At 40.1% G+C, this 72,089-nt stretch overlaps 1 protein-coding gene across 1 annotated transcript; it reads left to right on the top strand.

The window, feature by feature from the left end:
- Nucleotides 1–25,538: 25,538 nt before the first annotated feature.
- On the top strand, nt 25,539–33,679 carry LOC109205834 (defensin-like protein P322). Its single transcript, XM_019368589.1, has 3 exons — nt 25,539–25,690; nt 26,052–26,053; nt 33,342–33,679. The coding sequence occupies exons 1-3, from the start codon at nt 25,627–25,629 to the stop codon at nt 33,510–33,512; spliced, it is 237 nt and encodes a 78-aa protein (XP_019224134.1). The 5' UTR covers nt 25,539–25,626; the 3' UTR covers nt 33,513–33,679.
- Nucleotides 33,680–72,089: the final 38,410 nt, after the last annotated feature.

The following is a 72,089-nucleotide window of genomic DNA, read 5'->3' on the forward strand; positions in this document are numbered from 1 at the left end:
GTTGAAAGACCATGTTGGTCAGTCGTTCTCAACAAGAACGGTTGGTTAGTATATTCTTTAGCCACATCGAAGGACTTTGAACTGCAAGATTCCACTTGGTATTTTCCTTACCCATTTTCCTTGTTTCTTTATTCTGTTTCTTTAATTTATGCGTGTGAGTAGTCATAAGTAATTTGGTTCAATATCTGTACAAGATATTTAGTTCACAGCATGTCTAATTGTTAGAAAATTGTCTTTAGTTGTATAGTTTAGTTAATTCGATCAAAGTTTAGATTAATTAGGTTAATTATTAGGTTTCATTGCATTACCATGTTTGTTTCTTTGTTTGTTACTATTTCTGCCACCAATGTTCGTTTAAATTCAGTTTTAATTTAGGGTTAATTAGATAAGCATTTTCATTTACTAATTACTTTAGTTTTAGGTTTGAATTGCATCATCATGCTTCTGTTAGGCATTTTGATTTGAATTTCGGATCTCTTCTGGTTTTGTGTTGTTTGCCATGATTTGTCAATCACCAGAAACTTGTAGAGGCCTATTTGAATTAAAAGAAACTTAGGATAAGTTTTCAGAAAAAATATCTAAAAAAAGAAGGTTCTAGAAGTATACAGCTGTCCACAATTATTTTAAAAAGATGCTGAAAATGGACAGCTGTCGATTATTCTCTATCACAGTAGCTGTACTATCTAAGAGATTTAGGGTAGAATATTCCTAGATGCTATTTCTGGATATGCCCTATAAAAAGAAAGCTAGGCACTCATTATCACACAAACACAATCATAGACAATCACAGAATCATTAGCATCATTCTCTGCACAAATTCTTAAAAAATACATCAAATTTTCATAAATCTAAAAAAAAAACTCAAAGACCTCCCTGATTCCTTCTAGTCTTCATAAGCTGAAATATGGTTTGAAATTGGAAGTTTTCTGGGTTTTCTCTTGGGGTTTTACTGTTGGTGAGCTGCTGTTGGAGTTTGGATCCTTTGGGTTTTGGTTGCTGTTGTTTGTTGTTCTGTTTGCTGCTCCATTTCTTTTAAAGTTTCAACCAATTTCTTCACCTGTTAGTTGCTGGTCTTTTTTTGCTGTTTAAGGTACTGATTCAAACCCCTCTATGTAACTGTTTTGTTTGATGAATTATAAAGTATCAAGTTCACAAGAATGTGTGTAGCAAATGAGTGTTTTCCTTTGTGTTTGTTTGATTAGCATACTCTGAACTTAGCTGATATGATTGCAAGTGGAGATATACTGATATGAACATTTGTGTAAGTTTGATACTTGTGATCTTCCTGAAAGATGTCAAAGAACCTGAATTTGCCAAGTGGAAACTCTATGCTGATTTTCTTTTATTTTAGCTATTAAAGCTGGTGTCCATACCTTCCTTGCTCATAAATAACTTCTAGTATAATGTTTGCTTTGTTTGAAGTCAAGTAGGCTATAACTTGTAGATTTGGCCATTGATTGGCCAAATCAGCACGTGCTAAAGCCCAGAATTAGATATGATAGTGTACTGAAATCTGTGTGTTATTTTGTTGTTTGGGTATGAGAATGGCCACAAAGCTGTTAGCTAATCCTGGGCTAGTACCTGCAGATTTGGTCACTAGTTGACCAAATCAGCAGGCTCAAAAAGCTGAAATTTGGATCTTGCTGTTCTAACACGAGAAGAGACCAAGCTTTGATGGACAAGTCATGTCCAAAAGAGGCAAGGCATTCTTTAGGTTATTAATTATACAGAAACTTGTAATAGATTAGTTTCGTTTATATGGTTATTTCATGTATTAATAGGTTATAATGTAATTTGGGAAAGCTTTCATTTTATTTGGAATACTGTAATAAATTAATTTCTGGCTTCATCATTTAAGACAACTGCTGCTTAGATGTGTAATTATTTTGTTATTGAATTTTGCAAGCACGGTAATGGCCACGGCCATGGGCCAGATCTTCAAGGCCCGTTTCTGTTGGTTCAAGATGGGCCAGACTTGCATATTAGCCCAGAGGAGGAAAACTAATTGTGGAAAGTCTGGGCCTAGGCCATTGGGCCTGGGCATTGAACCCAATAGCTTGGCCAAGTCGTAGGTGCTTCTTTTGTGAGTCGCAGGATAAATACATATTTTATGTCTTGCAAATCATGTGTAGTCTAATTAATTTACAAACTTGAGTCGAGTTTTGATTCTGATTTTTACATGTAAAAGTGAATTTCACTTGCAGCCTTTGATTTAAGCATACATTATGGCTAAAATGAAAAGGTAGATAGGCCCAGCTAGTTAACCCCTGCAACTGGGCCCGCCTGAAAGCCCAATGTGGGCAAACACTTAGTTAAATCCCAACAGGGACCAGATCCCCCGAATACCCGTCTTGCTGGGCCAAAATTTGGAGCCCAATTCCAGCTTTTCAAAGCTGAGTATTTCTAGGCCTAACCCAATAATAAACGCCTAAGCCCACATCCCTTTTTCTATAGAACTAATTCAAACTTTGCTATTCCAATCAAGTATAACTTTTCTCTAATAAAAAAGGGCAATAAGTGAGGTGTGCCATACCAAATCAAATTTACAACTCATGGCCCTCATAAAATTAAGTCAAGAGTTAACCCTTGTAGAAAAGATTCGAGGTGTGCCATCAATTAAACCATCCATGGCCTCACAAGTATTACTAGTAAAAATAGAATCTTCGTAGTTGCTTTAGATGCGTTAGTTAAATAATTCATCATAGCTACGGGTACGGTTCCCGTGACGTAGTTGTGATTTTTAATTACTAAATCTTGGGTGTCCATTTCATGTGACCCAATTTCAATCTTCAACAATGTTAAATAAAGCGTGTTGCGAACCACGGGTGCATTTCATGTACCGTAGTTTACGACGTGTTTTAAATAGCATTGAATCGTCCTAAAATAATTAAAAGCGGTTACAAAAGTTAAAATGCACAATAGGTTAAAACATGTAGTTAATCAGATAATAGGCCAATTTTAAAAGTTTAAGCGACCGTGCTAGAACCACAGAACCCGAGAATGCCTAACACCTTCTCCCGGGTTAACAGAATTCCTTATCTAGAATTTCTGGTTTCGCAGACTTTTAAATAAAGTCAAATATTTCCTCGAATTGGGATTTTAAAATAAACCGGTGACTTGGGACACCAAATAAACTATTCCAAGTGGCAACTCTGACAAAATAAATAAATAATCCCCTTTCGAATAATGTCACTTTAAATGGAAAAACTCCCATATATCCTCGGGGTGTAAAAAAGGAGGTGTGACAAATATGCAAAATTAGGTAAAATGACCAAAATGCCCTCCGGGCCCACGTCTCGAAATTGGGTAAAATTTACATTTTTTTAATCCTCATACTCTCACGAGTTCATTTATACCAAAATTATTCCAATCCGACATCAAAATCTAGATCAAAACCCCAAAATTAGGCCTAAGAACTTTTCTCCTCTTTTCCTCAATTTTTCATCCCGAATCCGAAATTAAATGACAAAACTAAGATTAGATTATAGGATTACAACTAGAAAGGGATTAGGAATCGTTACCCACTGATTTCCTCTTCAAAATCCTCCCAAAATCGCCCTCAACCAAGCTCCAAATCGTTTTTCCAAGTTTTGATTTCCAACACTCAAAATTTCCTATTTCTGCCCAGCAAATCCGCTTCTGCGGCCATGGGACCGCACCTGCGGTCCCGCTTCTACGGAATAGAACACACCTGCGATATCTAATAAAAATCCAGCTTCCGTTTCTGTGACTCACTCACTGCACCTGTGGTTCCGCACGTGCGTCCAATACATTGCACCTGCGGCTTATGGGGCCTGGGCTAATCTCGCTCCTGCGGTCCCTGAGCCACTTCTGCGGCGCCGCACCTGCGGTCCCATTCACGCAGGTGCGGTTATGACAAGTTCATCCAACGTCAAATTTTCCCAAGTTCAATTCAACTTCCGTTAAGCACCGGAAACTCACCCGGGGCCCCCGGGACCTCAACCCAAATATGCCAACCAATCCTAAAACATCATTCAAACTTGTTCCAACCTTCGGAACACCTCAAACCACGTCGAAACACCAAATCATCATCAAATTCAAGCCCAAGAACTCCAAAAACTTCCGAATTACGCTTTCGATCAAAAAGTATATCAAACCTCGTCCGAATGACCTGAAATTTTGCACACACGTCACATTCAACACTACGGACTACTCCAACTTTTGGAATTCCTTACAGAGGCTTCAAAATCTCACTATCGAACCAGAAACTTCAAAAATTCTTATCGTGCGTCGTTGATTCAGCTGGAAACATAACTCTTTCAACTCCTTCCACGCATTCGTATGCACGAACAAGCGCTCAGTGTCAGATGGCTTGTGATTCCCTGATTGAGGGGCGAGATGTGATCTCTATGTGCTGATGTTGGGCCAGTCCGGAGGACTCGAGGCCGGATTTTTTTTGCCTATAGCTTGAGAACCGAGGTGCTGATTGTGTGACCACGTGTTTCTGGATCTACATGTTCTGTTGTGTCCCTATTAATGGGAATAATGACTGGATAGTTACGTGATGAGCGTGATGTGACTGCGAGATGTATTCGTATGATTTGGAAGCTTCAAAAATTCAACTTTTGGCATTTCAAGCCTAAATAAGCTACAGACCTCTAAAACACAATCCGAACACGCTCCTAAACCTGAAATCACCCAACGGAGCTAACGGAATCAACAGAATTCCATTACGAGGCCATCTTCACACTGCTCTGACTACGGTCCAAATTCTAAAACTTAAACTCTCATTTAGGGACTAAGTGTCCCAAAACTCTTCGAATTTCCAAATAAATATTACCGGCCACTCACAATAGCAGAAACAAACACGGAGAATGTAGTTAATAGGGGATCAGGGCGTTAATTCTTAAAACGACCGGCCGGGTCGTTACAGAGGCTTTATAATCCAAAATAGTTTCTTATGAATTTTATTTATGCTGTGAAGTTATTTTGGCTAGATTGAGCCGTTCGGAGGTTATTTCGCCCGAGAAGTTCATTTTAGAGTATCGGTCTGTCTTTTTTGAGGTAAGTATTTTGCCTAACTTCGTGTGGGGAAACTGTCCCTTAGGATTTTAGTCGTCTATGCTAATTGTATTCATGTAAAGTCCGTGTACGCGAGGTGACGAGTACGTGCTCGGGCTTATTTGTGGAAAGTTGGCCTTTTTGGATTCTTAGGTCCTTATATTCACCGAGTATGAAGTTGTTTTTGTTATGATTAAGTTTCCTATTTACTAGTTTTACCTCTACATGCTTTAATTAGAATTAATTTCTTCATGATCCACTCTTATTGCCTATTTGACTCTTATATGACTTAACTGACTTAACTGAAGTTATTGCCGTGTTATCCCTCCCTAATTGCTTCTCCTTAATTGAAAGTATAACTATCTCTTCTGTAATTGTTCATCCTTAATTGAGGTTATGGTTATCTTTCCGCTATTTATCCTTAATTGAATTTGTTGTATCTCTTTCGTAATTGCTCAACCTTAAAAGAAGTGTAGATATCCTATATCTTAGTTGATTTATCCTTATTTGGAATTATTGACTCGTGTTATCTCCCTTGTTGTTGAACTGTACTTTGTGGGATCGTTGTTACATATTATTTTCTCCCTTGTTGAGCTATTCTTATTATAACTAGTATTCTCTATTGTGGTTATCCCTTGTGAACTAGTTCTACCGTTTCTTTGTGATCGAAAGCTCTTGAATTGATTTACTTGTCATACTCTTGTGTTATTGTCATTGTGGATGTGGTACTCAGTGTTGTGGTGCATGAGGTTTCTTCCGTGTGGTTGTTATTGTGATGCACGAGGTTTCTGCCGTGTGTTTCGGGTTGTGTTGCACGAGGTTTCTGCCGTGCTATTATTACTGTTGATGATGCACATACGGCGTGACAAGGCGGGCTATATCTTTGTGTTTGCGCATGTGGCGAGACAAGGTAGGAATATTATTATGCACGCGTGGCAAGACAAGGCATGTATTTACTTTATTATTGCACACGTGGCGAGTCAAGGTAGGCTATGTCAGGGATTTATTTGTGAAGACTTGTGATGGCCTGGGGGCATTCTTGTTGTTGATATTTGCGTAATGGCGCACTTACCTGTGTGAGTTTTATCTTGTGGAAATATTTTACGTGCCGTCTATTTTTCCTATACTTACTAGCTGGCATGAACTATGTTAGGACACTTGCACAAGCATACACGTAGTTAATCACTCCTATCGGTTAAGAGGATGGATCTTGATATTGTTGAGTATTGATGCACACATTTGTTTACTTGCTTTCTATATGAGAATGGCTTTATTGGCACGTGAGTCGTCAGTGCAGTTATAAATTCGTAATGAGGGCACATGATGCCAAGTGTTTAGGGTTTCGGAATTGGGACCCGTAAATAGCAAATATTATGAGGTTCGGTACCTCGTGGAGGTTATTGGCTAAAACTTGGTGTGAAAGCGGTCGTTTTTGTGAGTTGCTACTTGCCTTGTCTTTATCTGTGATCACCGTATTTAAACTGTTTTCCGCTTACTCTACTGTGTCATTATTATGGTGTTCCGCTGTTAGTTGTTGCTTTTTTTACTGCAATTACCGTATTATTTGTCATTATGCATAGTCTTTATATAGATATCGTACTATGTTGTTTTTACACTTATACATGTCCAGGTTATCTAGTCCAGTAGGTGTCTTGACTGTCCCTCGTCACTACTCCACTGAGGTTAGTCTTGATACTTACTGGGTACCATGTGGTGCACTCATACTACGATTCTGCACAATTTTTGTGCAGATCCAGGTATTTCGACGTCATGTGATCGTTAGCTAGTTGTGCGGTTTGTTGCTGTGGAGACTCAAGGTAAACCTGTTGCTGCGCTCGTAGGCTTCGGAGTCACCTTCTAGTTTTTGTATTGCACTGTTTATCCTTATTTTGGAACAGTTTTATTTAGAGGTTTTCTAGTAAAAGCTCTGTAGAGCTTATGACTTGTACTACCGGTTTTGGGATTTTATAAAGATTTCTATTTCGAAATTGTGAGATGTTAGTTAAATATTGTTGTTATTTCAGTTAATATTAGGCTTACCTAGTCCCTAAGACTAGGTGTCATCACGACCTCCTACGGAGGGAGATTTGGGTCGTGACAAATAACTTCCTAACCTCCTAACTAACTAATGGATGTCTATAGTGCTTCAAATAACTAACCGTAATTACGGTGCACTAACTAGCTTCCCTTATCATGTTACCTTCTTGTTTCTACACTCCCCCTCAAGCTAAGTGGTATGAAGATATCAAGTAAGCCTAGCTTGGACAATAAGTACTCGTGCTGTACTCTAGGCAACCCTTTAGTCAGCACATCTGCCAAGTGTTCCTTTGTTCCCACATACTCTGTCTTGACTAACCCTTGTTGTATTTTTTATCGTATGAAGTGGCAGTCAATCTCTATGTGTTTGGTCCTTTCATGAAAGACAGGATTGATAACTATTTGTATGGCTGCCTTACTATCACTGTAGATGGTTAAAGGAAACTCAAACACCACTCCTATGTCTTTGAGTAATCCGAATATCCAGACTAGTTCAGCTACTATCGAGGCAATTCGTCTATATTTTGATTTTGCAGAGCTCCTAAAAATGGTACTTTGCTTCTTTGATTTCCATGATATTAGTGAATCCCCATGCTTAATGAAAAAACACAGTCACAGACTTCCTAGTCAAAGGGCATGCTGCCCAATCAGCATCATAGGAGGCTGAGATTACACCTTTCTTTCGACATGACAAGAGCACTCCTTGTCAAGGGTGATTCTTAACATATTTGATCACCCTAATGGTTGCCTCCATATGAGATTTCTTAGGCTTCTGCATAAATTGGCTGAGTGTTTGAACACTAAATACAATGTCTGGCCTTGTTACTGTCAAATATAAGAGTTTGCCTAATAATCTTTGGTAACTAGTAGCATCTGGTAATAATGCATCATCCAAGTTGTTGGTTGTGCTGTGTTCATCATAATCACGAGTAGTGAACTTCACATTTAATTCAAGAGGTGTAGCAGCAGGCTTTGTAGCACCTAAATATTTTCATTGATGCATCAGAATGCCCAGTGAGGACCTTGCAAACTCTATCCCAAGGAAGTATTTCAACTCCCCTAGGTTCTTCATCTTAAAAGCCTTCTGTATTTCTGTTTTAGTATTTTTCTACTAGAGTCAAATCAGGCCCAGTGATGAGAATATCATCCACATAGACTAGTATGACAACAGTGCAACTTCCAATCCCTTTGTACAAATAGAGAGTGATCATGTTGGCTTTGTATGAAGCCAAAGTGTATCATTGCTTCTGATAGCTTTGCATTCCATTACCTGGGTGCCTGCTTAAGGCCATATAGGGATTTCAAGAGACTGCAAGCTGTCCTGCTCCCCCTTGACTCTGAAATCCCTAGGAAGAGTCATATAAATTTCATCAGGCAAATCACCTTGGAGAAAAGCATTATACACATCCATTTGATGGATGTGCCAATGTTCTGAGGCTGCAACAGATAAGTCTATGGTGTTACGTACATCCCCTCTTATGGACTCAGCGTCCTCATTGGATTTTGCCTCAACGCATGGGTTCGCCAAAACTCAGCATTGAGGTTTGCACCGCCTAATCGGGATTTGCCTAAACTTAGTTAAACTCTGACCCACCATCGGCAAGGCTGACACAAGAGTGGTACTGATACCATGATTTACCTTCTAGGTAATTAAATTAAATCTAGACATAACTTAGAATATAGTATTTTATCGTGTTACTACTATCCTTACTAGTAACAACTCCTTCTGAGTTCCATGACAACTCTGACCATATTGGAGACATCATCACCTCTTCTTTTCAGTACAAAGTCTTTGAAATATTTATGATAGTTCTCATTCGTTACGGCCCTGAACGAGATCATCTCGATCTTAACTATTCTCTTTCTTGGGATACACCTTCCTTGGTCAGTCCCCGGCTTAAACGTCATTCTCCTCTTAAAGGCAATTAGTACCATAAACCATCCCACTTGTAGACGGTGATGTCTTGCTAATTTTTCTTCTTATATCCTCTAATCGCGTCGGTATGTCAATCATTCTATTGACCAATGAAAAATAGAAGTTTGATTCTCACTTTAAGCTTTAACACATGATCTAGAGTAAGGAAGAATGGGAAATTTTACTTAAATGTCTGTTGTCCCTCGTTTATAGAAGTGGGGCCCTCACAACGAAACCATCTTAACAACTGGACTGAAAGTCTCTTGATAATCAATTCCTTCCTGCTGACTGTACGCCTTAGCCACTAATCTGGCTTTGAACCTTTCAACCTCCCTCGTAGCTTTGTATTTAACCTTGAATATCCACTTACAACCAATAGGCATCTTGCCTGGAGGAAGTGATACAACCTCCCATTTGTGATTAGCCTCCAAGGCTGCTATCTTAGATTTCATAGCCTCCACCCACCTTTGGTCTTTGACAGCCTCTTCATAGAAGGTAGGTTCCACAATGGTGGAGAGAGCTGCAAGGTAAGACTGATAAGAGGGAGATAAACTTTCATAGGAGACATGGTTGGCAATAGAATATAGGGTGTGAGTGTTTGTAGGCAGAGTGACAAAGTCCTTGAGCCATAATGAGGATGTTTGGTTCTGAGAGATATCCTCAGAGTAGGAAAGGACTCATGTGCAGGAGATAAAGGACTAGGCCTGCCTTCAGACAAAGTAGGAGACAAACTATCACCAGTTAGTTGATTTGGTGAATTGGTGTGAGAAGGATGACTGATAGCTGAGGACATTTTTTCACAGATAGGAGGTGAAGAAGGAGGCATGAATAGGAGGAGAGATAGATTGAGAGTCTTTAAAGTGGAAGACATCTTTTCTAAAAGAAACACCTCTATTAACAAAGACAGTTTGTGTAAGAATGTCCCAGAGAATGTAACCTTTCTGAGTGTCTGAGAATCCCATGAGCACAACAGGCTTGGCCCTAGGCACGAGCTTGTCTGTGTCCTATACTTGCCTTGCAAAGCACGTGCAGCCAAGAGTTCTGAGATGTCCCACCTGAGGCTTCCTGTTGTACAACAACTCATAAGGTGAATGACCCTTCAATACTGAGGATGGAAGTCTATTAATGAGATATGCTGCAGTAAGAACACATTGACCCCGGAATTTGATGGGAATGTGAGCTTGAAATCTCAAAGCTCCGGTGACTTCTAGGAGGTGCATGTGCTTCCTCTCGGCTACTCCATTCTGCTTTGGAGTGTAGGCACATGAGGTTTGATGGATGATGCCAAGATTTTTTAACACAGTTCTACATACTGAATTTAGAAATTTAGTGCCATTGTCAGACCTAACAACATGACTGCTTTATTAAACTGTGTATGCACAAAGCCAATGAACTGGCAACACAACACAAACATCACATTTTAATTTCAATAGGAATATCCAAGTCATTTTAGTGAAGTCATCAACCATTGTGAGAAAGTATTTATAACCATCAAAAGTTGCAATCTATAAGGACCCTATACATCTACATGAATGAGATCAAATGCACTTGTACTCTTGACACTACTAGTAGGAAATGGTGTCCTGGTCTGTTTAGCACAAGGACAGACACAACATTTATTAATAGTATTTGTAATACTAGTTTGTTTGACAGTAAATAGTTTCCTCAGAACAATAATGGACACATGACCAAGTCTCATGTGCCACAAGGCTATATCAGTAGAGCTGGTTCAGAAGTCAGTCTTTGAGCCAATAGCTTCCAAGGACACAACAGTCAATCTTTTATTTTCATGTTGTTGTAGGAAGTACAAACCATCTCTTTCTCTACCAATTTCCTTTACCGTGCCATTGAAGAGATCCTGAAACACACAAAAATCAGCATAGAAAGAGGCAAAGCACCTTAAGTCTCTTGTCATTTTAGACACTGATAGCAAGTTGTACTTAAACTGTGGCACATAGAATACTTCATTTAGAGTGTTGTTGTTTGATATTTGAGTTTCTTCAATATGAGTCACCTGAGAGACAACTCCATTTGGTAACAAAACTTTTCTAGAGGAAGAGGGTTCAACTATAGAAGCTTTATTTAATATATTGGCATTAGACACTATGTGGTTAGTTGCTCATGTGTCAATGATCCACTCATGTGGACTAGTGAAAGTTAGTAATGCAATACCAGTACCTGCTAAATTAGCTTAAGAAGCAGGTGTAGTACTATTGTCACTTGCTGAAGAAGAACTAATTGTACTATTATTCAGAATATGCATAATCTGATCATATTGTTCCTTGGTGAGGTAAAGGCACCACCTCCTCCAAGTTGTGGTTGTTCAGCAACATGTCCCATACCTACATGTTGATTGTTGTTCTGCAAGGGTTGGACAGACCTTGACTGCATAGTAGAAGTCAGTGAACCAAGAGTTGGTTGTCCACAAGGCTGTGTGTAGGAGCCTAACTCAGGTAGTGAATTGTAACCACCAGATGATGAACTATATTCAGGTATTAAATTATAAGCACCAGCTCCCCCTTTCTTAACTTTGTAGTCTGCTGGATAGCCAACTATCCTATAGCAGTTTTCCTTGCTATGACCTTTTAGTTTGCAGAACTCACACTGTAAGTTGAAGTTCTTTTTGTACTTTGATCTGTTACCAGACTTAGAACTGTATAGGGTTGTGGATTCATAGTGTCTACCAGTTACATTAGGTGAGGGGCCTAAGATTCCTACTGAACCGGCTATATTTCTCTGACTCTCCTCACTAATTAACATAGCATATGCTTGATTTACATAAGGAACAGGTTTCATCATTAGAACTTGACTACGAGCTTGTGAGTAGGAATCATTTAAACCCATAAGGAATTGATATACTTTTGTTTGTGATGGTGTTCAGTGAATTTCTTAGTTTTTGGGCAATCACAGCCGGGATGTTGCACTAGATCTTCAGTATCATCCCATAAATCCTTCACTTTCGAATAGTACACAGAGACAGATGAGATACCTTGTGTTATGGTTGCAATTTCCTTGTGTAGGTTGTAGAATCTAGTGTCATTCACTTTGTCAAAGCGCTCTTGCAAATCCATCCACATAGTGTGGACATTAGTCGCATAGGCAATTCCACTGATCAAAGTCGATGCTATAGCATTCATCAGCCACACGATTGCATTTCACCTTTCGTCTACCATCCCAAGCTTATTCCGACCTAGAAGAGCAATTCTCATAGATCGATACCACAACGAGAAGTTATCTGTGCCTGTTAATTGAAATGAGATTAGTGAAATTCCACTCATATCAGAAGGTGCCAATTCAGAGGATGAGTGACTGCAACCGAAATTCCTTCTTCAAATTCATCTTTCGATGATACTTGAGAGGTTTCAGTCATAGTTGTAGCTATTTCCTGCTCAGAGTTGTTTATCGCTATTGTTGACTACTTAGAGCTTTGAAATCGAGATGGGAAGAAGAGAATTGAACATAGAAGAAGTTGACGAAGAGAATTGAGGAGAGTATAACAAATTCGGATCAATTTGCTAGCTTCAATCCATAGCTCGAAGATCTGATATCATGTTAGATTTCAGAGAAATCAGTGAGAGGAAGAACCCTAGAATAGGGAAGAGCACATGCAGAGAGAGAGAGAGAGAGAGAAAGCAGAAGAAGAAGAAATGAGAGAAATAATTTTCTGTGTATTGAATGTAACTGTACAACTATATTTATACATCAATAATTAATTAATAACTTTCTAATCTCCTAACTAACAAATAGATGTTTACAGTGCTTCAAATAATTAAACGTAATTACTGTGCACTAACTTCCCTTACTCTCTATCATGTCACTCCTCTTGGTTCTACAAAAAGGGAAATAGTAAAAAGGGGATAAAGCTAGACGAAGGTTAGTGAGTTTTCAACTTTCCATTGCATTTGAATAACTTTCATAAACAACTCAACTTATTTACACGTAAACAATTTTTTAATTTCTAATAACTGCGTGATGATATTTTTTCTTTTTACATTATTGACCAACAAAAATTAAACTTGTGGTGTAATGACACCTCTTGTTCTAGGTTTGTCCACGTACAAATAGGTACAATGATGCTCTACCGCGATTAGAACATATATTCACTTCCTATTTATCTGCTTAACTACATTAGTAATTAAATTATGAGATGATGTTTTATGCTCAATACTACACAAGAGGGGTGATTTGTGTAGTGCCCAATTTGTTGCGTGCACCGTATTATCGAAGGACTTGGTTCTTCTATGCGTTCCTTACACTAAAATTGCAGAAAAAATAATGCAGAAAGTAAAGAATACAAGGATTTTTCCGTGAAAAATACATGGCTCAAAAGGTGAAAAAAGCACGACCTACTACCCGGTAGGATTTTTCCAAACACTTCTCTACAACTCTGAGACAACAACAAAGTTTACAAACTCTTGCTAACCTAAGGATTATCTCTAACCCTTGCAGCAACCGGCGATAGGCTGTTGCGACTGCTTCAAGTTAACTCTAACTTGAACACTACAACTAGAGTATACAACCTCTAGCAAACCTAAGGATTAACTCTAACCCTTGTAGCAACACGCCATAGGATTTTGCGATTACTTCAAATTAACTCTAACTTGAATAATACAACTCATGTACCTAGTACAATTTGCATCGAAGAAAGCTGAAAGGTACAACTGAAAATGCCTACTACACTTTGAACTAGAAATCAAAAAAGGCACATACAACTCTTTATGGAGCTGGTTCTTCAATCTGGTTCGTGTAGCTTCAGGATCGCGCTCTTAAAACTCACAGGAATTGCTGAGAAAATGCCTTGCTATTTTACTCTCAATTCTTACTTAACTTCAGTATATATGCATCACATGTAAAAGAGAACATAACTTATATATATAGAGTTAGTAAATAAAGATTAATTAGAGTTCTAATGCTTTACTCTTCCTTGGTAGAAAAGTTCTAGTTATCTTCAACTTCTAACTCCTTCCTGTATTGGGTAAAACTGAGTTTAAGATGACATGTCATGACATGTAGGCAGGTCAAAGAATGATGATTAGCAAAGGCACGAGTTGCAACAGATACGAGCGGAAGCACAAGAAGAGGCACGAGCAAATATTCAAAAGACTCGATGATCGTACCTATTTAAGTCTAAAAGCTGAGAAGAATGATCCTGACAGCACAGGAGAGCCCAGATACAGTATTTAATAAGAATTAAATACTGAAAACGTTAGAGAATCTGTATTAATTTACAATGATTATGTAACGTAGCATTTAAAGCCTTGAATCGTCCATAATGACCTTATTATGACAAAGGCAAAACGTATAACTTAAAAATAGCTATAAAAGGGAGAAGACTGATCATTTGTAGGGACACGGAAAAATCAACTGAATATATTGGATTACTTTATTTTCTGTTATCTATTTGTTACCAAAATCAATTACTTTTATTCATTTTCGATTATCAGTAACCCGAAATCTTCTAAAAATAAAGCTTTGACTGAAATTCCATTTTTTGTCAAACAAATTGGTTCCGTTACCGAGAATCTGATAATCTAATCTTTCTTAACCTTATCTATTTCGTTACATCAACAATCATGTCAAATGTAAACGACAACACCCAAGGAAACCATCAACTCCAAGGAGACCCACAAGATGTTCACACTCCGATCCCTTCTCCACAAAGTTCGCCTCGTCGGTCTCGAGAAAGAACTCCTGATGGATCTCACTCAAACGCAAATGCTCAATTTGACAACGATGAAGCTATCAATGAAGCTTTGCAGAAGCTGATCGCTCAACAGGTCAATAAAGCTCTTGAGGCTTTTGCCAGGCAGTTACCTGTTGCACCATCAACACCAATTCCAAATACCAACACTTTGGAAAATCCTCGTTCTGGGCTTGTTAATTCAGCCAGTGGTGGAATCCCCAGTGAGTCACGAGAGGGAGAACCAGGTAACTTAGTCAGTTCCGATTTATAAAATTTAGTTCCAACATTGCAGAAACAGCTCAAGGAGCAAAGTGACCGCATAGAGCAAATACCTGGAATACCGCCTGTAATCAAAGGAATCGATATGGACAAATATTCACAGCAACCTTGGAAGCCAAGCGCTGCTCCTCTAACTATTCCAAAGAAGTTCAAAATGCCCAATATTCCAAAATACGATGGAACAACTGATCCACAAGACCACGTGACTGCATTCACAACTGGCGTAAAAGACAACAATTTGACCAAACAAGAAACTGAATCAGTATTGGTCAAAAAATTCGGCGAAACACTCACTAGGGAAGCATTAACATGGTATTCTCTTTTACCCAAAAATTCCATAAATTCTTTTGCTAAGCTTGCAGATTCATTTATCAAAGCACATTCGGGAGCTCAAAAAGTCGAAAAGAGAATGGAGGATATTTTCAAAATCAAACAAGCGGACTCCGAGTTGCTCAGAGAGTTCGTGGATAGGTTCCAGCGTGAAAGAATGACCTTACCATGTGTACCAGATAATTGGGCAACTATAGCTTTCACTGGTAATTTGAATGAGAAAAGCTCAGAATCCACGAGGCGACTCAAGGAAAGTCTTCGTGAATTCCCAGCAACGACGTGGAATGACGTTTACAACAGGTATAGCACGAAGTTAAGGATCGAAGAAGATATTATCTCACAATCTCAAAAAGAAGAAAAGGTGAGTTCAAGACGGGCGGAAATAGAAAAAAGGTCCGGTAAAAACAGGTACGAACCATATATGGGCCCAGCTGGAAAAGATTCACGGTCAAAGCATGATCATTCAAGGTATGACCATAGATCTAGAAATAGAGAATCAGGCTCATCATCGAGGTATGGAAATGATCGTAACACACGAGAGTCACGAGATGATGATAGAAACTTGAAGGCACGATTTGGAGGTTATACAATGTAAGCACTTCCGAGCTCATAGCTGTTTTAAGAGGCATGGGTGATAAAGTGCGGCCAAAAGAAATGAGATCGAATCCAAACAGGCGTAATCCTGATCACTGGTGCGAATTTCATAATGATCATGGTCATAAAACGGCAGATTGTAGGTTGCTACAGGGTGAAGTTGATCATCTGTTGAAGCAAGGATATCTCACCGAATTATTCAGTGAAAAAGGTAAACAAGCATACATGAAGAACAGGCAGGAGCCCCCTAAACCGCCCTCTCCAAAAAAGTTCTGTTAATGCTAAAAGCGGGGGCGAAGAAATCAATGGCGTGACGTATACAACAGCAAATAAAGTATCCAAAGTCACGATTACCCACAGGAAGCGGGTGCCACATGTCTTAGAGGAAGAAATCATTACGTTTGATGATGCAGAAGCGGGTGACGTATTGACTCCACATAACGATGCACTGGTAATATATTTACTTGTACATGACACTAATGTGAAACGAGTTTTGATTGATCCAGGTAGCTTTGTGAACATTATTTTGCTAAGAGTTCTACACGAGATGCAAGCCGAAGCTAAAATAGTACCCAAGGCGCATACTTTGTCTGGGTTCGACAACTCCAGCGTTGTGACGAAAGGTGAGGTAATACTTACTACATTCGTAGAAGGGGTCGTCAAGGATACAAAGTTTCAGGTGGTAGATATGGAGATGGCTTACAATATGATTCTCGGAAGACCGTGGATCCATGAGATGGATGCCGTTCCGTCAACCTTACATCAAGTTATTAAATTTCCATCACCATGGGGAATACGTCAAATCCATGGAGATCAACAGACATCCAGGAGTATCAACTCCGTGGCAGATTCGAGTATGAGGAACGAAGAAAAATAGCAGTTACAGAAACCAGTTGAGGATACTACAACACAAACCTCAACTGAACAAGAACGAACAGATGTAGACTCAAGGCCTGATGTCATTCAAGAACCAGAGGAAAATGAAAATATCAAAACAGCGATTGAAGAGCTGGAGGTTGTAGTATTATTCACACAATGGCCTAAAAGGAAAGTCTACGTAGGGGCCAATCTAAGCCAGGGCATGAAAGGTAATTTGATTGAATTTTTGAAAACTAACGTGGATTGTTTTGCTTGGTCCCATTCTGATATGACAGGAATACCACCGGAGGTAATGACTCACAAGTTAAATGAAGACCCCTCATATCCACCTGTCAAACAAAAGAAGAGAAAGCAAGGAGCTTTTAAAAATCAGGTGATTCAAGATGAGGTCCAAAAATTACTAAAAATCGGGTCTATCCGCGAGGTAAAGTATCCTAATTGGTTAGCTAATATTGTTGTAGTACCAAAAAAGAATGGTAAGTGGCGAGTTTGTGTAGATTACATAGACCTTAACAAAGCTTGTCCCAAAGACTCTTTTCCATTACCACATATAGATCAACTAACTGATGCTACTGCAGGACATGAGTTGTTAAGATTTTTAGATACATATTCAGGTTATAACCAAATTAAAATGGATCCTTTCGATGAAGAAAAAACTTCATTTATAATAGACAGGGGGACTTACTGATATAAAGTAATGCCTTTTGGTCTTAAAAATGCTGGTGCAACATATCAAAGACTGGTGACCAAAATGTTCCAAGAACACTTGGGAAAAACTATGGAGGTCTATATAGACGATATGCTCGTTAAAACTCAACATTCAGGGGATCATATATCACACTTATCAGATACGTTTCAGATCTTGCGGAAATTCAATATGAAATTAAACCCTGAAAAATGTGCATTCGGTGTTGCATCAGGTAAAGTTTTAGGTTTTCTTGTTTCTAACCGTGGTATTGAGGTGAATCCAACGCAAATTAAAGCCATTGAAGAAATCCCTGATATGCTTACAAGTAAAAAAGAAGTGCAGAGATTGACAGGAAGAATTGCAGCTTTGGGGAAATTTATTTTCAATCATCAGAAAACTGCTTTAAATTCTTTTCTGCTCTTAAAAAGCAAGATCAGTTCGAATGGACTGAGGAGTGTCAACAGGCGCTCAAAAATTTTAAAACATACCTGTCAAATCCGCCGTTACTCGCAAAACCAAAGGTTGGAAAAAATTGCTCATCTATCTTGCTGTCTCAGAAGTAGCGGTGAGTGCTGTCTTAGTTCGTGGAGACCAAGGTAAACAATCTCCAATTTATTATGTCAGTAAATCATTATTAGATGCGGAGACGCGGTATCCTCAATTAGAAAAACTTGCACTTGCACTAATCATGGCTTCAAGAAAATTAAGGCCTTACTTTCAATGTCACCCTATTGCAGTAGTAACTGCTTATCCATTACGCAATATATTACACAAACATGAGTTGTCTGGTAGATTAGCCAAATGGGCTATAGAATTAAGTGAATATGACATTACTTATCAGCCCAGAACCGCGATCAAATCTAAGGTGTTAGCAGATTTTTTGGCTGCTTTTTAGCCAAGAGATGCAATTAGAAGCAGAAAAAGAATTACAGGTGTTCAACGGGTCTAATCCAGGAATTCGTACCTTGTTTACTAATGGCTCATCTAATGTGAAGGGAGCAGGTTTAGGAATTGTTTTGGTACCACCTACGGGTGAGACCATTCGACAAGCCATTAAATGTCATTCTATAACTAACAATGAAGCAGAGTATGAAGCTGTGATTGCAGGTTTAGAACTGGCACGAGAACTTGGCATTAATCAAATTGTAATCAAAAGCGATTCGCATCTCGTGGTTAACCAAATGCTGGGGACTTACACATCCAGGGAGGCACGAATGCAGCAATATTTGGAAAAGGTACGGGATTTGATTAGACAATTCCAAACCTGGAAAGTTATGCAAATACCAAGAGATGAAAATGTCGAGGCAGACGCCCTATCCAATCTCGCATCTGCGGCAGATGTGACAAGCAATGAATATTGTTCTGTAATTCATTTGTTTCATTCAGTACTTGATCCAGATAAAAATGAGGAAAATTTTAATAACTTAACCTAGGATTGGAGGAAGGAGATTATCACTTTTTTGCAGTATGGTACCGTCCCTGAAGACAAGAAAAAAGCCCACGCGCTTCGGAAAAAGGCTGCTCGATATTGTTCAAAGCAAGGCAATCTTTATCGAAAGATGTTCGGTGGCCCCTTAGCAAGATGCCTCGGGCCTTCTTATACATTATATGTAATGAGAGAGATACACGAGGGGCATTGTGGGAATCACGCGGGAGGAAGATCACTGGTAAGAACCATGATTAGAACAGGCTATTATTGGCCTAAAATGGAAGAAGAAGCGGCGAATTTCGTGGCTAAATGTGATAAGTGCCAAAGGTATGGTAATAACATGCATAGACCTTTAAACTGTTACATCCGGTCATTGCACCGTGGCCTTTTATGAAATGGGGGATGGATATCGTGGGACCATTACCACAAGCAAAGGGACAGGTAAAATTTTTGCTTGTACTCACTGACTATTTTACTAAATGGGTGGAAGCAGGAGCATTCAAACAGGTGCGGGAAAAAGAAGTTAGAGATTTCGTTTGACGAAATATCATATGTCGATTCGGTGTGCCAAAGGAAATCGTGTGTGATAATGGCCCTCAGTTTATAGGCGCACAGATCACAGAGGTTTTTCAAAGTTGGCAAATCAAAAGGATAACATCTACACCTTATCATCCGGTGGGTAATGGCCAAGCTGAGTCAACAAACAAAGTCATTATCAACAATTTAAAGAAGTGTTTAGAGGAATCCAAAGGTAATTGGCCAGAAGTGCTACCAGGTGTTTTATGGGCATATCGCACGACAACAAAAACAAGTACAGGTGAAACACCATTCTCATTGGTGTACGGAGCTGAAGCTTTAATTTTGGATGAGATAGGGGAACCAAGCACGAGGTATACGCAAGCGTCAGAAGAATTTAATGAAGAGGAGATGCACATAAACCTTGACTTACTTGAAGGAAAAAGAGAAACTGCATTAATAAGAATGGGAGCATAAAAACAAGTCATTGAACGATATTACAATCGAAAGGCACGGTTAAGATACTTCAAGATTGGGGACTTCGTACTCAAGAAGGTTTTTCAATCTACGAAGGTGGCTAATACGGGAAAATTGAGTCCAACTTGGGAAGGACCTTATAGGATTCATGGTATTGCGGGAAAAAGGAGCGTACGAGCTGGAGACAATGGATGGCAAGATATTACCTTCACATTGGAATGCCGTTCACCTGAAGAGATACTATTTCTAAAAGAATACCCACGGTTAGGTATCTTCATTTTAAAATTCTATTTTTTGAATTATTAAAGTTTTACTAACGATTTTAGATGATAGGCAAAAAGTTAGCCCGTACTAAATGATGAATCACGACCTGCAAGGCACGTGGAATAAATTGAAATTCCCGGTCTAGGGTTACAACTATTCTGATAGAAATTAAGACGGGTTAAGCAGTCTTCATCTATAATCGCTTTTCCGAGTCCCGTGTGTTTTTCCTTTTACAGGAAAAGGACCAAAATGAGAGGAACAATCAAGTGCTCGAGACTTCATACTTCAACGCTCAAACACTTGGGGGACTATATAATATACATAGACAGGTGTATTAAGAAGGCAAACAAGAAGATTGAGAAACAATCAAAGATCAAGCCTGAAAAGTTCACTCATTGAATGAATCAAGTGCAGAGCAGAGTCACGAGCTAAGGCCAAAGAAAAACCTTGTCATAGTTAGGGTAAAGGCAATGTACTGAAACGGGTTATAAATAAAAACCTTGTGTTCATTTTCTTTATTGAAATATGTTATAAGAAAAACAGTCACGAGAAAGTTATAGAAGTAATTCAAATACATGTAAGGTATTCTCCAAAACTAGACAAAGTTCAAATAAAAACTTGTCAAAGTCATTTCAAGAAACATGTGTATTCCTATTTCTTTTATCGTATATTAACACCATTATGAAGTTGAGACGTCTTCTTCATTAAGTGTCGAATATAAAAGGGCCCTCTTTTATAATTCATGATTGATTTAAGACATTCATGAGAAAAAGAAAGCATTTTACAAAATAAAAATGCAAGTTATTCAGTAAGTCCTTAAAAAATAAAGGCAAGAATAAACAAAACAGAAGTTCAAACAGCAACGGAAATTTCTTCATATTAGAAAAGTTTAGACTAAGCATGAACTTAGTCATAAACCAAAAGTTGTTTACACAAAATGCCCCATAAAAGGTCTGGGGACTTAACGTTTTAAATAAACACTTAAAAAGACCAAGGGTTTCCACCACATACCATCAAAAAGAAAAAAACAACAAAAGGGATTTAAACAATATAAACTTTTCACTGAGAAGTTGAAGGAACTGAGCAGGAACATCAACAGCAGCGGGCTCAGCTTGACTTGAAGGAGTGAGGATACCCGTATCATCTTCAACATTTTCAGAAGCTTCAGCCACGGGAGAAGAAAAATCTTGGCTCTGCTGGGTTTTCTCAATAGTCTCTTTGATCTTGGCTAACTCAGATTCCAAGTTAAAATTCTCTTGGCTAGCTTCAACGAGGGTATCATGGCGAGAATTTAAAAATGCCCAACTTACTTCAATGGCAGTTTTATCTTCAAGGATTTCATAATCTCTCTCCCAGTCAGCAATTTCATTTTTTAACTTTTCATTTTCAGCCAAGGCAGATTCATAAGAAGCTTGAAGAGAAGCGTGGGAATTTTCTGAAGAACAAACCTTATCAGAAGATACCCGGAGGTCTTCTTGAGTTTGAGTCAAATTCTGCACGAGTTCACCAGCATACGCTTCTTTTTCACCCAAGAGAGCCTTCAACTCTCTAATTTCTTCACTTGCCTTGGACAATTGCTCGGAAAAAGAGGTCTCCAGACGAGCCTTTTCCTTATCAGCTTGTTTTGAAGAAGCCTTTTCAACTGCCAATTTTGAGGTCAAAGCCCGTACCTGCTGCTCTAAGGTACTTTTACTTTCTTCTAGCGTTTCCACCTCAATTTGAAGATTGTCACACCGTTACTTCCAATTATCTGCTTCCATTTGATAGTCACGCGTTAGTTGTTCAGAGAGGGTAACTCTTTTCATCATCTCCGTGCCAATTAAATTGACCTAAAAGAGAAGAGAATATGAGAACTCTGAAAACAGAAAAAGGTTAAGTAAAGCTTGAAAAAGGGATACCTTTAAAGAAGCATGCACTATGTCATTCATCAAGGTCAAAGAACTGTGGCTATCAAGCTTAGCTCTTTCAATTGGACCAATCAAAGGCTTAAGCCACACGTTTGCTTGACCTGATTTCCTTAAAAGATTACCCTCAGCAGGAACTTCAATAGTGACTTGCCTCATAACAGTACCTCTACTTGAGGAACCAACCTCAGTATGATGAACAAGTGGAGGGGGAATTGTTGAAGGAGGTACAGTAGAAGCAGTAAAAACAGTTTGGGGAGGAACGGAAACATCCACGATCGGCAAAGAAGGAGTCACAGGAGTAGAAAAAGAAGCCAGGGGTGCTTCATCAGAAACAGGACCAAAATCTTCACTACCAAACCCGCGGTTAAAAAACTGCTCAACAGAATCATGAGCAGCAGCGGGAACATCATCAACATCATCAGGTATCACCACTGTGGCTTCAACAGACTCGGTAAGAGGAATAGAACGGCGGGGGGATGATTCATCATCAGAGATAATACGTCTACAAGCCCGTGGCCTTGTTACCAAGGAACCCTCATCTTCCTCTTCTTCAGAGTCTTGGTCATCAATGGCTTTTCTTTTCGTTTAAGAGCCCAAAATTATTTCTTTGGCCCTTTCGTAAGAAATACGAGAAGCCACGACCGCCTCAGCACTAATCCCTCGAACTGCAAATCCTGATAAAAAGAAGGATTAAAACAAGTTCAGGAAAAAGCAATGTGTAAAATAAAAAAAATTATTACCATGAGTTTTCACTTTCCAACCAAATCGTTGGGAAAGAGTCTTCCAAGATCTACCCTCCATTAGGGCAGTGTTCAACAGCTTTCCTACCCAAATATGGAAATTGGGAACATCGTCCACAACTCCCATGGTTGCTGGAAAATAAAAGGAAAGTTAGAATAAATAATCATCAAAAATTGAAGGGAAAAAGGTACGAGAAAATTACTCACGTGCAAAATTCCACCTCTCGGGGAAGGGAACATTTCCATCACCCACCAAACCAACGGTGGGGGCAGCAACAAACCTGGCATACCAGCCACGGTCTCTGTCATCCTCTGGACTAACCAGAACTCTTTTGTTCCTTGCTACAAGAGTGAAAACACCATTGCAAAAAAAGTATGGGGGAATAAAGATGAATTAGATGGGAGAAAGTAAAAGGCACACCAGCCATATTGGTCAAATGCCTCAAACAGGCAACCACCCTCCATACTATAGGGCCAATCTGACGTAAACATACGTCGAAAAAATGACAGAATTCTAGGATGACAGGGTCAATAGAAGGTTTGATTCCTAAGGTGAAAGGATATATATAAACAAAGGAAAATACCATCAAATAAGAGGTGATTCTTTGGTTCGCATTAGGAATTATGATGGGGAAGTCATGACTCCAATGGCAGTCTTTACGAACTAAAAAAATCAGACCTTCAGTGATCTGAGTTGGGATATCAGCATGATCTAAAGAAGATACTTGATTTCTAAGAGACTCTCTATCATTATAGAAAGATAGTTCCGCAGGAACTATCTCCTCTACTAGAGGTTCACGAAGAGGCTCAGAGGATTCCTTACTTCTAGAGGAAGATATATGTGAAAGAGAACCTCTGGTTCTAGAAGAAGGGCCAGAACTGGATGAAGGGAGAGAAGAACCATGTATGGATGAAGACCCTAAATTACGTAGTCTACCTCATCCTCTTCTACTCCTATTAGGGACAAGAGAAAAGTTATCAACTATGGGGACTCTCCTAGGGTTAGGGTTTGGTAAAGCCATGGCAGTACGAGGAAGGTAAAGAACAAGAATTGAATATTCTAAGAGTTTTACGAGGAAGATGAGAAAAAGAATTGAATATTCTGAAAGCTTTATGAGGAAAAGACAAAGGCGAAAAACTAAATTTATACTAGGAAGCAACCGTCAAAGGAAAAGGTACAAAGATGGAAAGGTCATAATGAGAACTGTCGCTTCGTGATTAGTGAAGCCGTAAAAAAGCCTTAAAAGGCGCTGCAAAGTTGCAAAGCCAATAAAAGGGCGCCACGTGTAATAAGCATTAAATGGAAGTGACAATTGAAGCATCGATTCTAACATAGCATTAATGGCGGTAAATATTCCCGCTTTAAAGAAATCCACTTCCCAAATATTCAATTGATGAATAAATGGCAAGTGGGGGGACTATCTGTATTGGGTAAAACTGAGTTTAAGATGACATGTCATGACACGTAGGCAGGTCAAAGAATGATGATTAGCAAAAAGGCACGAGTTGCAACAGATACGGGCGGAAGCACAAGAAGAGGCACGAGCAAATATTCAAAAGACTCGATGATCGTACCTGTTTAAGTCTAAAAGCTGAGAAGAATGAACCCGACAGCACAGGAGAGCCCAGATACAGTATTTAATAAGCATTAAATACTGAAAACGTTAGAGAACCTGTATTAAATTACAATGATTATGTAACGTAGCATTTAAAGCCTTTAATCGTCCATAATGACCTTATTATGACATAGACAAAACGTATAACTTAAAAATAGCTATAAAAGGGAGAAGACTGATCATTTGTAGGGACACGGAAAAAATCAACTGAATATATTGGATTACTTTAGTTTCTGCTATCTATTTGTTATCAAAATCAATTTCTTTTATTCATTTTTGATTATCAGTAACCCGAGTTCTTCTAAAAATAAAGCTTTGACTGAAATTCCATTTTTTGGTTAATCACTTCCTTTTCTTGGATAGAGTTCTCTTCATGTAAAGAATCCTGCTCCTATCAATTATGCAACATTTTCATTCAGGGAATATCAGATATAACCACTTATACTTATCCCTTTAACGTACATGACTTTTGCTTGATTCTGTCCGTCACTTATGTACACTGTGCATGGATATCCTGATTCATGCATGTGTTCTTTTGTCAATCATCAAAACCAAAATTGTTCGGGGCAACATGAGAGACAAAGAAAGAAAAGCAAGAGTTGATACAAACCGTACACGTGTACACACGCGATCTTCCAGCAATCTTTACATTCTCACCGTTCTCGTAGACACTCATTTCAGCAACTTATATTTCTTTTAGTTTTTTTTTTGATTGTTAAAAAATTTAGTATATTATCTTCTTGCTCAGTAATTATTAATTAAATTTTCCATATTTTTTTTAACAAAACAATTTCGTACTTTATGTAACATAACCCACTATCATATGATCAGATAAATGAATAAAGAAAAGGAAAAGATCATTTGTTAGTTTGGTACATTCAATCAAGAAAAGAGAAAAAATAGTACTATACTTGATTTTAAACGGTCAAGAAGTAATAATGTGTCGTCCTTTCCAGAGCTAAAGTCAGAATTTGAAGTTTATGACGTTTGAATTTACCATTAAAATCATAGCTCATTTTAGTTGCTGAGTTTACAGTTAAATATTTATACATATTTAGTGACATCCTGATACAAATATATAATCTAACCAAGACCTATTGGATTAACGTGAAACCTTATCTACTTCTCTAACTCACCTCTGATCCTTCCTAGAGATAAGCCTTTATAAAATCACATACCAACCTCTCACATACCAAAATATATTTAGCTCCCTATCTCACTCTCTGTCAAAAATAGATCTGTCTTTTAAAATGGCAAAATCCATGCGCTTTTTTGCCACTTTGTTACTTCTAGCAATGCTTGTCATGGCTACTGGTTCGTCTTCTTCTTCCTTATCAAACTTGTTACCTATTTTTTTTAAAACGTTATTCGATGTTTAAATCAATTAGCTTGACTCCTTTCTCGCTGGATAAGTCCGTTGAATGGATAAAACAATTTCTACCAAAAGATTCTTTATTCACATGGCTTCGAGACTTCTCATAATAAAAAGTAAAATAATTGTTTGTATTGTGATTCCATATTACTAAGTAGTAATTGTTGGGTTTTGGATGTGTTTAATTAATATATTAAATACTTAAAAGAGGGTGAATGGGAAATGGAGGGAAATAAAATTTTTGAGTGAAATTTTAAGTTCCCCCCTTGGCAAATGGGCATTGTCCCATATTGGAAGAGGAAGAGGTTTTTTCTGGGTATATAAGCAATTGCTCTTCTTCTAGCTCTTAAAGAGTTGAGAAGAAGGCAAGCCTCGCGCCGTCGTCGTCGCTCGCTCGGCTCGGCTTCGGCTTCGGCTTCAATTTTCCCTCTTTATTATTGAGTAAATGGCCATTTATGTAATGGCATTTATGCTGTGGGCGTTTTGCATAAACAGCCATTCTGAAGAGTTGCACCCTCTTCAGATTTCAGCCTAACTTTGGCTATAAATACAACACTATTCTGCTCAGAATTTCACTACGATTTTCTGAGTTTCTTCTCCTTCTTCTGCATACTTTTAGCATCAAACAAAGCAAAAAGTAAGTGTGATTTGCTACCGAACTTTGTGTTCGCTAAAACACTGGGGTTTGAAGTACCACTACACCAGTGTGTAATTCGTTCTATCCTGGGAGGAAATAATCCATAACCTTGGGTACTAGGAGGGGATTAAATTCCTTAAGGAAACACTGTGAATTCAGTGGGCTCGAATTGGTTTTATGTCATTTCTGTTTATGTTCATTTCTGTTTATACTCATTTATATTTCCAGAATTATTTTACAAATACAGTTTACTAACAAGCTTAAGGAATTTAATTTGATTTCTGTATTTGTACTTACTGTTTCTGGAAGAGTAAAACCTTTGTGGTTTTGTACTCTATTAAAATCTACGTGATTTTAACGTTTCTGTCATTCTTTTACAGAAATGACTAATGAAAATGAGAACCAAGCTGTTCCAATGGTGACTGCCAATGCCTCAACAAGTCGAACGACACCGGCAGCATTGGCACCGGCGGAGAAACCCGGAAAATTTTTCGGGATTGATTTCAAGTGCTGGCAGCAAAAGATGTTCTTCTATTTGACTACTCTAAGTCTCCAGAAGTTCATCAAGGAAGATGTTCCTGTGCTGTCCGACGAAACTCCAGAAAGTGAACGCTTTCTCGTGATTGAGGCGACGAAACTCAAATTAATATTGATGTTGAAAGTAGTAATCTTGGTATTTTTACTAATAGAAATTTCATTGAAGGTCTTGTTATCAATGAAGCATTTCAAGTAGCAGCGATGATTGAGAAGTTGCCTCCTTTGTGGAAGGACTTCAAAAACTACTTGAAACACAAACGCAAGGAGATGTCCCTTGAAGATCTCATTGTTCGGTTGAGAATCGAAGAGGACAACAAAGCTGCTGAAAAGAGAGGCCGTGGAAACTCAACAATAATGGGAGCAAATATTGTTGAAGAGAATAAAAAGAGGAAGAAGGCTTCTGGATCGAAATACAACCCAAGCAAGAAGCGGTTCAGTGGAAACTGCTACAACTGTGGAAAAACTGGACACAAATCTATGGAGTGTCGTGCTCCAAAGAAAGACAAGAAGAAGGGTCAAGCAAACATGGTTAAAAAGCGTGATGATGTTGATGATTTATGTGCCATGCTTTCCGAATGCAACTTGGTGGGCAATCCTAAAGAGTGGTGGATTGATTCTGGAGCCACTCGCCATGTTTGTGCTGTTAGAGAAGCTTTTGCTTCTTATGCTCCTGTTGGACCCGATGAGACGATTTCTATGGGAAATGCTTCAAAGGCGAAGATTGAAGGATGTGGGAAGATATTTCTCAAAATGACTTCCGGCAAAGTGGTGACTTTGAACAACGTCCTTCATGTTCCCGAGATTAGGAAGAATTTAGTCTCTACTGGACTTCTTGTTAAGAATGGTTTTAAATGTGTTTTTGTTTCCGATAAGGTTGTAATAAGTAAGAATGAAATATTTGTAGGAAAAGGTTACCTAGCAAGGATTTAAAACAAGTTCAGGAAAAAGCAATATGTAAAATTAAAAAATTCTTACCGTGAGTTTTCACTTTCCAACCAAATCGTTGGGAAAGAGTCTTCCAAGATCTACCCTCCATTGGGCAGTGTTCACCAGTTTTCCTACCCAAACATGGAAATTGGGAACATCGCCACAAATCTCCATGGTTTGCTGGAAAATAAAAAGGAAAATTAGAATAAATAATCATCAAAAATTGAAGGGGAAAAAGTACGGAAAAATTACTCACGTGCAAAATTCCACCTCTCGGGGAAGGGAACATTTCCATCACCTACCCAAACCAACAGTGCGGAGGGCAGCAACAAACCTGGCATTACTAGCCACGGTCTCTGTCATCCTCTGGACTAACCAGAACTCTTTTGCTCCTTGCTACTAGAGTGAAAACACCATTGCGAAAAAGTCTAGGGGAGTAAAGATGAATTAGATGGGAGAAAGTAAAAGGCACATCAGCCATATTGGTCAAATGCCTCAAACAGGCAACCACCCTCCACACTATAGGGCCAATCTGACATAAACATACGTCGAAAAAACGACAGAATTCTAGGATGACAGGGTCAATAGCAGGTTTGAATCCTAGGCTGAAAGGATATGTATAAAAAAAGGAAAATCCTATCAAATAAGAGGTGATTCTTTGGTTCGCATTAGGAATTATGATGGGGAAGTCATGACTCCAATGGCAGTCTTTACAAGCTAAAGAAATCAGACCTTCAGTGATCTGAGTTGGGTAAATATCAGCATGATCTAAAGAAGATACTTGATTTCTAAGAGACTCTCTATCATTATAGAAAGATAGTTCCGCGGGAACTATCTCCTCTACTAGAGGTTCATGAAGAGGCTCAGAGGATTCCTTACTTCTAGAGGAAGATATATGTGAAAGAGAACCTCTGGTTCTAGAAGAAGGGCCAGAACTGGATGAAGGGAGAGAAGAACCATGTATGGATGAAGACCCTAAATTACGTAGTCTACCTCATCCTCTTCTACTCCTATTAGGGACAAGAGAAAAGTTATCAACTATGGGGACTCTCCTAGGGTTAGGGTTTGGTAAAGCCATGCAGTACGAGGAGGTAAAGAACAAGAATTGAATATTCTAAGAGTTTTACGAGGAAGATGAGAAAAAGAATGAATATTCTGAAAGCTTTATGAGGGAAAAGACAAAGGCGAAAAACTAAATTTTATACTAGGAAGCAACCGTCAAAGGAAAAGGTACAATGATGGAAAGGTCATAATGAGAACCGTCGCTTCGTGATTAGTGAAGCCGTAAAAAAGCCTTAAAAGGCGCTGCAAAGTTGCAAAGCCAATAAAAGGGCGCCACGTGTATAGCATTAAATGGGAAGTGACAATTGAAGCATCGATTTCTAACATAGCATTAATGGCGGTAAATATTTCCCGCTTTAAAGAAATCCACTTCCCAAATATTCAATTGATGAATAAATGGCAAGTGGGGGACTATCTGTATTGGGTAAAACTGAGTTTAAGATGACATGTCATGACACGTAGGCAGGTCAAAGATGATGCATTAGCAAAAAGGCAGACGAGTTGCAACAGATACGGCGGAAGCACAAGAAGAGGCACGAGCAAATATTCAAAAGACTCGATAGTATCGTACCTGTTTAAGTTCTAAAAGCTGAGGAAGAATGAACCCGACAGCACAGGAGAGCCCAGAATACAGTATTTAATAAGCATTTAATACTGAAACGTTAGAGAACCTGTATTAAATTTACAATGATTATGTAACGTAGCATTTAAAGCCTTTAATCGTCCATAATGACCTTATTATGACATAGACCAAAACGATATAACTTAAAAATAGCTAAAAAGGGAGAAGACTGATCATTTGTAGGGACACGGAAAAAATCAACTAATATATTGGATTACTTTAGTTTCTGCTATCTAATTTGTTATCAAAATTCAATTTCTTTTATTCATTTTGATTATCAGTAACCCGAGGTTCTTCTAAAAATAAAGCTTTTGACTGAATTCCATTTTTTTGTTAATCACTTCCTTTTCTTGGATAGAGTTCTCTTCATGTAAAGAATCCTGCTCCTATCAATTATGCAACATTTTCATTCAGGGAATATCAGATACTAACCACTAATACTTATCCCTTTAACGTACATGACTTTTGCTTGATTCGTCCGTCACTTATGTACACTGTGCACTGGATATCCTGATTCATGCATGTGTTCTTTTGTCAATCATCAAAACCAAAATTGTTCGGGGCAAACATGAGAGACAAAGAAAGAAAGCAAGAGTTGATACAAACCGTACACGTGTACACACGCGATTCTCCAGCAATCTTTACATTTCTCACCGTTCTCGTAGACACTCATTTCAGCAAACTTATATTTTCTTTTAGTTTTTTTTTTTGTATTGTTAAAATTTAGTATATTATCTTCTTGCTCAGTAATTATTAATTAAATTTTCCATATTTTTTTAACAAAACAATTTCGTACTTTATGAACATAACCCACTATCATATGATCAGATAAATGAATAAAGAAAAGGAAAAGATCATTTGTTAGTTTGGTACATTCAATCAAGAAAAAGAGAAAAAATAGTACTATACTGATTTTAAACGGTCAAAAGTAATAATGTGTCGTCCTTTCCAGAGCTAAAGTCAAAAATTATTTCTTGGGCCCTTTCCAAAGAAATACGAGAAGCCACGACCGCCTCGGCACTAATCCCTCGAACTGCAAATCCTGATAAAANNAAGAAGACTTGGGAGTTGCTTAGATTTAAGTTCTAGGGGAATTAAAGATACCCATTAAGACTTCTCAAGGTCTAGCATTGTCACAATCTCATTATATTAAGACAGTACTTGAAAAATTCAAGCACTTGGGCTTTAAAATTGCAAAGACTCCAATTGATGTGAATCTTGCATTAGCAAAGAACAAAGGCCAGAGCATATCACAATTGGATTATGCTCGTGTGTTGGGTTGCTTAATGTACATCATGAATTGTACACGACCAGATATAGCTTGTGCTATAAGTAAATTGAGTCGATATACGAGCAATCCAGGCCAATCTCATTGGATGGCCATGAAACGAGTTTTGGGGTATTTAGTACATACCCAGGACTTTGCTTTGCACTACAATAAATATCCTGCGGTCATTGAGGGATACTGTGATGCAAATTGGATCACCGGATCAACTGATTCCAAGTCCACAAGTGGATATGTATTCACTATTGGTGGAGGAGCGGTATCTTGGAAGTCATCCAGACAAACTTGTATTGCCCGCTCTACAATGGAGGCTGAGTTCATAGCCTTGGATAAAGCCGGTGAAGAAGCTGAATGGCTCCGAAATTTCTTGGAAGATATTCCATTTTGGCCCAAACCGTTGGCACCAATATGCATACATTGTGATAGTCAAGCGGCAATTGGAAGGGCTGAGAGCGTTATGTATAACGGTAAGTCTCGCCATATATGACGAAGACATAAAACCGTTAGACAATTACTCTCTAGAGGAATTATCACGATTGACTATGTAAAGTCAAGTGATAATGTGTCGGATCCACTTACAAAAGGCCTAACTAGAGAGGTAGTTGAGAAGTCATCAAGGGGAATGGGACTGTGGCCGAGAACAAGTCATAGTGGCGGTAACTCTACCTAGAAGACTGGAGATCCCAAGATCTAGGTTCTAGGAGATCAAACAAAGTCATTTATTACTGTTCAACATTGTCAACTAAACTTTTGGTCCATTCTCGTGATGAGACAATGTTCAGTACCAAGGATAAAGCAGTAAGGTTTTTTAATGATTTCTAAATTTGATACGGGGTATATCAAATAGTGTATCTACGGGATGACAGGTTTAGGAATCACCTATGTAAGTGTGAAGTGTTAGCCGCTTCAAGGAGAACATTGTAAGGCCAGTTCTCTATGCACTTATGAAACCAGACGGTGTTCATGGCTGAAAAGAACACAACAATGAGAACCAAAGACGGTTAAGGGTTGGTTGTGTGACTTGTGGTTGTCTAGGTATACACTAAAGTTCGACGGTTCAAAGATATCAAATCTACCTATTGATCGAGTATATCCGACATAAGTTCACTACGGAAAGTTCAAAGGGAAACCTACTTATCCAGATGCAATTAATCCTTACTTGCGAATCACACAGTTTTTCATGCATTCTTCCGTGATATAGCCATTCCCCATTCATGTGGGGGATTGTTGGATTTTGGATGTGTTTAATTAATATATTAAATACTTAAAACAGGGTGAATGGGAAATGGAGGGAAATAAAATTTTTGAGTGAAATTTTAAGTTCCCCCCCTTGGCAAATGGGCATTGTCCCATATTGGAAGAGGAAGAGGTTTTTTATGGGTATATAAGCAATTGCTCTTCTTCTAGCTCTTAAAGAGTTGAGAAGAAGGCAAGCCTCGCGCCGTCGTCGTCGTCGCTCGCTCGGCTCGGCTTCGGCTTCGGCTACGGCTTCGGCTTCGGATTCGGATTCGGATTTGGATTTGGTGAAATGATCGATTGATTGATTAACTTTTTGGACCAAATTTATTTGTTAATAGTAAAATATTAACAGAAATGTTATTAAATATTTGTTTTAATAACAAAATTTTAATATTAAATATTAATATTAAATCCAATCCGTTTTTCTGTTTTGGTAACAGAAAAGTAACTACCCTCTTCAATTTTCCCTCTTTATTTTCCCTCTTTATTATTGAGTAAATGGCCATTTATGTAATGGCATTTATGCTGTGGGCGTTTTGCATAAACAGCCATTCTGAAGAGTTGCACCCTCTTCAGATTTCAGCCTAACTTTGGCTATAAATACAACACTATTCTGCTCAGAATTTCACTACGATTTTCTGAGTTTCTTCTCCTTCTTCTGCATACTTTTAGCATCAAACAAAGCAAAAAGTAAGTGTGATTTGCTACCGAACTTTGTGTTCGCTAAAACACTGGGGTTTGAAGTACCACTACACCAGTGTGTAATTCGTTCTATCCTGGGAGGAAATAATCCATAAACTTGGGTACTAGGAGGGGATTAAATTCCTTAAGGAAACACTGTGAATTCAGTGGATTCGAATTGGTTTTATGTCATTTCTGTTTATGTTCATTTCTGTTTATACTCATTTATATTTTCAGAATTATTTTACAAATACAGTTTACTAACAGTAATTATACTACTACTTAAAACCAAAAAGAAAAGAAAAATTATACTACTACTACTAATAATAATTACTTTATGTTTTCTAAGCAGGGGAACATTTTATAAATACTCCCTCCCTTCATTTTATGTGTCTATCTAGAGGACTTTTAATTAGTAGGATTTTAAATTAGACGTGTGTATAATGTATTAAAAATACCCTTTAAATTTTATATTCTTATACACATCATATAATTTCCCATAAAGGGATGTCATTTACGGTAAATCGGAATTACCTTTTATCAAACGTGCATGTATGAACTTAAGTAGTAATTACTAACGTTAAGGTGTTTTTACGTACAAAGATGGGACCAATGACAATTGCAGAGGCAAGACATTGCGAATCTCAGAGCCAACGTTTCAGGGGACCATGTGTTAGGGAGAAGAACTGTACCGCCGTCTGTGAGACGGAAGGATTTTCCGGTGGCGACTGCCGTGGACTCCACCGCCGTTGTTTCTGTACTAGACCATGCTAAGAATGTTATTATCTATCTCTTATATGTGTAAAGATTTTAATTTGAGAAACTCGTTAATAATCACTATGATTGTTCAAGGATTAACGTGCTAGTTTTATTACTAAACTAGTTGTGATCTTTGATCGTAAGCAATTATGGTGGTCGATTGGGTAGTGCGGTTTGTGATTTATGTGATGTAATTTTTGTATTCTGCAACGTTATGGATAAAATATCTTCTTTCCTCTAATTTCTTGTGTATAGTGTGTGGTGTTTGTTTGACCAAAATTTAGATCTAGGTTTAAACAATTAGATATTCTTAAAAAGGTAGGGTTAATCTTAGCTAACGATAATATTCACTAGATTATTTAACTAATACCGTGACAAAATGCTACAAGATCTGCGGTAGCAGAGATGAATATATAATATTGAGCAACACTTAATGGCATAAATTGGAAGTAAATAACATTGAATAGCAACAAATGACGTATAATCGCATATTAGGCAAATAAAAGTAACAGATATGACTGAAAGGGGGGATGGAATCGAATAATGTTACTTCTGACAATGATAAATGACTGATAAGCCTTTTAATATTCGGATTCTCTTTGGATCGTGGGGAAAAGACTAGACAGGGTTCTCAAGAAAAATATGCCTTTTGTATATATTAGTAAAGCAAGAATCTCTAGAGAATGTCAAAGTGTTCTTGTACAATTGAATCTTCAATCCCCTTCTATAACTGGGTCTCTTTCTATTTATAAGGGGATATGTGCCAAAAAACCCTAACAGTAGAAATTCTGAGAATATTGCTGGAATTCTCGTTAAAATCTTATCCCTAAAACTAGTCGTTATTGCTCCGTTAGATGAGAGTGTTCGTCCTCGACCTCGGTCTCCCTTGACTCCTCGACCTTGCCTTCAGTATTTGTTGAACTCATGCCAATGGTACGTCTCCGTGGTGGAGCATGATCGTCTCCGTGGTCGAGCTCTCCGAACAGATAATATGGGTCGTGGTCGTTGTAACGAGCAGGCAACGTGGCTCTCTGTGGGATGCGTATTTCAAATCCCTTAAATTTTTCCGGTAATTTGTTGGAAATGTCTGGTTCAAGAGAGAGAGTGATGTCATGACATCATATGTCATGTTGATACTTGTTCCCGATGCATAACGTCGATTCGCGCGTGACATTTGATTGGATCTGCCGTTTCAATTCCGGTGCCAATTATAATGAGCCGTTTCAGGTTTGATCCCCATTATGACAGACCATTTCAAGTTTGGTGCCTCTATCTCTATAAATAGGGATGGCCAAACCTAATTTTGAAACTTTTATTCTTCCAAACTTTGAGACTTCAAACTTCCTCTCAGGACTTCTCCTCTCTGCTTCATTGTTCTATACCGCATCCCAAACTTTCTTCCCAGTATTCTTCTTCACTTTTTCATAAACATGTCGCATTTACCATATGATGTTGGTGAAGGGAGTCACGTCGTTCCGTTGGTAGTGGTGTTCCCTGCTCACAGGGAGAATATAGCTGCCACCGTGGAGGATGAAACTTTTCCATCGGTGGAGGAGATCATCCCCCGCAACCCTGAAGCCAGATCCGATTTCCAACGATTGCCGGACGTGGTGCTTGGAAAATTCCTGTCGACAATGGCGCCCAAACAGTTGGCTAAATTTAAAGCCAAGTTCGGCTTCCCCAACCATATCGAACTGATCCCTATTGAGGGGGACGAAGTACATGTTCAACGCCCCGGGTACTGCGCTCTATACACTTGCACGTTCACTATCGATTACTCATTTCCTCTTCTTTCGCTAGTGGAGGAGTTTTTTCCCCACTATGGCATCTGCCCCGCTCAGCTCGCCCCTTACGTTTACAAGGTCATCAAGATGTTGACCAAATTTTCTGATCTTGCCCGGGGTCGAGATAATAGTGCGGCATATAGTGCACTTATTCACCCCTAGCTTCTATAGGGGTCGATGCTGAACCTTCGCCACCGAGGAGGCAAATGCTTGGTGGTGAAGATGGACGACAAGGCAGTCGCCAATTCTGGCTTGATTTCTTTTATGTCAGGACCGAGGACATCGTGACTAACGTCGACGGCTTTCCCGAAGTTTGGAATCATATACGTAAGTGTCCAGTTTTCTTGTTTTACCTTTTGCATCTCTCTGCCTATTCGGGCTAGTTAAGTTAGTCTTCCTTCCTTGCAGCCAAAATCTATCCTCCTCCTCTAGCTGTACACATCGCAGACTGGGTCGGGCAGATTGTCCCCCATGCTGTATGGATTCGTGACTGGCCGAGCTTCTTTAAAAAGTTCAGGCCGGCTCTCCCCTCCACAAGTAGCTTCTCTTTTTGGCCATGATTGTTGCGTCTCTTCGTTGTATGTTGGCTTGCTTTGTTAACTTTTATGTTTTTTCTTTTCCCAGGTCCATTTAGGGGGTCTTCTAGAAGGTATCAGGCACCTATTCCCTCTTTTAGGAGAAGGGCTGCTATGCCTTCGGTTTTTGTCCCCGTCGTGGCAGCCGAACCTTCTATGCCTGCCACGGTCCTGGCTGCTGTGGCCCAAGAATCTGCCCCCGTCCCGCCTGCCACTTCTGCTCCTCAACTATTTTCGCCGATTAATGAGGACGACGAAGTCTCCCCTAGTGATGGGGATATAAGGCCTCGCAAGAGGAGAACCTTGGATGCCGAAGAAGAAATCCCTGTTGCCATTGACTCGATAGAGGATGACTTGGTTCTTAGAGAAACGGCGACGACTCATATTGAAGAAGATGATGGGGCGAGCACCGAAGCCCCCCAATTTGAAGAGGTGGCCGTGGACGTGCTGGTGTATACCGCGGGGAGACGGCCATGGTGGGGTCACTTGATGTCGGCCCCACACTTTCGAGACAAGGGGGTGCTTCATCCTCTAGGGCGGAAATGGATGTCTCTTCGTCAGCCGGTGATAGAGGAAAAGCCGTCGCTGAAGAGGACTTCGGATCTGATTTTGCTTGGACCTGGACGAGCTGAGAATGATCGACGAAGGCTCACCCAACTCGAGGTAAGGATGGAGGGGAGTTCTAGGACCATCACGATCCTATTGGATTGTGATTTGCTTGTACCGAGGAGGTAGTCCCTGCTCTAGATCCTCTCTGTTCCAAAGCCGAGGGTGAGACCCTGAAGAAGATAATGAAGAATATTGTCGATCTCGCTCTCAAGGTAAGTACGACTGTTATCCGCCCTTCTCCTTATTCCTTAGCTTCTTTATAGGTTCTAACTTCTTTTCTTTGTTTGCAGACGGACATTCTAGAAATTGAGAGTGCTCGGAGAGAGAAGAGATGTAAAGAAATTTATGTGAAGCTGAAAGGAAACTATACAGCATGCTATGGGAAGTACTGGGAGCTTTGAGAGCAGCTTCGTGAGAGAGGCGACGTGATGGCCTTAAGAGAATATTTGAAGAAGAAAGACGAGGAGCTGATAGAGGCTGTGGAAACGTTCAGCGTCATCGAGGGAACATTGAAGGCCAAGGAAGAGGATCTTGAGCTCAGTAAGTGCGTGGAGGCCCAATTTAGCGACCTTCAAGCTCATGTAGTCCAGCTGCAAGTCTCGTTAGACGAGTGCTAATTTCAGATGGAGGCTCTCAGGGGTGAGATTGCCGAGAAACATGAAGAGCTCGATTAGGCGGTGTTTGCTCGGTTGGATGCTCGGAGGAAGGTGGAGATTCTCCAGCTTGCGAACAGAACCCTTCGTTCTGAGTGGGAGAAATGACCTGTCAACGGCAAGGGCTAAGGAGGACCGGCTTGAGGAGAGGATCGCGGAAATGGACAAGGAAAACTTCTAGCTTTATGATCGAGTTGCCGCTATGGAGGCCAAGAAAACCCAACTCCTTGCGCGGCCTTCTTCGCCTAATGATTCTGATTTCCCCAACGTCCCTTGGGAGTTGTATGAAATCCATGTTGAAGCCCGACTGGATGTGTTCCCTGACTTGCATGCAACAGGCGCCGTTTCTAAGGGAGCTTTTAAGGATGCTCAGGTCAAGGATCGTGAGGATCGGCTTGCTTGTGGCTATGATCCTGCTACGCCTCAGCCTGGTGAGGAGGATGAGGAAGAGGGCATAAATCGGCTCGAGGACGATGCCTGGTATGACCCCGTTTACCCTCAAGGTGAGGACGGAGAGGATGTTGGAGGCCGAGATGGTGATGGTGTCGACGATCAGGGTGACGTTGTTGAAAGCCGAGATGACGACGATGTTGAGGGCCATGATAGCGATGGCCAGTAGTTTTCTTTTAACTTTTTCTATGTATTTTTTTGGCGTCTTCGAGCTTCTTTGTGAACAACGCTTTATCTAAGTATGAATATCAAACTTGTTCTTGTACCTTTTTTCAGTCCTGCAGTTTGTTGATGCACTTGTATGTTTTTGCTTTTGTTGTTTGCATGTTTCACCTTTTGTCCTTTTTATTATTGTCACCTTCAATCTGATTGTAGACTTTGATTCGAATAGCCATGGGCCATATCGGTCCTTTGTTTATATAGTTTAAGTAAGTTTCTTAGTTGGGATATGGCCGAGGGCCGATAGGTGTTGTTCGACCTTGGTCGAACTTAGCTTTTCGTGAAGTCGTGGCCAAGGGCCGATAGTTGTCTGTTTGATCTTGGTCGAACTTACCCTTTCATTAAGTCGTGGCCGAGGGCCATTAGGTGTTGTTCGAGCTTGGTCGAAGTGATTGCGGCCGAGGGCTGGTAGGTGTTGTTTTGAGCTTGGTCGAACTTAACCTTTCATTAATTCTTGGCCGAGGGCCTGTAGGTGTTTGTTCAAGCTTGGTCGAACTTAACCTTTTATTAAGTCATGTCCGAGGGCCAGTAGGTATTGTTCGAGCTTGGTCGAACTTAAACCATTCATTAAGTTGCAGCCGAGGGCCGGTAGGTGTTGTTCGAGCTTGGTCGAACTTAACCTTTAGTTAAGTTGCGGCTAAGGGCCGTTAGAGCAGTTTTGATAAGTGTGAATTTCTATTACTTTAGCGTTGTTGCTCCCATTACATAATTGAATAAAGTTACAAATTTTTGTCATTGGCTGGCGTTCCAATTCCAGTCCCAGTATATCTAGTCCCTTCATTGTTCAACTTGGAGAATCTTGAGGAGTCAAGCAATGAAAAAGAAATCAGTCTGTTCTTCGTACACTCTGACTCGAAGTGTCCCTATCATCACCTCATTAAAACCTCCTTGAGAAAACCCTAATGGGACAAAAATCAAGTGAGGGGAAAAAGGGTACGATTGGGGGGGCACTTCTCATTTTCTAGAAGTTGAAGTATTTGAGGTGGCTGATATTCTAATTGTTTGGTAGTTGTTTTCCTTCCATTGTCTCTAGTTGGAATGATCCCTTGTTTGCTTTGCCTATAATTCTGTATGGTTCGTCCCAGTTGGTTCCCAATTGGCCTTCTCGTGGATCTCTGTTTGCTTTGGTTTTAACTTTGAGTACGTAGTTCCCGATCTTGAGTGGTCGGACCTTTGCCTTTTTGTTGTAGTAACATTTTTTCCTGTTGTTTTAGGGAGACCATCCTTATGTATGCCATATCTCTTCATTCGTCGACTTCGTCGAGCTCTTGTCTCCTTCTCTCTTTGTTGCCGGTGTTGCTTTCATAAGAGTACCTCAGCTGGGCTTTCCAACCTCGACTGGTATAACTACTTCTGTTCCATAGACCAGGGAGTAGGGCGTCTCTCCTGTGCTTGTCTTCGGGTGTTTTTGTGCACCCATAATACTTCTGGGAGTATCCCTCGCCATAGTCCCTTGGCTTCTTCAAGTTTCTTCTTCAAGATGTTTAAAATGGACTTATTATAGGATTCTGCCTGCCCGTTGCCCGCTGGTTGATAAGGAGTTGAAAGTATCTTCTTAATGTGACATTTCTCAAAGAATTTGGTGGTTTTCTTTCCCGTGCATTGGGGCCCGTGTCGCAGCTTATTTCTTTGGGTAGGCTAAATTAGCAGATGATGTTTTTCCATATGAAGGCAATTACCTCTTGTTCGCACACTTGGGCAAACGGTTCTACTTCTACCCATTTAGAGAAATAATCAGTTAAAACTAAATGAAATCGTACATTACCTTGCCCCGATGGGAATGGGCCCACGATGTCCATTCCCCACTTGATAAATGGCCACGAAGAGGTAACTGAGTGAAGGTGTTCGCCAGCTTGGTGGATTATTGGGGCGTATTTCTGACATTGCTCATAATTCTTCATGAATTCTGAGGCGTCTTTCTTCATTGTGGGCCGGTAGTGTCCGGCCCGTGTGAGGCACCTGACGAGTACTTGATCACCAAAATAGCTACCGCAGTGGCCTTCATGGACTTCTTCGAGAACGCGCTGGATTTGATTTGGACCTAAACACTTCGCTAGGGGGCATCATATGTTCTCTTGTATAAATCGTTATGAAGGAGGCTGTATTTGGCCGCTTGCATGCTTAGTTTTTTAGCTTTCTTTTTGTCCATTCGGAGGGTGCCATCCTGCCTGCAAATATGTAATGATACAATTGCGCCAGTCCCAAGTTAAAATTACCAATTTAACCTTGATTTTTGTCTAGTGACGAGTTAAGGTGATGGACTATGCTTTTATCCACGGTCGTTATGCTTTTGGTGATAGCGGCCAACTTGGCAAGGCCATCTGCTTTGACGTTATGAGCTTGCGGGATCTGGTCGAGCTGGCATTTATCAAAATTGGGCAACAACTTACAGATCTCGGCTTGATATTTTTGAAACCTTTGTTCTTTGATTTGGAAAGTCCCTGTAACTTGGTTAACCACGAGCTGAGAATCACAACAGAGTTTCAGCCGCTTCGCCCATATTTGAGTTCTAGCCTCAACCCTATGATTACGGCCTCATACTCGGCCTTGTTGTTAGTCATATCTGGGCATCTTATGGACTAGAAAATTACTTCGCCGGTAGGGACCTCGAGTACGAGTACCAGTCCGGATCCGGAAGCATTGGATACGCCGTCGGTGTACATGACCCATAGTCCTTGTGTTTGAAGAGAATCTTGAGTGGCTTTCTTCTCGTCATCGAGAATTACTTTTGCGCTAAAGTCTGCGATGAGGTCGGCGAGCACTTGCGACTTTATTGTTGTTCGAGGTTGGTATGTGATGTCGTGCTCACTTAGATCGATGGACCTTTTGGCCAACCTCCCTGACAGCTCAGGTTTATGTAAAATGCTTTTTAAAGAGAAAGTAGTAACAACCGAGATAGGATGGCACTGGAAATAGGGTCTAAGATCTCGTGAAGCTATGACCAATGCCAGAGCCGATTTCTCGAGGTGTGGGTATCTCATCGTGACATCGACAAGTGTTTTACTGATGTAATAAATAGGATATTGCATAACTTTGCTTTCTCGAAACAGGACCGCATTTACTTCTACCTCGGAGTCGGCGAGGTATACAAGGAGGTATTCCCTGGGTTCAGGCTTCGAGAGTAAAGGCCTCGATGATAGATACGCCTTCAGTTCTCATAGTGCTTGCACATATTTGGATGTCCACTTGAGACTATTATCCTTTTTGAGTATGCCAAAAAATCTATGCCATCTATCGGATGACCGCGAGATAAATCTCGATAGGGTGGCGATTCGACCAGTCAATCTTTAGACTTGCTTCTTAGTAGTCAACTGCTCATGTATCTCGTCAATAGCCTTGATTTGATCTGGGTTGACCTCAATTCTTCGCTGATACTAAGAAACCCAAAAATTTTCCCGAGGCTACGCCAAATGCGCTTTTCTCGGGGTTTAGTTTCATCTCGTATTGTCTCAGTATATCGAAGGCATCCTTCAAGTGGTTGATGTGGTCTTATTCCCTTACGGATTTAACCAGCATGTCGTTGATATATACCTCCATGGTCTTGCCGAGTTGATCTTTGAACATTTTTGTGACCAACCTCTGATAGGTGGCCCCTGCGTTCTTCAACCCAAACAGCATGACCCTATAACAATATGTTCCTCTATGGGTGATGAACGTGGTTTTCTCTTGGTCCTTTTCTTTCATGAGTATCTGGTTATAACCCTAATACGCATCTAGGAATCTTAGCAGCTCTTGCCTGGCCGTTGCTTCAATGAGTTAGTCGATATGTGGCAATGGGAATGAATCTTTCAGGCACGCTTTATTTAGGTCTGTGAAGTCCACTCACATCCTCCATTTCCCATTTTCCTTTTTGACCATCACCACATTGGCTATCCATTTGGGGTACTTCGACTCCCTGATGGAGCCATTTGCTAATAGCTTCTCTACCTCCTCGTGGACGGCATCGTTGATGGTAGGGTTGAACTTTCATCTAACCTGCTTTATCGGGGGATGGAAGGGTTGGCGTTCAATTTGTGTGTGGCGATCTCTTTGGGGATGCCTGGCATATCTGCATGGCTGAAAGCATACAAATCTACGTTAATTATTAAGAATTGACTAAATCTACCTGGTACTTGGATTTTGCAGCCGATGTAGGCCATTTTGCTGGGGTCGCAATGGTCCAATTGAACGGGGTCGAGGTCCTCTATAGAGTATTCTGCAGCTTCGACCGTTTCGGGGTCCATAATGACTTCCCTAGATTCTTCTTGTGGCGACCTCGACCCTGCAGATTGCTATGCTTTTTTTTCCTTATCTTTATTTTCTTGAGTTGTCGTGCTATTTATGACAAAACGGTAGCATTTCGGGGACATGTGTTGTTCCCCTCATATGCTAAATATTCCCCAAGGTGTTAGGAACTTGATCATTTGGTATAAGCTGGAGGGGACAACTCTCATAGGATGTATCCATGGTCGTCTCACTATGGTGTTGTATGCGGTGGCCTGGTCCATGATGTAGTTATCTATAGTTATGCCACTGGCGAGGACGGGGAGTGTAATTTATCCCGAAGTCCATTCAACTGCATTGATAAAATTGACTAGTGTGATGCAACGTGACACTATCTTATTGTCACGACCCCGATTTTTCTTCATAGGATGTCGTGACGGCACCTAGTCTTTAGGACTACGTAAGCCTAACACTTACAGAAATAATGGCAGAATCTAACCCACAACTATGAATTATGAAATAGAGATTTCTATACAAAGCTTAAAATCTCAAAGTCGGTAGTACAAGTCATAAGCTCTACTGAGTTTGCTAGAAAGTCCCTAAATACAACTATTTCGGAATAGAATAAACAGTACAAGTACAATATCAGAAGGTGACTCCGAGGCTTGCGAACGCGGTGGCAGGTTTACCTTGAGTTTCTACAGCAAGACCTGTACAACTAGCTAGCGATCGACCAACTCCGAAATACCTGGATCTGCACAAAAAATTATGCAAAAGCGTAGAATGAGTACACCACAGCAGTACCCAGTAAGTATCAATACTAACCTCAGTAGAGTAGTGACGAGGGACAGTCAAGACCACTACTGGACTAAACAACCTGAACTAGTATAAATGTAGAACTAACAGGGAGCAATATCTCTATAAATCTAGGCATGATGGCAATAAAAATACAATGCTTGTAAGAGGAAATAAAAGCAACAATTAGCAACGAGACACAACAGGTAATAACACTGTAGAGTAAGCTGAACGCAGTTTAAATCCGCTGACACCAATTAAAGGAAAATAAGTAACAACTCAGTAAGAACAACCCCTTCCACAACAGGTTAATCCAAGAATTTCCACGAGGTACTAGACCTCAAACTCTCAATTCACGGGTCCCAACTCGCGACCCCTAATCACTAGGCATCTTGTGCCCATATTAAAACTTATAACTTCACGGACGACTCACATGCCAAGAGGGTGACAATATCTAATATCCTTACGGACCACTCACGTGCCAACAATAAGAATGACTCATGACTGCACGGACAACTCACATGCCAATAGATTAACTCTCACACAGAAGGCAAGTAGACGGGAGTGCATATAAATGGTCAATAACATCAGGATTCATCTTCTTAAATCGATATCGGGTGATTAATTACGTGTATGCTTGTGCAAGTGTTCTATCACAGTTGAAGCCAACAAGTAAGAGTAGAGACAATGAATGGCACATAAGAACGATCACCACAAAATATACAAGGTAAAACTCAGACAAGGTAGGCACGCCACTACACAAATATCAACAACAACAATGCTCCTAGGTCGTCACAAGTCATCACAAATCATTCCCCAACATAGCCCACCTTGTCTCGCCACGTGCGCAATAAAAGTAAATGCCCGCTTTGTCTCGCCGCACGCGCATAATAATATTCCCACTTTGTCTCGCCACATGCGCAACCCGCATATATAGCTAGCCTTGTCACGCCGCATGTGCAAATATCAATAGTAACAACAGCACGGCAGAAACCTCGTGCAAACACCCGAACAATCCTCCCAATAATATCACGTGTGCCAAAACACAACAGTACAATAAAATGACTTTTACAACATGTTCCCATAAGCCACAACATTTCCTCAAAACAATTTCAATACCACAACCACGCATAGCCCTCGGCTCAACAACACTGAGTACCACAGCAACAACGACAATAACATGAGAATACGACAAGTAAATCAACACAAGAACTTCAGAACACAAACAAACGGAAGAACCAGCTCACAAAGAAAGACTCTATAAGAATAGCTCAACAAGGAAGAGATAATGTGTACAATGATTCAACAAAAATACAATTCGACGATAAGAGATAAATAGCACGAATCAATGATTCCAAATAAGGATAAGTCAACAATGAAAAGGGGTAACAAAACTTTATTTAAGGTTGAGAAATTACGAAAGAGATAACAACAAATTCAATTAAGGGCAAGCAATTTTGGAAGAGATAATAATAATGACTTTAATTAAGGATAAAAAATTACGGAAAAAATAGCATGGCAATAAAAGAGGCACATAAGGGTTCAATTGGCAACGAGGGTAAAACATGAATCAATTACTTCCAAATTAGATACGTAAGGGTAAATTTAGTAAGTGGAGGATTTAACATGACAAAACAACTTCATATCTAATGAACATAAGAACCTAAGGGCCCTAAACGGTCAAATTTCCACAATTAAGCCCGAGTACGTACTCGTCATCTCGCGTACACGGCCTTCACATGACACAATTAGCACAAATGACTCAAATCCTAAGAGGTAGTTCATCCCCCCCCCCCCCCCCCCACAAAGTTAGGCAAGATACTTACCTCAAAGAACCTAGACCGGTACTCTAAATTTAACTCCTCGAGTGAAACAATCTCCAGACGGCTCAAATCTAGCCAAAATAACTTCAAATCATGAATAAAACTCATAGGAAACAATTCCAAAAAATAAATCTTCGATCTTTAATTAAAACTAAAAATTAAGCCCAAAAGTCAACCCCCGGGCCCGCACCTCAAAACCCGATAAAATTCACAAAACCTAAACACCCATTCCGATACGAGTCCAACCAAATAAAATTTATCAAATTTTCGATATCGAAACCCCTTCAAATCCTCATTTTTCATTCCTGAAAGATTTTACAAATTTTTCCAAAATTTCCAAATTAATTCACTAATTAAATGACACAAATAACAGTGGATTCATGAAATATAATAATATTTGGGTAAGGAACACTTACCCCAAAGAATTGCTTGAAAACCCACAAAGAATCTCCTAAAGCCGAGGTCTACAACTCAAAATATGTTTAAAATATCAAACCCTCAACATTAAGATATTCTGCCCAGCCATTTTCACATTTGCGGACAAAGTTGCGCTTCTGCGCTCTCGCTTTTGCGAGAAAAATATCGCATCTGCGGCCTTCAGTTGCCAGCCAAAATTGTGCACCTGCGAGCCAATCTTCGCATGTGCTATTGCGCAGGTGCGATCACCACACCGTAGAAGCGGACAGTCTACTTGAGCCACAAACTCGCATCTGTGATGGGCTCACCGCAGATGCGGCCACACACCTGCGTTCTCAAATCTGCAGAAGTGGAACTCCAGCCTAGGTCCAACAACGCAGAAGCGACTGAATCTTCGCAGAAGAGGCTCTGCTTCTACTCTCCAAAATGCGCAGGTGCGACAAAATAGAACCAGACCTGACCTAAAGAACAAAAATCATCCGAAACTCGTCTGAAACACGCCCGGGGCCTCTAGGACCCCGTTGAAAGATACCAACAAGTTCCATAACCTAAAGCGGACCTGCTCGAGGCCTCAAATCACATCAAACAACATCAAAACTATGAATCGCACCTCAAATCAAGCTTACTTAACTTATGAACTTTCAACTTCTACCACTCGCATCCAAACATATCAAATCAACCCGGAATGACATCAATTTTTGAATGCAAGTTCCAAATGATATAACAGAGCCAATCCAACTCTCAGAATCGAAATCCGAGCCTGAATCAACTAAGTCAACTCCCGGTTAAACATCTCAACCTTCCAAAACTTCAACTTTCCAATTTTCGTCGGAATGCATCAAATTACCCTACGGACCTCAAAATCCAAATCCGGATGCATGCCTAAGTCCAAAATCACCATGCGAAGATATTGGAATCATCAAAATGCCATTTCTGAGTCATCTACATAGAAGTCAAACTCTGATCATCTCTTACCTCTTAAGCTTCTAAAATAAGAATCTTTCTTCCGAATTGATCCTGAATCGTCCAAAAACCGAACTCAACCACACACGGAAGTCATAATACTCAATACGAAGTTGCTCGAAACCTTATGCCACCGAACGGGACACTAATTCTCAAAACCACCGGTCAATTCGTTCATTCTCCCGCTCTTAAACAAACGTTCATCCTCGAACGTGCCAAGAATCATTCCGAAGTCCTCAAATCGCTGAATGTGCTCACCATGCATATACTCGCGGGTGATCCCACGTCACCCCAATCCACATAGGCTTGACAACACCACCTCAACTAAAAATTATTCCTTCCACCCACACTGGTAAAACTTAGAACCAAATTCCTCACCATCTGATTATTTCCAAGAGACCCGATCCTCACATCGGCACACGGTGTCAGCCTCAGCTATCTGCAACAACTCATGCCTACACCTACCAGGTACAACCAAACGACGTAACACATAACACATATGCCTGTATCAATATTTCTTACCACAATAGATGTCCATAATCAAAACCAGCACCGGTAATTAACCTAATATAAGCTAGAACCCAAATCCAAGCCTCTGCAACACCGACAACGAAGCAAGCCACATCTAACACCACATCTAACACCATGACTATTCACTTAAATCAACAAGCCACATCTATCGCCACCTGGGCACACACCTCGTAAGCTAAAATCCAATAAGCACAACGCGAATATGACTGAATATAAAAGGAAACACATGAAAGAACTATCAATCAAGCCCGACAGGCACCACTCCCTATCAGTACTATACTACGAATCAATTTAACAAGGAAAAGTCGAAGTATATGAACAAATCACAAGGATCTCATCCTGATATAACTTCCACCGCGGCACGTAGCCTGGTTCAAAAGTATACACATCATGCCAATCGAAACCTTCCACTAATTCATCTCTGCCAACAAAATCACAACACATACTGAACTCCCCCACTGATAGAGCACCTAAATCATAAGTCGTAACCCATCACCCAGAAATCACATCAAAACTACCAAAATGAGTAACAGAAAGTCGCTTCTAGTCTTGTAGCTCTCAATAATGAATAAAACAAAAATGATAAACATGGGCTACCACTGTAGAATCTCCCAACAGGGGTAAACACATAAGCAAAGTACATAAACACGAAACTTACACATATATGAGGAAAAATAGGAGGACTCACCCCGATAAGCAGAACCAAAACAAAATACGAATGATGCTCCGCTACAACAAATTGGAGTCATACGTGTATGACATCATCTGGTGCAGCAGCCTCAGCCTTGTCGTAGAAAGCACATCAACGAGCCGGACATTCCCCTCTAGGGCGCCCTCTACTCGCCTGACCTGGACCCCAAGCTGGCAGTGTAGGAATATCAGCAATTGGAGCAGAACTCATAGTCTGAATACCCCGTTGTGACACATTTGTCCGGAGTCTGGGAAAATCTCTCACCATGTGGTTGGTATCTCCACACTCAAAGCAACCTCTCTGCTGGCGTGGCTGTGGAAGTTATCCGGTACAGGTACCTGAGACCCTTGGATACCTGAAACACCATGTGAAGCCTGAAGTGCAAACTCAACTGGCTGACCCATAAAATCTCTACCATGTCGTACCCTGCCTCCAATATAGGGACCAGTAGATCCTCCTGGGCTACGAGGCCTCTTAGCCTCCCTGTCCTCTCTCTCCTGACCCTGCATGTCCTATCTCTCCTGGGCCCACATGCCCTCTACTCGGCGAGCAATCTTTACCATCTGCTGAAATGGAACATCTGGCTCTAGCTCTTGAACCATGCTGAACCGGATATCATGACTGAGCCCCTCAATGAACCTACGGACTCGCTCTCTAACTGTAAAAACCAAAGCATGTGCATGTCTGGCAAATCCCTGAATCTAACGGCGTACTGTGACAGTAAGATAGTGCCCTAGGGGAGCTGCTCAAATACCACGCGCCATGTATCCCGAATGGTCCGAGGAATGAACTCTCTCAAGAATATCTCTGAAAACTGAGTCCATGAAAGTGAAGTTGCATCGTCTTGGCTACCCAACTCGTATGCTCGCCACTACTTATATGCCACTCCTTTAAGTTGGAATTTCTTAAAAGTAACCCCAGTCATCTCCACAATACCCATAGTGTAGAGAATGCGGTGGAACTTCTCTAGAAAACCATGTGCATCATCTGATGCCAAACTGCTAAAAGTTGTAGGGTGATACATCTTGAACCTTCCAAGTCTAAAATGTTCTTCCTTAGATGTTGTTGCCCTAATCACGGGCTAAAATGGAACAACAGGCTGTGCAGAAACCTCACTAATGTGATCCCGCTTCTCTGGAGTATGGGCGATGGCAGTCTAAGCTCCACACCCGGTCTGTGAAGTAGCTGGTGCAACCAGAATCAATCCTGCCTGAGCCAATGTGCCAAACATGCTCAGGAACTGTGCTAAATTCTCCTGGAGTCTCGGGTAACATTAGGCACCTCTAGTACCTGCCCCCAACCGGAGCTACTGGCGGCTCCTCAACTATTGCTCTGGTAGGTGCTCTAGCGGCGGCACATGCTCCTCTTCGGCCTCTTCCTCTGCTCTACCCCAACCCCTAGCGACACTAGCTCTAAGGGTAGCGTCATCACTAACTCCAGCTCATGTCACTTATGAATCGTAGCACCTATGAACCTAGAGCTCTAATACCAACTTGTCACGATCCCGATTTCCCTCCGTAGGATGTCGTGACAGCACCTAGTCATTAGGACTAGGTAAGCCTAACACTTATAGAAATAACGGCAGAATCTAACCCACAACTATGAATTATGAAATAAAGATTTCTATATAAAGCTTAAAGTCCCAAAACCGGTAGTACAAGTCATAAGCTCTACCGAGTTTGCTAGAAAATCTCTAGATACAACTGTTTCGGAATAGAAATAAACAGTACAAGTGCAATATAAGAAGGTAACTACGAGGCCTACGAACGCGGCGACAGGTTTACCTTGTGTCTCCACAGCAAGACCCGTACAGTAGGTAGCGGTTGACCAACTCCGAAATACCTGGATCTGCAAAAAAAATGTGCAGAATCATAGCATGAGTACACCCTAGCGGTACCCAATAATTATCAAGACTAACCTCGGCAGAGTAGTGACGAGGCACAGTCAAGAGGAACTAAAAGCAACAGTTAGCAACGAGACACGACAGGTAATAACACAGTAGAGTAAGCTGAACACAGTTTAAATCTACTGAAACCAAATAAAGGAAAACAAGTAACAACTAAATAAGAAACCGCTTCCACACCAGGTTTATCCAAGATTTTCCACGAGGTACCAGACCTCAAAATATCAATTCACGGGTCCCAACTCGTGACCCCTAATCACCTGGCATTTTGTGCCCACATTACTTCTTATAACTGAACGGACCACTCACGTGCCAAGAGGGTGACAATATCCAATATCCGCACGGACCACTCACGTGCCAAGAATAAGAATGGCTCATGACTGCACGGACAACTCACATGCCAATAGAACAACTCTCACACAACAGGTAAGTAGACGAGAGCACATATAAATGGTCAAGAACATCAGGATTCATCTTCTTAAACTGATATTGGGTGATTAATTATGTGTATGCTTGTGCAAGTATTCTATGACAGTTCAATCCAACAAGTAAGAGTAGAGACAATGAATGGCACATAAGAAACGATCACCGCAAAATGTACAAGGTAAAACTCACACAAGGTATGCACGCCATTACACAAATATCAACAACAACAATGTCCCCAGGCCATCACAAATCATCCCCTGACATAGCCCACCTTGTCTAGCCACGTACCCAAAAATAAAGTAAATGCCCGCCTTGTCTCGCCGCACGCGCATAATAATATTCCCACCTTGTCTCCCACATGCGCAAACCACATGTATAGCCCGCCTTGTCACGTCACACGTGCAAATGTCAATAGTAACAACAGCCCGACAGAAACTTCTGAGAAACACCCGAGCAATCCTCCCAACAATATCACGTGTGCCAAAACACAACAACACAATAAATCACTTTCACAACATGTGCCCATAAGCCACAATATTTCATCAAAACAATTTCAATACCACAACCACGCATAGCCCTCGGGTCAACAACACTGAGTATAACAGCAACAACGACAATAATACGAGAATACGTCAAGTAAATCAACACAAGAACCTCAGAGCATAATGAAACGGAAGGATGAGCTCACAAAAAAAAGATACAATAGGGAATAATGGTCTCAACAAGAATAGCTCAACAAGGGAGAGATAATGTATAACAATGATTTCACAAAAGTACAATTCGACGATAAGAGATAGATAGCACAAATCAATGATTCCAAATAAGGATAAGTCAACAATGAAATGGGATAACAAAACTTCATTTAAGGTTGAGCAATTACGAAAGAGATAAATGCAAACTCAATTAAGGGTAAACAATTTCGGAAGAGATAATAATAATGACTTCAATTAAGGATAAGCAATTATGGAAAAGATAACAAGGCAATAAAAGAGGCAACAACTTCAATTAAGGCACATAAGGGTTCAATTGGCAACAAGGGTAAAACATGAATCAATTACTTCCAAATAAGACACGTAAGGGTAAATTTAGTAAGTGGAGGATTTAACCTGATAAAACAACTTCATATCTAAAGAACATAAGAACCTAAGGGCCCTAAATGGTCAAATTTCTACAATTAAGCCCTAGTACGTACTCGTCACCTCGCGTACACGACCTTCACATGACACAATTAGCACAAATGACTCAAATCGTAAGGTGTAGTTCCCCACAAAAAGTTAGGCAAAATATTTACCTCAAAGAAGTTAGGCCGGTACTCAAATACTAAGGTGTAGTTCTACTAGCAGGAGAATAGTAGAACATGCATGAAGGATTCATTTGAAAGAAATTCACTCAAGCAAATTTTGGGCAGGAGATAACATCCTTAAGAACGCAAGAATCTAAGGCAAGGCATGAGAAAAGGCTTTTGAAGAGCAACTAGTAATCAGCATAGAAGAGCAGGCTGAGAGTAATCAGAAATTATTCAAATTGCGCACATATTACAGGCATGCATCGAAGCTCAGAATTCAAGTAGGTTCAGACACTAAAAAAACACAGGGGTACATGATAATGCTAAGACAAACATGAATACGAACAGAGGCAAGCTATATCATATTGGTTCACAAAAGAATGATCGACATGGATATAAACAAAAGAGAATAAAATTGCAAGAGTCTCATTACTCTTTAGTTTGCAGAATTAACGAGCTAGTAAGGTAGAGATTAAGAGCCAACAACTTGCTTATCAGTAACACGGAAAGAACAGCAGAAACCCCAAAATTCATAGTGTGTCAGAGTGCCCAAGGGCTTCAGGTGAACCCTGGGCAGTGCTCGCACTGAGCGAGGTCTAATAATTGAATTCCAGTGGCCTTGGCTTCCGGCCGAACAAGAGCTCGAATTTCAGAATAGTATAGGACTAGTGAGAGTAAGAATACATTGATTAAGGTCCCCTCTAAAGGGGATTAGGGGATGGGTTTATATAGTAGTAAAATTTAAGTGAACAAACAAGGACAAACGGTCAATCAAACATAATAAAGGAAATAATAGCATGCAAAATCGATTTAGAATTGGATTAGGAGAAAATTCAGGCAGACCCTAGTTCGAGATGGAGAACCAAAATAGTTAAAGATCTCATTGAATCAGACCCATATAACCTGGTGGTGAATGTATCAAGCCAAGAACATGGCGATAATACAGAATTGGAATCAAACGAACACCTATTGATGAACTTCCATAAATAATTCAGTACCAGACACATTGTAATGTTTAGGAGATGGTGAGAATCTCTGTGTTTGCAAAAAAAGGAAAGGAAACATGGAAGATTTCCATGTCATATCGGATTGGGAATGGGATTTGAGTGAGGCGGCTAGGGTTTATGAAGTGTGGGGAGGGTTTTAGAGAGCATAGAGGCAGCTGCCGAAGGGAAATGGGTTAGGGTTTTAGGGTTTGGTTAATTAAAAGAGTTTGGGTGAACGAGGGCCGTTGATCTTGAGAGATCAACGGCCAGGTCGCTTAAACGGGTACCGACCGGGTTTATTAAAGGGTCGTTTGGTCTGGGCCATGGAGAATTTGGCCAAAGGTTTTGGGGTATCTGGGCTACTTATTTGGTCCGATAATCAGCTTAGTATTGGGCTGGATTTTAATTACAAGAAATTAAGGGAAAATAATTTATTAAAATATAAAAACTTCTGTTTATGAAACTAAATACCTTAAAACAATATTTGAAGTTTTTAATAACTATAAAAAATTAGACCCCAAATCTGATGACAAATGTAATCAATTATAAAGTATAGGCTACTATTGCAAAATTTAATAATTAGCATAAAAAATGCAAATGTAATTATATAAAATGAAGCAAAATATTAAAAAGCGTATATGCAGGTATAAAAAAAATCGGACGATTAAGTCATCACAAAATAATTTTAAGGAGTAATTAATAAATATTTGAACAATTTGTGTGCAAGAATATCAATTTTAAAACCATTAAAAACTATGATAAATCATAGAAATACTTATATGACCCCTGTAAATGCAAAATGATATTTTGAAATTATAAGGAATACATTGCAAAATATGAGGGCAAAATTGGCTATCAACAGCTGCCCCTCTTTACCCGGGAATGATGAAAGAGTTGTCAGGTAAAGAAAATGATAACCAATTTTGTCCGAGATGAGTAGGGAATGATGAATTTTTTAAAATGAGGGTCGAACCCTGGTTCTTGAGTTACCTACATATCCATGGTGTTACGAGAATCAGGTCGCGTGTAGTTCTGGATCCAACAGCGAACTAAACCGATGGAGTTACCTACAAAACTTAAAACACGATGCACGCGAATATACAGGGTTATTGCAAAAATTCAAACGTGATACAAATTCCCTTCGGACCACAAGAGTTGTCTTTGGACGATGGGGATGATGTTGTTAGACCATGACCAACTGGGCCATGAAGCGTTTGTTAAGGGATTCGCATGCCATGGAATGGTGTCCTCGGGCCATGAGAATGGTGCCTCTGGACTATGACGCCTTTAATAATGATATGATATTTTGAGAGATCCTCCGGTCATGGCATGATGTCTTCGGGCTATGAGGATGATGCCCTCAGGCTATGACGCCTTCGGACAATGTGGCAATGTTTCAGCCCATGAAATGCAAATGTGCGGTGATATCGATCGTTTGATAGGGGAAACAGGTAATGCTTAGTCATATGCGAGAACAGGACAAGACAAGGCTTAATCTTGTATGTGATGAGGGCAATGCTAGACCGATGCGAAGAAGGGAGACAACGCTTAGTCTTATGCACTGTAATGGAGACAACGTTTAGTCTCATGCGAGGGAAGGCAATGCTTAGACTTATACAATGAATGGAGACACTGCTAGTCTCATACAAGGGAAGGCAGTGCTTAGCCTTATTCAGTATGGAGGCACTGGTTAGCCTCATACATAGAATGGAGACAGTGCTTAGTCTCATACAAGGGAAGGCAGTTGTTAGCCTTATGCAGTATGGAGGCAGTGCTTAGCATCATGTGGAGAATGGAGACGTGCTTAGTCTCATGCAAGGAAAGGCAATACTTAGCTTTATGCAATGGTGAGGGCAGTGATTAAATACGAGAGGGCAAAGTGTTTCTTAGCTTGACGCGTTTGCGTCTGGCGGCTTCTGTCGGTGTGAAGATAGTGATCTCGTTGTATGTATATGCTTGCGGACGTGTTTGTTATGTCTCTCGTGCCTGCATCCAAAGAAAAATCATGAGTTTTGGAGGGGGAGGTTGGTTAGTGCCTTCGATTCTTCGTTTTGTCTTTGCTCCTTGTCTTGAGGTCTTGTTTGAGTCACCCTAGGTAACGTCTGGCTACTACAAAATGAAATTTCAAAAAATATGCATTTGTGATAAATCGTTTATATCAAAAAAAATGTAATTGTTCAAAATATGTGATAATTTATGAAAGAAAATAATGTTCGGATCGGAGACTGTGACATGCTTTGAGACATTGCAACCTCCTTAACTCGGAATTTTGAGGACCCTCCTCAAAATTCTGCCCCAGTTTGAATGCATAGTTCTGGCGATACATTTTTTGGTAATCCGAAACACAATGAGATCTGACAAACTCGAGATCTTGCCCCAGTTTCTGACCATAGAGGGAATGAAGATCTTATTATGATGTGACCAAACCCACAGGGCTGCCTACGTATCCCCTCTTAAACATGAATCAGGTCAAGTGTATTTCAGGTTACATCAAATAGAAAGTGCAAATATAATCTTAAACATAATGTCTCTTGATTGTGTTCGAGTTGATAGGTTTTGGCCATATCTCTCCATCCATTTCTGCAAGTATAAGTGCTCCTCTTGTCAGTACTTGGTGAACCATGTAAGGGCCTTGCTAGTTGAGCGAGAATTTCCCCTTTGCTTCATCTTGATGTGGGAAAATTCATTTCAACGCCAATTGCCCCGGTGTGATTGCCTTGATCTAACCTTTCTGTTGAAAGCCCTTGCCATTCTGTTATGGTACAGTTGACCGGACACACTAAGTTCATTCTTTTACCATTAATGAGAGCCAGTTGTTCACTGTTGAGATTGAAAGCATTGTAGTAATGATTGACACAGGTACTCTAAATCACAAACAATGCGATCCCGGACAAAATCTTCTACGACTTTCTTAGTCATAGCCTTATAGGACGCGACTTCAACCCATTTTGTAAAGTAGTCTATGTCAATTTTTCTCTCATATATTTTAAATACGCATATATATCTTCAAAGTAGTGTACATACATTATTATTAGATTTACGAACATGCCCAAGTATTTCTATAATTTTTCTATAATTTTAAAGGCTTTAAATCAATTTATTTCTGCATTTTATTATATAAATATTCAATAATTATCCCTCATATAATTTTTATGATGATTTAATCCTCTAAATTTGTCATTCATGGCCATATAATGCTTAAATATTTTAATTGTATTTCTATAATTACATTTATATTTTTAAGGTTAGAATTGCACATTTTGCAATAATAGCCCATATATATGCATAATTACATTATCTATACAGAAAATGACTTTTTATATTTTTATAATATTAAGTGATTATTTTAAATTATTTTCATGCACAAATTACATTTTATTCATTTAATTAATTATTTTTATAAATTATTTTAGTAATTTAAATGGGTATTTAAAACATAGCCCCTTTCCTAATTAATTTTCTGACCTACCCAGCCCAATACCCTATCCAGCCCAATAATCCAATAACCCAATAACCCAATAACCAATACCCTAACCCAACTACCCATACCCATACCCGTCCAAATTAAACCCGCCCCACCCAAAATCAAATCCTGGTCGTTGATCTCAGAAGATCAACGGCCCTAAATCATTCATCCCTTCTAAATATACCAAATACCCCCCAAACCCTAATTCATTTCTTCCCCCACCCGTCGTCTTCTGATCCTCGCATCTCCTCACCTCTTTCACTCTCAAACCCTAGTCGGCCGTCACACTCTCCTTTTTGATTCATTGGATCTTCCCTTGATTCCCTGCCTTATTTGGCTTTGTTTCTTTACTGGTTACCCGATCTTGATGTTACTTCATTCATTTGCCTCAAATGGCAAGTGAATCTCAAGAGACTCGAACCAGATCTAGTTCAAAGTCTCTCATATCATGGCTATTTCCATCAATGTTCATCCTAATACCTGTGAGTACGAATATTTTCGTATCTTAGGGTTTCAAATCTCTGGTTCAAACAAGATTTGATTAAACTTCTGTTTATTTTTTATGAATCTAGCTATTTTTGGTTGAATATGTTTAGATCTTCCCAAATTTGAAACAATTTATGTTCGTTTTGGTATTTCTCCTTTAAAATTTCAATACTTCTGTCTCTATATTTTCTAGTCTTTTTCTATTATTATTCCTGACCGATTTTATTTACCCTAAACCCTTTTTTTTAGCAATCCACTAGGCAGGTGCCTAGGGCTACTTTTATTAATACTAAGAGAGAAAAAGAACCACATAGGAAGAGTACAAATAAGGGGGACAATAGACCAGTAGTGTTGCCTATATGCCTTGGCTATATAATTACTCCTCTGCGCCTCACATTGCCTTTATGGCAGCCTCATGTAAAGGAGTCATGGGATAGCTGCCGGCAACGTCTCACGAGGGCATATAATCTCATAGCCATTTGGACGTTTTTCCAAAGGCATAGGGCTCGAGCAACACAAACTGGGCTAAAACTTACCTTACTGATCCTATTGAGGCAAATAAAAAGCCTCTCCTACTAGCAAGCATGCAAAAAGAAAGAAATAGCTAACACTAAATATTCTATGATCATCACAGAGTTTATAACATACTCTGTGATGATATTACATAGAACTATGCTAATGTGATGGTAGAATAAAATGATGAAGAAAAAACCATGGTTCTCTCTCTTCTCTAATCTTGTGAAGTCTTCAATTTGTAAAATCTTGTCTTCATCCTCAACCTTCTTCAAAATGTCTTCTAAATTCATGCTTTCTTCTTTGAACGATTGGATTTTTTAGATGTAGTTTGTGTAACTTGTTTTTGTTTGGCAACTCTCATTGGAAGTCGCCTTGTGTTTGCATCTTCATTCACCCTGTCGTCCCAACTTTTATCCCTTGTTCGAGACTTCTTGCTTTTTCCGCTATGCATAGGTGATAAATCACCTTTTCTTGCTGCCTCTACTCTACACTATTGTAACATTGCATCTTCCTCTCCTTCTTCATACAAGTCTCTCCCCAAGTGTACTGGTTGTGGAGCATTTTGTTCAATACCAAGTGACACCAATGTGTTTCCATCCTGAGTTTTAGCCTCTATTGCCTTGCTTTGATGTTGTTCTTTGAGTTGCATTTTGTTTTTGCTTCTACTCATACGTCCAGCGCTACAATAGTAGTATTTAAAGAGTTAATTGGATTGGAACTTGCCATGGCATCCAATAGCTTCCTCTCCTCTAATGAGATAGCAGGATTGGTTGTCACTAACTGCTGCTGCCCCGTCGTTTGAATTGTCACTGGAGTGGCCTGCTTGGATTCTACAATTTGAAGCAAACGTCCAGCTGCTGCTTGTTGATCACCATTATGACTATCAGTTGAAGTATTTTGACCATCTTTTACCTGCTGCTTGGACTGGGTTGCAGAATTGTGAACTAACTTTCCAACTCCTGAAGTGATTGTCCCAATTTGTTGTTGCCCAGTGGTTGTCCTAATTTGTTGCTGTCCAGATTTTATAATTGCTGCTGTTGTTTGATCATCATTGGCAGTAGCAACTGAAATGTTTTGACTTGGTTCTTGCTGCTGCACCTTCATTGTAGGTATTGCCATGTTTTGATGTATATTTTCCCTTGTAACTATCTGCATGGTAGATGCTGAAGCATTGTGACCCAAAGTTCCAGTTACTGCATTTGACATAGCAGCAGTTGCAGAATTTTTTGGAATAAACTCTGGAGCATGAAGGTTCAGTGTACTCTTAGGGCTTGCTACTGGTGTTTTTGCTGCATTTGGCTTTGCTATTGTGTCTAGATCTTCACCTGCACTCTCCCGATCACACTCCTTATCAGCTTCTTCAGACGAATATCCAGCAAAACCATCACCCCAATCTTCTTCGTCATCCTCCTCACGTTGATACTGCCATAACTTAGATTTAATAGCCATTCCACTCACATTTGCTTGAATAATCTCGTTGTTGTTTCCAGTTGACAGGATCAGTTGTCCAGATTCCCCTTCAAACTCACCAAAAGACTCTACTGACTGAGAAGGAACGTCGAATACGGAGGTATTCAATGTGACTAATGGTTGTTTAACCTTCGTAGAATTCCTCATCATTTCATTCTGAGCGTCTTTGATGATCTGTTCTACCTGAGGATTTGAAAAATGCAGCGTTGGTACATTGGAACTATGAACTTGGATGCCTATTAGTTCATTGCTCAACTTGTTCTTTGAGTCATTCCGTTGAATGCCCAACTTTTCAACCAATTGGTGACTGCCTTGCCCTCCTTGTTCATTGTTGGGCATTGGAACTATTTGTTTGGTCATCAAATTATCCTTGAAAGATGGTGCATCAGCTTGAGCATCACCAACATCAGCAAGAACCTCAAAACTATTTGAGCTGGAACCCACGTTACAAACATTTCGTCGAACACCTTCATTCTGCTGTTTTGGCGAAACCTGTTTCTTTGTGGGGGATTTTCTATGTGTTACCACATTCTAAATTCCTTCCTTTTTGTTCCTGACTCCTCCTTAACTTCCTCTATTACATTCCCAGCTTTATTTTCTAACAACAAGCTCTTATTACCCACGTTTTCCTTCTTATAAATCTGGGCAGAAGCTTCTTTGTCAGAGATTTCCTTAGCACTTTTTTGTTGATCTTCTGTAGTTTTTTGTTGATCTCCAGCTACCCTATCAATTGTTCCTTTCTCAACATGTGAATTAATATCAGCCTTTACCTGTTGAGTCAAAGCTAGCTTCTCACCAATGCCCTCATTGACCCTAACAGTTTGAACAACTGCCTCTGCACGATCAACATCATTCTGTGAACCTCGACCAGCTGACAAATTTTTTGCTGCATTAGCCAACTTGTCATATGCCTCTACAATTGGATCCACAGCCTTTGATATCCTTGCCAATGCTATTCTAGCAGGCACATCTCTTGAAGGTGGAGGTGGACCCTTGTCTATCTTTGAACTATCCCCCACCATATTTTCCTCAGTTTCTTTTCCTCCATCAGTCTGTAATGCTTGCTGCTCGACCAGCTTAGTCTTTGTTGCTTCTTCTATCAATCTTCCATCTGGTGCTACTACTTCCTTAACACCTTGCCCAGCCCTTTTAGAATTTAGGTAATCTCTAGCATCTCCTTGTAGTTGTTCAGTCATGGATACATCAACCACATGCAGATTACTCACAGCTGGTGCACTAGTTTTTGTCGTCTCATCTACACCTTGTTCTTTCAACAATCAGCACACTCTGTCCTCATGACCTTGGTGCTTGCAATATGTGCAATATTTTGGAAGATTGTCATATACAACTTCCTGATAATGCACGATTGTTTTCCCAGTAACTCTGTCGACCATCAAAATTTTAACCTTTTTAGGGTGCTTGTCCAACAGGTCAAGGATGATCTTAACTCTTGCAGCACTAGCCCTAGTTCTATCTTGTGTTGCCTTGTCCACAGCAAGAGCTTTCCCCACAGCTGAAGCAATAGACATCAATGACCTTTTAGCGAAGAAGTTAGGAGGCAAACCTGGAAAAGATATCCACACCACTGCCATAGACGTCTCCTCTTTAGGATTGAATCCTAACGTCCATGGAAAGGTTCTGAAAAAGAACTCATCTCCTTTTGCCTTGACATATCCAGTAGATTTTGATAAAAACTAAACGTAATCGTTGTATAAATCAAATCTAATTAACAGATGACGAAATTCTAGCAGTCATATATTACAACGACCTTGAATATCGAATTGCGACGAAAAAAATTTCCGAAACTCCTGTAGATCAGGTTTACCGTATGAAAACTTCATGATAGCATCTTGATGCAATCCTTCCTCCCTTGTGAATTGATTAACCTCATCCATAGAGAATTCTATCGTTGGTTCACCATGCACAACTGTCACAGGAACTAATTCGACTTTGGACGAAATTGCAGCAGATTGCTTTGGTCGAACTATATCAACATATAACTGTTTTGGATTGTTGTTTGTTGTTGTTTCTTTAGCCTTTTGGATCACCTCTCCCACAGCCAAAGGCTGGGGAGAGATTGCAGCAGCCATGGCTGCCCTAGCTCAAGGAAAAAAACGCCAATCCTAGTTATTTGTTCATTCTTATTGTTTCTGCATGTTTGCCTTTAACTCTGTCGATTAATTGCTAATTGATATTACTACCTAAATTAGGATTTGAAATCAGCCGTGGTGTTTATTTATTCTATTTACCTGTTCTTTCCTTAGCAGTAGTGATTACTAGCCTGATTTTATGTTTTGATTATTAAAGTCGACTTCTAATTGATTTTGGAATTATTCCTTACCTTATTTGACTACTGATTGATTCCATTAACTGAGGCAGGCCTGGTTTTATGCTTGTTAATTGATCTATGCCGACCTTCATTGATTGTTAAGTTATTTTTACACCTTATTTGGGTAGGACTGATTCATTACCTTATTTGTTTACTTCATTGAGTGTTATTTAATCCCCCTTCCTCACCCCATTTAGAGAACACAACAAGTCTCGAACTCACCTATTCTCACTACTAAAACTTAAGCTCTTTTGCTCCTGTTCTGCTTTCTGCACTAAGTGGCTATTGTTTGGCCGGCTGAAAGCCAAGGACAAATTACTCTGTAATTTAACTAATACTGCACCTTTACTTGCTTTCTTCTTAACTGGTATGCCCTAACTTTTGTAATTTCCTTCTCTATGGTTTGTGTGACTAGCCTGTTTCAATTCCTAGCATGATTATGTCCTTTATCTGGTTAATTTGACAATATTGTTAACTTAAGACTAAGTTATTTAGAATAACAGGAATCCTCTCATAAGTTGGTTTAAGGTTCAATCTATTTGTCAGTTTTATACCTGTTCTGAACTATGTGCATGTAATCAAGTATGTTTGTGCTTAATTCGTATGTCCTGTCTATTCAATTCAAATAATTGCTTCTGTGACTAAGCCATGAATATTTCAAATACTATTATAAGCATTTAGCTTAATCAGATTTCACCATGTTTGAACTGTATGCTGAACCTGAACCTTGTTTGTTTCTTGGAGTAGTTCTGCCTGCAACTCTGTATTTTGAACTGTCTCTCTTCTAAAAATTGAACTATTTCAGAACTTGCCCCCTTACCCTTTATGCACTGGTTTTCAAACTCCTACTCTTAGTCACTTAGGTTCTCACCACCCCTTGTGTGAGCACTGCCTAGGGTCCTTGGGACTCCTTTAAACTCCGACACATTGGGGCTGGTTTTTCCAATCTTTGATGAACTCTGTGCTGAATGTGTGGTTCTAGTGTGAGCATTGCCTGGGGTCCCTGAGGCTTTTTGGAAACTTTGACACACTGGTAGCCTGGTTTAATGTGCTGTGAATGGATCACTGCTATGCCTTAGAGCTGTTGTGTTTGAAGGCCTGGTTCCCAGGTTTAGATTGTGCCTATGAAGGCTCCCTATAGTGTAATCGTTACTATTATGTAATTTATCCATTCTGGGCTGTAATAATCTCTGTAATAACAGATTTGGGTTTTATTAGTAAAAGCTGGGGGGTTTTCTTATACCTTTGTTGAAACTAGGTAGAGATCCTGCCTATAGGTTTAATTATGCTGATTTAACTATGTGGATACTATACTGTGTTTAGATATCCTGCCTGTAGGATTTTTCATGATCATTGATTCTGTGTTGCACATCTGCATCTGTTTATAGGACTTTAAGTTTAATTCTGGATAATAGAAATCCTTTTCATAGGATCTACACATATTTTCAACCCAAGGTGCATTAGTGACCATGTCCATCGGGCTTTTTGTTGATTATCTTTCATAACAACCTGTTAATTTCTGTCCAAACACGGTTAATAGATATCATGCCTATTGGAATAAAAATCGGTCTCAAACCTAGAAATCATGGTTATAGGATTTAAAACTAATAGATATAATGCCTATAGGGTGAAATCGGTTCTGAAACTTAGAGATCCTACCTATAGTAGTTTAAATCAACCTCGCAATTAGATATCATGCCCATAAGGTTTAAATTAATTCAGCAATTAGAAAGCATGCCTATAGGATCTGAAGGAATAAAGCTGTATTTACGAGTTAAAATCAGTGCTACACTTAGAAATCATGCCTAAAGGTCTGTAATTTACAAACTCGTAGGAATCATGCCTATAGGATCCTGTTAGTCTATTCTGAATTCAAACGCTCTTGTAAATCACTTAGGCAATATATCCATAGAACTTATTAATGATTCTGGGTTTAAAACTGTGACACATTTCTGCCTGAAATGCCCAGATCCATGCTGAATAAAATCAGTAGGCAAACAAATAGGTCTTAATGCTCGCCTTAACAAACCTGTCTCTGAACCCTATTTTATCGCATAGATATCCTGCCTATAGGATTCCAAAGTTAATCAAGTTTGCTGATTCAATTGCGTGCTTTTTTTGCCCATGTGTGTAGGTCAATGTGAGCCCATACTTGCTTTATTTGAAAGTCCTACTTGCTTTGTTTGTCGCTTAGATTTCACATTTTAAAGCACTATAGGATTGGTCTAGAACTATCCCAAATAGAAGTCCTAATACCTCTAGGACCATAGGTAAAGGACAGTTAGTGCACGCATAGGGGACGGTTTAGAATCAATTAGCGCGCTTAAGTAGCAACTTGAAGATAGTAATGGGGTAGTAAAGGAAGGAAATGATAGCCCATGCGCTAATGCTATGAGTAAGACCCCGACTTGAGGGAGTTGCAAAGCATTGCATGGAATGATCCTATAGGCTAAAAAGCTTAGGACCACCCCTTATCCCTGTTTGATAAGTTGTATTTGTCAAAATTGTCCTCTCTCATTTTTTTTAGACTAATTCGCTTAATTTAAGTTCGGACGGGGACCCACCGTTGTGGACCTCGAGGGGTGCCTAACACCTTCCCCTCAAGGTAATTTCGAGCCCTTACTCGACCTCTGGTGATGTAGACTTATTATATAAGTTAATTGCTCTAGATGCCCTAACGCACCTTAACCCGTTAGGTGGCGACTCTTTCAAATTCAATTCCCTACCCTCATGGAAAAGAGTTGTCCCAGAAATGTCGAAACCCGATTTTGCGAGAAAAAGGGGGCGCGATAGTCTATAGCCGCCAAAATGAACCTCTGTCTGTTTGAAGTAGCATGGTCAATTGGTCCGATGATATCCATGCCCCAAGCAGAGAAATGCAAGGGTGAACTCGTTGCATTGAGTTCGCTGGAGACACTTGCATCATATCAGTATGTATCTGGCATTGGTGAAACCTTTGAACATATTTGATGTAGTCTGTCTCCATACTCATCCAGAAATAACGTGCTCTTAATATCTTCTTGGCCAAAACGAAACCGTTCATGTGACGTCTGCAAGTTTCGGCATGTATTTCTTCGAGCAATATAGATGCTTCCTTGGCATCGACACATCGCAATAATCCCAAATCAGGAGTCCTTCTATATAGAATTTCTCCGCTATGAAAGAATGGTTGGCCAATCTTCGAAGCGTGCGCTTCTGAGTGTGTGTAGCCTTCTCTGAATATTCTCCCTTTTCCAAGTATTCCTTGATATCGTGGAACCATGGATTTTCGTCAAACTCTTCTTTGACATGAGCACAATAAGTTGGTTGCTTATGAATTCCTATTGGGATAGGATCGATGAAATTCTTGTTTGGATGTTGTATCATTGAAGACAAGGTAGCTAATGCATCTGCGAACTCATTTTGAATCCTTGGAACATGTTTAAATTCTATCTTTGTGAACTTCTTGATAAGTTCTTGTACACAGTGCAAGTATGGAAATATTTTAGTGTTTTTGGTAGCCCATTCTCCTATTACCTGGTGTACTAATAGATCAAAATCCCCGATTACCAGCAACTCCTGAACGTTCATGTCGATGGACAACCTGAGTCCAAAAATGCAGGCCTCGTATTACGCCATATTGTTGGTGCATGGGAATCTGAGTTTTGCGGATACCGGATAATGTTGGCTCGTTTCTGATACTAAAACAACTCCGATGCCCACTCCTTTGAAGTTTGCTGCTCCGTCAAAGAACATACTCCAACCGTCGTATGCTTCGGTAATATCTTCATATACAAACGACGCTTCCTCATCGGGAAAATATGTCTTCAATGGTTCGTATTCCCCGTCTATGGGATTCTCTGCTAAGTGATCAGCCAACGCCTGCCCCTTGACTACCTTTTGGGTCACATAGATGATGTCGAACTCACTCAGCAATATCTGCCACTTTGCTAACTTTCCTGTAGGCATGGGTTTCTGAAAGATACATTTTTGTGGATCCATCCTTGATATGAGATATGTAGTGTACGCACAGAAATAATATCTTAACTTCTGGGCTATCCATGTCAAAGCACAACAGGTGCATTCCAACAGAGAATATCTGGCCTCGTAAGGTGTGAACTTCTTTCTCAGATAATATATTGCTTGCTCTTTCCTCCCAGTTTCGTCATGTTGCCCCAGAATGCACCCAAAGGCTCCATCCAACACGGACAGATAAAGCAACAGAGGTCTTCCTGGTTCTGGCGGGACCAACACGGGCAGTTTAGATAGATACTCCTTGATTTTGTCGAAGGCTTTCTGGCATTCTTCAGTCCAGCTTGTTGCAGAATCTTTCCTCAACATCTTGAAGGTAGGTTCACATATCACCGTTCATTGTGCTATAAATCGACTGATATAATTGAGGCGTCCTAGAAAACTCATCAGATCCTTCTTGTTCTTCAGGGGTGGCAAGTCCTGGATAGCCTTATTTTTTGACAGGTCTAGCTTAATACCTCAGCGGCTGACGATGAAACCTAGCAAGTTTCCAGTAGGGACACTGAAGGCACATTTTGATGGGTTCAACTTCAAATTGTATTTTCAAAGTCAGTCGAAAAACTTTTTCAGGTCTGCTATGTGGTCTGAACTCCTTTTGGATTTGATGATAACATCATCCACGTACACCTCTATTTCCTTGTGTATCATATCATGGAAGATGGTCGTCATGGCCCTCATATAGGTGGCCCCATCATTCTTCAAACAAAATGGCATCATTTTGTAACAATATATCCCTCACGGTATGATAAAGTCTGTCTTTTTAGCATCCTCTTCGTCCATCTAAATCCGGTGATATCCCGTGAAGCAATCCACAAAGGATTGGAGTTCATGCTTGGCAGTTGTCAATCAATATGTGTATATTAGGAAACGGAAAATCATCCTTAGGACTTGCCCTGTTCAGATCTCAGTAATCGACACATACTCTAACTTTCCCATCTTTCTTCGGAACTGGCACAATGTTGGCTAACTAGGTCGGGTATTTGGCCACTAGAATAGCCTTGGCTGTGATTTGCTTGGTGACCTCCTCTTTTATCTTCAGACTCATATCTGGCTTAAACTTTGTGAGCTTCTGCTTTACCGATGGACACATGGGATTGGTAGGTAGCTTGTGAGCTACTACAGATGTGCTTAAGCCAGTCATGTCGTCGTAGGACCATGTAAAAATATCTTAATTTTCCATTAGAAACTTGATATACTCTTCCTTCTCTGACAGTGATAGATGAATGCTTATACGAGTTTCCCTGACTGTTTCAGAATCCCCTAAGTTAACGCCCTCAGTTTCCTCCAAATTAGACTTTGGTTTATTTTCAAAATTCTTTACTTATTTGACAATTTCCTCAGGTGTTATATCATTTTTCGAATCACTGTCCTTATGTTGTGTTGTCTCATGCATGTCATAGTTATTGGCTCATCAAGATATGTAATAATTATGCTGAAAAGAATGTAGAAGGATAATAATAAATACAAAAAGCAATAATGCATTAATAAAGCTTAAAATTGTCAACAAGTACGACTCGATGGCTCGAATAATTATTTCAAAACAAAGTAATGAAAATGTCTTAAATGCTCAAAAATAATTTAAAAACAAGTCATGCTAATTTTGCTAGGCTACCTAGGTACTCAACGAGCACGGGATGGTGCAGCTGTCAGTTCTTGAGAACAACTCCTTCTCCCACTGTCTGAATGGTAAGGTCTTCCTCCTTATCCTCCACAATTGCACTGCAGTCCATGTCTTCCTCGTCCAGAAACAACTTCCTCATACCGGCAAAACTCTCATCTTCCTCGGATCCCCACATCATGTCAGCCTGACGGAATATCTAGTGCAAAGGTGGTATGGGTTGTTCCAGCGGATAGTAATTGTCGCGCCATGGGGGTATCCAATTCTCATACTCTTGCACAATATATTCAAACCCGAGTCCAAAGGTCGTGCCATGATACTGTGGTTGTATGGGTTTTGTGATTCCCTGAAGCTTTCAGACAAGACCCTTGCTTGGTTCATATCCCATCCACAACAATATGTTTTCTATCTTATAGCTCCACTACCAATCCTTTTCAATTGCGTTCACCCGCTCAATACGGTGATATGTTTCTCCGCCCAACTTCCTCATGTTTTCGATAACTGGAACGGTCTGGTTGGTGTAGATAGGGTTGCTTTTGTCTCCATGAATGATCATCTCCTGATGATTCCACTCGAACTTCACCGCCTGGTGTAGAGTAGAAGCCATTGCCCCAGCTGCATGTATCTATGGTCGTCCTAACAATAGGTTGTAAGCAGCAGATATATCTAGCACTTGGAATTTGACATCAAACCAAGTCGGACCCATCTGTAGATCAAGGTTGATTTCTCCGATAGTGGCTCTCTGAGATCCATCAAAAGCTTTCACATTCATGCTTCCTATCCGTATCTCATGCATGCCTTTACCTAATCTTTTCAGAGTGGTCAGAAGGCATATGTTCGGGATCGACCTCCATCTATCAGAACCCTGGCAATAAACTATCCTCAAACTACATAGTGATATGCAATTCTTTGTTGTGACTCAACCCTTCTAGTGGTAACTCATCCTCGTGAAATGTAATTTTGTGACTCTCCAGTACCTGTCTGACCATATTAATCATCTATCCACTAGTGATGCCGGCGGGTACATACGCTTCACTTAACACTTCCATCAAGGAATTTTTATGTGCGTCTGAATTTTGCAACAGTGATAAAATGGGTATCTGGGAAGGAGTCTTTTTCAGATGGTCAACAACAGAGTATTTCCTTGCTTGTATCTTCCTCCAAAGATTGTCAGTGCCCGTCTCAACAACAGGCGGCTTAGATGCAACTTCTTTGCTCGTTCCTCCCAGATTCTCAGGTGTGTGAACTCTACCGGTTGTAGTCATACCTTGCGCGGCACCTGTCTCTTCCATCTTGGCTTTTCCCTTTTTTCTCGCTTCCGCAACATAATCCCATGGGACGACATCAGACTTATAAGATGATGTGGGGGCTACCATCATGGTGAAAGGTGTAGATTCCTCGACCTCAAACGGTGCCTGAGTTTGCACCATAATCAGCGAGAGGGTGACAAGAGATATTTTGGGAGTATCTCCCTCTCGAATAAGTCCAGTGGATCCCTCCTGATCCCATTCCTCATCAGTTTCTATCACGTTCACTCCTTCGCCCTTATGATCCGGGAGAGGGTTATTACATACATTCGGTGAGGCTTCCTTTGCTTGTATAAACTTAATGTCGATCAGTGTCTGAATCTTGTCTTTTAACATACGGCACTCCTCAATGGTGTGACCCTTTATGTCCGAGTGATAGGCACAAGTTTTGTTGGGGTTAATCCATTGGGAAGGTTTCTCGATAGCAACAGCAGAAATAGGGGTGACGTAACTAGCGGCCTTCAGTCTTTCATATAGTTGGGCTATTGGTTCGACAATTGGGCTGTATTGTCTAGGAGCTCTGCGGTCGAAGTTTGGGTGAGGTTTTGGGTAATTTTGGAGGGCGGGTGGAGGTGAATGGTAATATGCAGGTTGAGTGTTATAGGTATGGTATGTGGTGGCAGGTTATTGGTATATTAGGGGTGAGGGTTGGTATGTTGGTGGAGGTGTTTGGTATGTGAGGGGAGACTTAGGGCCCTGGGTTACCATCACAACACCCATTTCTTTTTTCTTTGAGATACTTCCTGATTGCAATGCTTTATTTGTGGCTTGCAGAGCCTCGAAATTAGTCACCATCCCACTCTTGATCCCTTCTTCTATTCTTTCCCCTAACTTGATGATATCTGAGAACATATGATCTCTATGACCATCAACCGTTCATAATACTGCGGATCTTGAGCTCTAACAAAGAACTTGTTCATTTGTTCTTCTTCAAGTGTTGGTGTCACCTTGGCGGCTTCTAATCTCCAACGAGTAGCATACTCGCTGAAGGTTTCTTTCAGCTTCTTCTTGAGGTTTTTGAATATAGAAAACGTCTGGTGCATTCTATGTATTGAACCTAAATTTGTCCATGAAATCTGATGCCATACTTACCCAATTTGCCCACTTTTCGGGGTTATGACCGATATACCAAGACAAAGCGTCTCCGGTAAGGATTCGCATGATTAGTTTCATGAGGATTTGTTCATTCTTACCCACTCCTACGAGCTTGTCGTAGTAGGTTCTCAGATGCGCCTTTGTATCACTAGTGCCATCGAACATCTCGAACTTGGGAGTTTTGTAACATTCCGGCAGTTCGACATCTGGCTGAAAACATAAATCTTCATAGTTTAAACCTTCAATGCCTTCCCACCTTCAACATTCTGGACTCTCCCTATTAGTTTCTTGAGTTCCTCCCCCATATTTCGAATGAGCAGGTCCTTCTCAGTCGGCTCAGGTGTGCATAGTGTTTGCTGTGGGGCATGGAGTGAGGTTTCTACGTATATCAGATTGCTTTGATGAGTTCCTGAAACTTAGGAATATGAGTGATCATTGGTTGAGTTTTGGGGATCGGGAGTAGGTTGAGGTGCATTTTGGAGAGTATGATAAATAGTGGTTTACGGGTATTTAGTTGGGTTATAGTGGTGTTTTTGAGGGGTTTGCACTAGTGGTGGGTTAAGGACGGGGAGGGGCGGGATTATGATACTGGTGCTGCATGGTAGGATTCGAAGCTATGGGTGGTGGATTCTGGTTTTGTGTGTTTTGCAGTGGTGTTTGGTTTTGAGTGGTTGGGTTTTGTTGGTTGATGTCGGGAACATTGAGAGTAAGGAAAAAGTTTACCAGATTTCGGACTTGTTCAAGCTCACCCTGTAGCTTCAGGATTTCTGCTCCAAACGTAAGACCAACTCATTCTGTCCTGGAGTGCTTCCACCATCTGAAGTTTCAATATTTTCTGCCGCAATAGCATTATCTTTCCGGACACCACTTAAATCATCCATCTTCCATTTGCCCTTGCCTTTGCTATTCGGGTCACTAGGTGGAGGAGGAGATGGAGGACCTCTGGATATAGTGTGGTATGCTGATGATGCCAGTATGAAAAAATCAACCTTTGGGAATGGGAATAAATAAAAGAAATAAAAACAAAAGGTAACCAAGTCAGTAAGGCGAGGTAAAAGATTGTATGCAATATTTAAGCACGTATCACAAAAGTGATGCAATAATTCGCGTCCTAATTTGGGGGACCTCATTGTTCCTGAAGCAGGCCTAAGCGACACATAGAGTTGGAGAAATTTGATGCCAATGTTTGCTTCATTTCATTAGTGCGAAAATAAGCCAAAACAATCTATTACTAAATCGACAACAACAACAACAACAACAACAACAACAATAATAATAATAATAATAATAATAATAATAATAATAATAATAATAATAATAATAATAATAATAATAATAAAATCACTAATAGCATTAAGCCTTAATACATTGAAATCTAATCTAAACTAGAAAGTAGTAAAGAATATCATCTCTTAATCTACTTGGTCTCTAAAGGACCTTCTCCATGCTTGTCTCTCTTAACCCCATCAATCATGTTTCCAAGATCGCGCATGTCCAGTAGTAAATAAGTCTTTTCCAGCTTCCCTCATTCATCGTCGTCCATGCCTTGAGAATCCCATAGTCTCTTTCTCATCTTCCCTTCTAGCTCCATCAGCCCTTGTTCCAAGTATTCTAATCTCTCTATCAACTTATTGGCAATCTCCTTCCATTCTCTTATTGCCTCCATGTTCACTTTATGTTGTTCCAGATGCTTAGCTTCGGACTTGAACACCCTTTTGTGTAGCCTCTTTTACTTCACTTGTGCCTCAGCCACTTCATCTATGATCCTATCCTTCAGATTGACTCATGGTTTGACGTCCCCAGCTATGTCGTCTTCTAACCATGATAGATAATAGTACATATGGTCGGCGTGATACCTATGTGGCTCAATAGTTTCTCCTTCCACGATGATCTTTTGGTTCCACATGTGTTGAAATTCGAACTTGAATGGGATGACATCTCCCTTGAAATCTGCTTTATACTGAACCATGTTGGAAACCCGAGGAATGACTTGTTTTCTTTCAGCTTGCCTTATTACCCTTATAGGGGCGTAAAGGTAGATGCCTCATAGCCCGATCAGTACCAAGTGAGTAGTTCCTTTTGATCTGATGATGAACTCACCAATAGGAAACCATTTAAACATCCAATGCACTTGCTCGTCCGTCAAATTGCTGAAGAAACGCACCCAGCCTATAGCATTTCCAGGCTTTGCAAACCTATCTGGAATGAACATCATTTTCTTTGGGAGATGGTTGGCTATGTAGTCATTCAGTGGCCTTCGCAGAAGCTGTTGCCTATACTCTCCTCTCTGAAAGTTTTCTAGCGGCCAAACTTGTAGCAATAGATTACAACCCTCAAAGTGTCTGAACCCATGCTTGCACTGATCCAAAGCATGGTACATCTCAAAGAGGTAATGGCTAGTTCATCATGATGAAGTTTGATATGATTTTCTATGCCATAACGCTTGTAGAGAAACTCAAAAGGGATGTATGATTTCTTTAGACAGAGCAGTTCATCGTTCTTCTTAAAACTCAACATTTTCAGAAAACCGCATGGAGTGCAATTTTCTAGCACCAGTAGTCCCGGACTATCCCATGGTATCTTGGCAAAAAACCCCTATTTCTTCCAGAAAAGGAGTCATTTCTATATTGCCAAATTGAAAAATAGCTCTTTTCTCGTCCAAGAACATGGTAGCGACCTCGATCAGTTTCCTATTTGGTCGAATGTTCAACAAAGAAGGCAGGTCACCAAGCACTCTCCTCACATGATTCCTATCACAGGGTGCAATGTCTTTCCACCACTAAATTAGCAAAGGTGGATGTTTTGGGTCATACCGATCTTCGGGATTTCGTGCTTCATTTTCTGCAAACAAACAAAGGTTAGCCCTTTCCCCTTCCAGATTCGACTACTTACGCAATAATGATCAACATGTTGGCACATTTTCTACAAGTAATGCACATAATATGATAGTGTCCTTTGGGATTATGGAAATCCCGTCAAACTTTGGACAAGGTTTATCTAAACGGGTTGTTACTTCAATGATACCTCAATCCGTACTAGGTTTAGCGTGATACATGTAAATTTTAATTCGGAGTATGGTTTCTAGAAAGGTCTAGACTGGAACTCACAAGTGGACAACTTGAGAGGGAAAGGCACGGGACCATCGACTGCACCGATGATCGACTAGTCTACCGCAAATAAGCCTTTCCAATTTAAAAGGGTGATTTCAGGAAAGCGCAGACACTCATCAAGAGCCACTATGTTGATAATAGGCACGAGTGGAGTAGGATGTGGAGCATGCAGTTTGTAGAAATAGTAACACATTACCAAGTATTTGCATGGTAAAAGTGCGTAAAAACAGTAACAATTATGAGAAAGATGAACAGGAGTAGAAGCAAAAGAGATAGAAAAGACAAAAAGAGAAGTCAGTGCAACTCATGAAAACACGTGAGAATGTAGTGAAGTAAGTAGGGAAACATGAATGGGAGAGCCATAATATAGCAGTCTTAGACAAGATGCAGGAAACAGAGATCATACATGTCATAGCAAGAGGGAAACATGGAGGGGATGTTCATGTCATAGCAATTTAAACAAATAAAGGAGAATAAGAGAAGTGATGTGCATGTCATAGCAATTTAAACAAATAAAGGGAAATAAGAGAAGGGGTGTGTTTGTCATAGCTATTTAGGCAAATATAGAAAAATAAGGGAAATAATCCACGTAAGTCAATTTCGTTATGGTAAGAGCCTAAGTATATCCCAGCAGAGTCATCATGCTGTCGTGCCCATTTTTCTCGCGAAAGGGGGTTTCGACATGTGACAACTCTTTAAATGGTATTAAAAGATAAGAGTCGCCACCTATTGATTTTAAGGTGCGTGAGGGCACCTATTTGCAAATAACTCTGTTTGACTAGTCAACGCCACCAAAGATCGGGTATGAGCTCATATTACCTCAAAGAGAAGGTGTTAGGAACTCTTCGAGGTCCACAACTGTGGTTCCCGG

This window comes from Nicotiana attenuata, unplaced genomic scaffold, assembly GCF_001879085.1.
Source record: "Nicotiana attenuata strain UT unplaced genomic scaffold, NIATTr2, whole genome shotgun sequence".
In the NCBI taxonomy this organism is placed as follows: Eukaryota; Viridiplantae; Streptophyta; class Magnoliopsida; order Solanales; family Solanaceae; genus Nicotiana; species Nicotiana attenuata.

Coding starts and splice junctions, on each gene's coding strand:
- LOC109205834 (XM_019368589.1), top strand. CDS start 25,627: ATGGCAAAATCCATGCGCTTTTTTGCCACTTTGTTACTTCTAGCAATG.